At 41.1% G+C, this 66,304-nt stretch overlaps 2 protein-coding genes across 2 annotated transcripts in view; both read left to right on the top strand.

Moving 5' to 3' along the window:
• The first annotated feature begins 8,031 nt into the window (after nt 1–8,031).
• LOC128572951 (zinc finger protein 91-like) lies at nt 8,032–34,141 on the top strand. Its single transcript, XM_053573101.1, has 4 exons — nt 8,032–8,194; nt 28,688–28,814; nt 29,588–29,683; nt 31,039–34,141. The coding sequence occupies exons 1-4, from the start codon at nt 8,192–8,194 to the stop codon at nt 34,005–34,007; spliced, it is 3,195 nt and encodes a 1,064-aa protein (XP_053429076.1). The 5' UTR covers nt 8,032–8,191; the 3' UTR covers nt 34,008–34,141.
• Nucleotides 34,142–58,967: 24,826 nt separating this feature from the next.
• Nucleotides 58,968–66,304, top strand: part of LOC128572900 (zinc finger protein 595-like) — a 25,273-nt gene continuing 17,936 nt past the window's right edge. Inside the window, exon 1 of the mRNA XM_053573041.1 lies at nt 58,968–59,130. Within this exon, the coding sequence (XP_053429016.1) occupies nt 59,128–59,130 (3 nt within the window). The 5' untranslated portion in view covers nt 58,968–59,127. The remainder of the gene's footprint in view (nt 59,131–66,304) is intronic.

Genomic DNA, 66,304 nt, shown 5'->3' with positions numbered 1-66,304 from the left:
AGACTTTAACCAGTATTCACACCTTTCTGAATATCACAGTATTCATTCTCAAGAGAAATCCTACAGATGTCAAGAATGTGAAAAATTCTTTATTTTTACTTTATTTTATTTATTATTATTTTCTCTTCTTTAGAGTGCTATGGCACTCAGCCTCTCAAGTAGCTGAGACTACAGGCACACGCCACAACACCTGGTTATTTTTTGTTGCAGTTTGGCCGGGGTTGGGTTTGAACCTGCCACTCTCCGTATATGGGACACTACTCACTGAGTCACAGACACTGCCCAATGTGAAAAATTTTTTAACCAGTACTCAAGCCTTTCTGTACATCAAAGAATTCATTTTCGGCCAGGGTCAGTGGCTCACGCCTGTAATCCTAGCACTCTGGGAGGCTGAGGCTAGTGGATTGCTTGAGCTCACGAGTTCAAGACCAGCCTGAAAAAAAGTGAGACACTGTCTCTACTAAAAATACAAAAACTGAGGCAAGAGGATTGCCTGAGCCCAAGAGTTGGAGGTTACTGTGAGTTATGATACCATGGCACTCTAACCAAGGCTTGAGAGTCTGTCCCACCCCCCCAAAAAATTCATTCTTGAGAGAAATCCTACAAATATTAATAATGTGGCAAAGCCTTTAACTAGTACTCATAACTACTAGACATCAAAGTATTCATCCTGGAGAGAAACCCTACAAATGTCAACCAAGTGGCATAGCCTTTAATGAGTCGTCAAATGTTTCTGCACATCAAAGAATTCATTCTGGAGAGAAACCCTACAAATGTTAATAATGTGGCAAAGCCTATAACTGGTATTCACACCTTTCTAGACATAAAAGAATTTCTTATGAATAAAAACTCTAGTTGTTGCATGACTGGAGACGCGAAGGAACAGCAACTTTGCTGTGGGTATAAACTCGCTCCTGTAATTATTAAATCAAGAAACTGACTACACGAGATGGAATGGCGTGTAGTGAAAATCTTTATTCAGGGTTTTGATTTTATACTTTTCAAGTCATGTATACACTTAATCTATCATCTGTGAGTTTCATCATTATCTTATTTTACCTATCTGAAATTAACTTGAAAGGAAATATTTTGTTATCATATCAATACAATCACATTTGTAGTAAACTTCTTCTTCTAAACACTGACTAATTTCTGAGCAGGTATCTAAATAAAGATCACAAAGAAGAAAGTAGCCACAGGGGAACAGAGTTAATGGAAGAATATCTTCAAGCATCCACTCAGTTTACTCAGTATGAAGTAATGACTGTGTCTGTCCCCCAGGGCAGAGTATCTATAGACTGCTGACAATATGTTGTTAACATACGTCAACCCTCTGGCCCATATCTCTGAGGAAGGGTGGCATGCCCTTTGACCTCAGGCTTCATGGGGTGCACAGCTTCAGAAAATGGGCCTGTGGAATTTTTAATTCCAGGCAACCCAACAACTTTGTGTGTGTCCCAGGGGGGTCCAGGTCCCTTAAGCCTCTGGAAGAAAAGAAAGTCATTTTAAACTCACACTGAATTCACTTTGTATGCTCGATGTAGGATATTTTTATTTCTAAATATTATCCTACACTAGTCATGTGAAGAATGTAGCAAAGCCTTTAATTAGCATATGAACCTTTCTAGATATAAAAGAATTCATTCTGGAAAGAAACTTATCAATGTAAACAGTGTGGCAAACCCTTTAACATGTTCAAACCTCACTGTACATAAATTAATTCATACTGGACAGAAACACTCCAAATATGGAGAATGTGGCAGTAGTGCCACCAGAGTACCTGGTGTTCATAACTTGCTAAGCATAAAAGAATTCACTGTGGTGAGAAATCCTACAAATGTGTGCAGTGCAGGAATGCCTTTAACAGAGCTCAAAGCTTACCATACATTAGAAAATCCATATTGGAGAGAAATCTTACAAATGTTTTAACTAGTCTTCAGCCCTCAGTAAACATAAGAGAAATTGTAGTAGAGAAAAATGGTGACAACATGAAGTAGTGGAAAATCCTCCTGCCAGTAGTCACCTGTAATCCACACATGGATTTACAATGGATTTTATTGGATTAAATGCGTAATTACCTACAATGTAAAATACTGAAAATCATGAAGGTATATCTCATGCTCTGTAATATGTAAATTGTTTGATGAAGTGGAAAAGAAAGCCAAGTGTTACATGCAGGAGTCCCCCCCCAAAGACCACTCCACCAGATAAGTTGAATTAAAGAGAAGTCCTTTTTTTTTTTCTTTTTTAAAGAGCAGTCCTTTTATTGAAGAGCCAGCTGACAACTGCCCCAGTGTCACAAAATGGGGTTTCTGGGTGCAACCCCGAGTTGTCTAAGGCTCTGACTTTTATAAGACAAAATATTTCCAGGGGTCAGATAAACATAGTCATAGAAGTGAAAAACAGCAGTGAGGGGAAATCATGAGAGCAATTAGTAATTTTCCATTGCACAGCAGGTACAGTCAGATAGGGAGGAGGATTCCCAGGTGAGGGTAATAAACAACATGATCATAAAAAGCTATAATCATAAGGGCTACGTGGTCAGTAACTTACATTACTAACAATTTTACCTACAGGCATTTACGGTTATACTGGGAGGGAAAATAAGAGGGACCAGTTTTTAGAAGTGATGAAATGTGACCAAAAGGGAGTAAACAGTAAAATGGAGTCCAACTTTCTCTTTTAACATTTTCATATAATATACAAATAGCATGAAGACCACCTTACATATTCTCACTGGTTTTTCTTTAGGAGTTACACCTGCAAGTCCTCAGTGAGAAGAGGATTGTCATAAAAGTAATTAGTGACTTTCTATACAATATTAATAATTTTAACAGTTCTAACTAAATATACATAAAATACAATGCAATGGTGGGGCGGCGGGTGGAACCAGTTTTTTCTAAAGCAATTAAATGTAGCAAAACAGCCCTCTTTAGCTTCCCACTGATTCTCTGCAAAAGGAATTATATTAAAATGGAGTTAGGCTTGCTTCTTTTTTATCCCAACACAAGTACTACTATTTTTCCTACATAAAAATGAAGTATACTTTTTTTTTGAGACAGAGTCTCCGTTGGTCACCCTTGGTAGAGTGTCATGGCATCTTAGATCACAGCAACCTCAAATTCTTGGGTTCAATCAATTCTCTTGCCTCAGCCTCTTGAGTAGCTGGGACAACAGACACCAGTCACAACGCTTGAAGTACACTTACAAATATTGCATGACCCCCAGGCAAAATGCCAATAAAAATATACCACAAATGTAGTCAGGCACAGTCTCTGACCTGTAATTCTAGCACTCTGAGAGGGGAAGGCAGGAGAATTGCTTGAGCTCAGGAGTTTCAGACCAGTCAGAGGAACAAAAATACGAAAAATAGAAAAACCACTCAAGGATGGTGGTATACCCTGGTAGTCTCAGATACTCAGCAGGCTGAGGAAAGAGTATTGCTTTAGCTCAACTATTTGAGGTTGCTGTGAGGTATGACGATGCCATGGCACTCTAGCCAGAGTGGCACCATCACAAAAGTATATACAACACATGTTACACAAATGGCAATACCTATATTAGATTTAATATCCTACAATAACATGAGATCAAAATAAATGTAAGAAAGCTTAAAATTAGACAAATAATATTAACCAGGTAGAAAATATTGTTTTTCTTTTTGTTAGTGACCAATATTAAAAATATAGAGGGAATACATATTATCAATAAGCATTTAATATTTCTTGTCTGAGATTTTCTATAAAGAAACTATAAAGTATGGGCAGCGCCTGTGGCTCAGTGAGTAGGGTGCCAGGCCCATGTACTGAGGGTGACAGGTTTGATCCCGGCCCAGGCCAAACTGCAACAACAACAACAACAACATAGAGGGGCATTGTGGCAGGAGCCTGTAATCCCAGCAACTCGGGAGACTGAGGCAAGAGAATTGCCTAAGCCCAAGAGCTTGAGGTTGCTGTGAGCTGTGATGCCATATCACTCTACTGATGGTGACAAAGTGAGACTCTGCCTCAAAAAAAAAAAAAAAAAAAGAAAGAAATTGTAAAGTAGATGACAATACAAACATAATTTCACCAAAGTTTCTTTTTCTTTCTTTCTTTCTTTTTTTGGAGACAGAGCCTCAAGCTGTCACCCTGGGTAGAGTGAAATGTCATCATAGCTCACAGCAACCTCCAACTCCTGGGCTCAAGCAAATCTCTTGCCCTGGCTTCTCAAGTAGCTGGGACTACAGGTGCCTGCCACAATGCCTGGCTACCTTTTGTTTTTTTTTTTTTTTTTTGTAGAGACAGAGTCTCGCTTTACCGCCCTCCGTAGAGTGCCATGACGTCACATGGCTCACAGCAACCTCCAGCTTTTGGGCTTACCCCATTCTCGTCTCAGCCTCCGGAGCAGCTGGGACTACAGGTGCCCGCCACAACACCAGCTATTTTTTGTTTGCAGTTTGGCCCAGGCCGGGTCCTAACCCGCCACCCTCGGTATATGGAGCCGGCGCCACCCGGGGCTATGTTTTGGTTGCAGCCATCATTGTTGTTTGGTTGGCCTGGGCTGGATTTGAACCACCAGCTCAGGTGTATGTGGCTGGTGCCTTAACCGCTTGAGCCAAAGGCGCCAAGCCAACTGAGGTTTCTACAGACAGAAAAAATCTCAACATTTCTTCTTAGAAAGGGCTGTCAAAGGTTCAGCGCCTGTAGCACAGTGGTTACCGCACCAGCCACATACACTGTAGCTGGCAGGTTGAAACGTGGCCTGGGCCAGGTAAACAACAATGAGAACTGCAACAACAACAAGAAAAATAGCCAGTCTTTGTGGCAGGAACCTGTAGTCCCAGCTACTTGGGAAGCTGAGGCAAGAGAATCACTTAAGCCTAAGAGTTTCAGGTTGCTGTGACACCACAGTACTTTACGGAGAACTGCAGCTTGAGACTCTGTCTCAAAAAAGAAAGAAAGAAAGAAAGGGTTGTCAAAAGTCATTGGATAACTGTCCTCCCTGCAGTCAGAGAAGAAGAGTGAAGATCTCCATCATTTTCTCAGTAAGAGAACGAGGATAACAACATGAATTCACTTTGCTGCTGCTTGTAATATACAGAAGCAAATGAATAATGAAGCCCTCATATATTTTTAATTATAAACAAAGGCATGATTGTCATAAAATATCCAAAAGACACAAACTGTGTCACATCGATATAAAATTTGTCAGTCAACCTATCCCTCAAGAAAACTCTGTTCAACTTTCTGATAATTTTGTTCAAATTCTTAAACTATGACCTTTACTAGTGCTCTCATTTTTTTTTTTTTTTTTTTTGAGTGTGTGTTCAAAATTGTGAAGCTGGCCATCTGGAATAATGTGAGAAATATCAGGTCTTTGTCCTTCTATCCAGAGCTGCATGCTCTGCTGAAGAGGGTCAGGTCCCAGCTCGTTGCATCTGATTCACTGACAGGCTGTGACCCCCTGTCCAGGGATGGGATATGTCCTTCCTCGGAGGAGCTGTGTGTTTCTCCACCCAGGCTGGGTCCCTAGGATCAGGCAGTGTAGGAGAACAGCCCTCATCAGAGAAGACAAAGGCCACATGGGTGCCCACGACATAGGTCTGCACTGCTGTGCTCATAGGCACCTGCACCAGGTGAGCTCAGAAAGCTGTTTCCAGGATAGAAGAAAGGCCTGTTGTGGTTTTCATGCCTGTAATCCTAGCACTCTGGGAGGCTGAGGTGGGTGGATTGCCTGAGCTGATGTGTTGGAGACCAGCATGAGCAAGAAGAAGACCCTGTCTCTACAAAATAGCCAGGTGTTGTGGTGGCAGCCATAGTCCCAGCTACATAAGAGGATGAGAGAAGAGGATTGCTTAAACCCAAGAGTTTGAGGTTGCTGTGAGCTGTTATGCATTGGCACTCTACTGATAGTGACTCAGTGAGACTCTGTCTCAAAAACAAACAAACAAACAAACAAAAAAACAGATTAGGAGAAAATGTATCTGCCGTGACTTCCCCCCAGGCTATGTCTTAATAAATGACCTCAGGGTGGCGCCTGTGGCTCAGTGAGTAGGGCGCCGGTCCCATATGCTGGAGGTGGCGGGTTCAAACCCAGCCCCGGCCAAAAACCAAAAAAAAAAAAAATAAAAAATAAATGACCTCAGACACAGCATTGACAGAGGTCACTGGTCTTTTAAAACAGCACAGCAGGTGATCTTTTGGGAACTGCAATCTGGACCACTTGCTGTGCCCAGTGTGGGCCCTTAGTGCATTGCTACCACAGGGAACAGGCATGGTCAATGTCACTGCTCTGTACAATGTCAGAGACCTTTGGTTTGTTTTCAAAGTCAAGCTGTGCTCATCTTGTAGACACTACTCTGTGCAGGAATCATGTGAGTGAGAGACTCACCAGAACCATTTCCAAGGTTGCTCAGTTGCTTATACTGGAACCTTCTCATGCACCTTCAGGTGAATCTCACGTGTCCCTCCTCCTCCTCCCTGACCTGGTCATTCACTGCAAGACCTATCATCCCCCCACCCTCACAATATTCTCTGAGTGCAGGATGCTAAAATCCTCTCACCACTGAGAAACCCACTTTCTACCAAACCCCTTTGAAAGTTATTTTTTTTGGTCTGTTTAGGGGGCAGAGAAGAATTCTACCTGCTGCTTTATCTTGGAAGCTGCCCATGGAAATTATTTTCTTTTTTCTGGAATTCATCCATCTGAGCTCAAATCAGATTTTGTGGATAAAATGAATGAGTAAGCACCTTGAAGGGAACACCTTAGAAGCCCTAGTCTGTCCTGGATAATCAGGAGCTGTGGTTGTCACCTAAAAGCTGATTCTCTTTTTTCCAGAGTCCAGAATCTAAGAGGTCCTGGCTGTCAGAGAGCTCTCAGTTCTCCTGCCAGGGAATACTGTGTTAATCCCTGTCACCTCTAACCTGGAAGTGAGAGAGGATACTGAGAAGGGTGAGGTCTAGAAGTACAGATCTTCTCAAGGAGACCACAAGGATATACCTGCAGGGTCCTCTCCATGGTGACTCAGATCTTGGGATTTTTTTTTTTTCTTTGAGACAAGAGTCTCAAGCTGTCACCCTGGGTAGAGTGCCATGGCATCACAGCTCACAGCAACCTCCAAATCTTGGGCTTAAGAAATTCTTTTGCCTCAGCCTCCCAAGTAGTTGGAACCACAGGCGTCCACCACACACTTGGCTATTTTTTGGTTGCAGTTGTCATTTTTGTTCAGCAGACCCGGGCTATGTTCAAACTCACCACCCTAGGTGTAATCCTCTAGACCTAAGATCCCTAGATAATAGAGCCCATGTGGAGACTTCTGGAGAGTTCTTCAGTTCTTTCGCCCTTCCAGAAGCTCTGGTGCTTTTCTGTATTCCTTTCTAACTTCTAATAAAATCCTATCTTACCACTGATCTGTGGTCTGTGGGTTCATTCCTCAAATCCTGAGACCAAGGACCTACTGAAAAGTGAAATTCCAGTATTCCTACTGAAAAGTGAAATCCTCCTGCATTGCCAACTCCCTCACTGGAGCCCTGACCCTTCTCTGAACTGCCATAGCATTTGCTTTTGTGACTCCCAGCGTGTTAATCTATTAGGTTACTAAGTTCCTTATGTGCATGTTTTTAGCTAGACATCATAATGTATATTGAAAAAAAATACAAATAAAATAAAATAAAAATCTTTAAAAGAAAACGCCTTCAAAGCAAACTCTAACTTCTACTGAAATAATAAGTGCGCAAGCCTAGCACAGAGTAAACACTCCGTAGTTTTTCATTCCTTTAGTCGAAATTTGTTAAAGAGCTACTCTGTGGCAAGTATGGTGTTCCTGGAATGTCCAGATGAATAAAGTCATTGTCCTTGTCCTTAATTTAAAAAAAGGGGGGGGGGCTGTGGTGAAGAAACTGTTAGCCTTCTTGCCTCTTTCAGTCTCTTGTTGGACGGCATTCTTGTCACTCAAGGTTAGGGAGGTGGGGCCTGAGGACCTGACCAGTCAGGGATGCTCCAGAATGAACTGTCCAATCAGATGCACAGCTAGAAGGAAGAAGGCGGCTCCGGGAATCCAGAGCAGCCTTTCACTGATCTGGGCTACCCTCTTCAGTTTTTTCGTGTCCTGGACAATCCAGGTGTCTCTACGGCCGCCTCTGTCACCCTGTGAACTGCAGGTACCGGGAGATTTGTAGGGACGACACCGGGACATCCAGGAAGCTGGGAAATGGTGAGTACCGGAGACTGGGTGTCCTGAGAGGGGGAGGAGCGTGGTTGGGGCCAGAAGTGAGTGTGGCGGAACCTGGCAATTTCACTTCAGTTTTACAGTCTTCAGACTGAAATTTGCCACTGGCACCTTTGGCTCTCAGACCCTGTGAGCAAAAGGTGGAGTGGGGCAGGCAGCGGGGACTACTGCTGCGGCCCCTTCCCGAGTTGGTTAATTGGACCAAGGCCCAGAGCTCTCTTGGAGCAACAGTGTGCCTGGAGCGCCGGGTGTTCCTGCCACGTGGTGACAGTGGAAGAGTCCTCAGGAAGAATCCTAACTGGGTGTGTGGGGCTTGTTTCTGGGAGAGGCTGTAGTCCGTGGAGCCCCCAATCCCCCCATTCTGTTAAAAATAAACTTAGGGCCGGGAAGGGTGGGTCAGGCTGTTGCCAAATCAAAAGTGGCTCGGTTGCCTGTAATCCTAGTTAAACACAGAGACAGGAAGTTGATTCGTGAAAAGGCTTCATTATCGGAAAGGCCGGCAATTCTGGGGAGCAGCGGGAGTAATTTTTTAAAATATTTTGTCTGTGTAACACATTTTAAGAATTTGTATAGGGGATAATTTCCAAAGTATATTAAAAATATACTTATGTGATTAACAGCATTTGGGTAGTTAAAAATATGTAACAGTCAAAAACTTATCGAAGAAAATCATCAAAAAAATCATTAAACATGCTATGAACTTGTTCTATAGTGCCTCATTACTTCCTTGGGTTTCTTTTCTCTTTTTTTAATCTTTATTCCCTATTTCTGATTTGGCCTGTTTGACTGACTTACTGCTCCTATGTTTTCAAGTGCATTCTCAATTCACAAATAGCTAAGAAGGTGTGGGGGTGTCTGTGTCTACCATAGTCTCTACTATTATTTATTTTATTTTCATGTCTATGAAATTGATTTCAAATGGAAATAATTTCTTGAGACCCAGTGCAAGGAGGAGGAGATAGCCTGAGTGGAAGTGGTGGAAAATTAGAAACAAAGACACCCAAGAAATATATAAAACACACATGAGGGTAGAGATAGGATGGGGTCGGAAGGTCTGTCTGCAGCCAGCACGGAACTGTGGAAGCAGCTTTTATAAAGTATCTTTAATAAGGTAAATATTAACATCTGGGGTAAGGATTAACTTTAAAGAGGAAAAGCTGTAATAAGGAAAGTATGTAGGGGCTTATGTGACTTCTGGCAGTTGAAAAGAATGTTAATCTAGGAGAAGTGGCTGAGGGGTGGGGTGGGGGAGTCGTTCCCTAGAGGCTTCCGCTGGCTGTGATGGGCCCTGGCCACCTCACAGCCCCTTCCCCACAATAATTGTTATGATTAGTTAAGCTCACATGGGTGCTGTGCTTTTAATTTTGTTTTTTGAAATTTGTGAAACAGCGGGTACATATGAATGGTATGCAATGTATTTTGTAACATAGTAAAAAGCTTGCAACTTAGAGCATAAAGGTTTGGATTTAGGTATCGTTGGGTCATTATGAGAATCCTTTAGCTAGGAAGTGTTGGATATTCTGAAAAATGTTATTTGTTGTATTTTTTGGACTATGTCTTTTATACATTTTAAGTTATTTTTCTTTTTTGAGACAGAGCCTCAAGATGTTGCTGTGGGTAGAGTGCTGTTGCATCAAAGCTCACAGCAACCTCCAGCTCTTGGGTTTAAGAAATTCTCTTACCTCAGTCTCTAAAGTAGCTGGGACTACAGGTGCCTGCCACAATGCCTGGCTTTTTTCTTTTTCTGTTTTTTTGGTTGTAGTTGTCGTTGTTTGGCAGGCCTGGGATTTGAATCTGCCCTCTCTGGTGTATGTGGCTGGCGCCTTAGCCGCTTGAGCTACAGGCGTCGAGCCTTTCTTTTTTTTTTAAATTAATTAATTTTTGTTGTTGTTGTTGTTGTTTTTGGCCTGGGTGGGTTTGAACCCACCACCTTCGGTATATGGGGCCGGCGCCCCACTCCTTTGAGCCACAGGTGCCGCCCCCAGCCTTTTTTTTATTTTTGAGACAGAGTCACACTATGTCACCCGTGGTAGAGTGCTGTAGTGTCACAGCTCACAACAACCTCAAACTCTTGGGCTTAAGTGATTCTTTTACCTCAGCCTCCCAAAGAGCCGGGACTACAGGTGACCATCTCAACACCCCACTTACTTTTGTTGCAGTTGACATTGTTGTGTAGCTGGCTGGCACTGGGTTCGAAGCCACCACCCTTGTTTATGTGGCTGGCGCTGTAACCTCTGTGTTATGGGCACCGAGCCCATTTCAACTTATTTTCAATGAATTGCTAACTGTTAGATAAATCGAAGCAGTATTTATTTTTACATCTATGATTGTGTTTTAATAATCAATAATGGCTACTTGATTTTTTTAGTGTAACTTCTTGTACTTATTTTAATTCAATGTTCAGCATTTATGGCTTGAGAAATTGTATTAAGGACCTTAATGATGTCATAGGCAAATGGATTAGTCTTCAGGTTGAGTTCAATAGCTAGTGTTGGTAAAGTGGTGTATTTAGCAGTATGACAAAGATGTAGTTGGCTATGATAGTTTTCAGGGAGGTTAGTATCTTAAGTTTAGACTGGTTGGACTTAAAAGTTTTGTACCCAGGGTAGAAAAGGAGTTAATCTTAGTGAACAAGGTTTTCCTATGTTGTAGCAGAGATATATGAAAAAGCCTGGGTGCCATGTAATAAGAACTATCTTCAGGTTAAGATGGCGTGTGTCTTGGCACAAGGTACAAAGGCAGTTAAGTTACAGTTAAATAAGGAATTATTAAGATATGGGAAAGGGCACCTTTTAAAGTTAATATATTTATGATCAGTAGTTACAGTTTTCACTAGTATAGCATTTATTTCATCAAAATGGGTCAAGGTTCTGGGGTAAGCACACAGCTGTGTATGACAAGTCTTAAGATGACTGGGGATTGTATGTCTTCAGCCTTTTCTTTTAAAGAGACAGTCTCATTTGTCACCCTCAGTAGGGTGCGGTGACATCACAGCTCACAGCAAACTCCAGCTCATGGGCTTAGAGGATTCTTTTGCCTCAGGCTCCTTAGTAGCTGGACTACAGGTGCCCGCCACAATGCCCAGCTATTTTTTTGTTGGTGTTTGAACACTCCACCCTTGATATATGGGGCTGGCGCTCTACTGAGGACGCAGGTGCCTCCCAATATTTCTTTAGTCTTAATGTGGTGTTTCCTCCAAGAGAGGCAGTCTAGTTTTTGTGGGCCTCAGCTGCTTCTCAAGTGAGTCCTGGACGTTTCACTGCTATGATGTCATCTACAGAACTTTTCCTGGACTAGCCTACTTTTGTTTCAGCTGTTTTTCTCAGGCTGGTCTTTCCAGGCTTTGAGTTGGACTTGGTTACCAAGATAAAAGAGATGTAGGTGTTATCTGGGGTCTGGGAAGAGAGAATTTGGGCACTTGCTGCATTTGTTGTACATACTTTTGTACTTTAAGATTATATTCGGCTTGCCGTGACATTTAAATTGAGACTGCCTGGAAGGGTTTATAATAAACAACTTGGTAAGGATTTAATTTGACCCTGCTTTTAGGGACTACCTTAATTCACAGTAGTTGGAGGGATAATACCTGGTTTTAATGTAAATGGATCTCCTGGAATTGTTTGGCAACGTTTTCTATTAGTATATGATTTATTTTCTTTTTACTTTTGCTAATGATTTAGGTCTATAGGCTTTGGATGTGGGTATTTGAGTGAAATCTATCACCTAGTTTTCTTTTTTTTTTTTTTTGTAGAGACAGAGTCTCACTTTATGGCCCTCGGTAGAGTGCCATGGCATCACACAGCTCACAGCAACCTCCAACTCCTGGGCCTAAGTGATTCTCTTGCCTCAGCCTGCCGAGTAGCTGGGACTACAGGCGCCTGCCACAACGCCCGGCTATTTGATTGCAGTTTGGCCAGGGCCGGGTTTGAACCCACCACCCTCGGTATATGGGGTCAGTGCCTTACCGACTAAGCGACAGGCGCTGTCCTATCACCTATCACCTAGTTTTCAAACAGCATTATCTTATGGTAGGGTCAGTGTGTTTTTTTATATATGTTCTCTGTTTAGGGGTTGTTTCTTATACAAAGCAAACACTGAGTATTTGTTTTTGATTGTCTGGGTGAGTTGCCTGTTTACAACTTACTGGGGAAGGAACTCAGTTAAGGCTGTTATCTTTTTTATTTCTTTTCTTATAGGTGGGATTGAAATCAGATAGGTTTAGAGGTGGCATTAAGTGGGCCGTTATTGTCAGTCTTTCAGCTTGCTTTGGTGCAGTGTCACCCTCTGGTTTTCTGTTGGCACAGGATTAAGTCTTTTCTGGTGTCCTGTGCAATGCGTGACTGTCACTGTGCGGGAAACAAGGCAGTTTCTAATAGTTGTAAAACTGAACTGTTTTTTTTTTTTTTTTGTAGAGACAGAGTCTCACTTTATGGCCCTCAGAAGAGTGCTGTGGCATCACACAGCTCACAGCAACCTCCAGCTCCTGGGCTTAAGCGATTCTCTTGCCTCAGCCTCCCGTGTAGCTGGGACTACAGGCGCCCGCCACAACGCCCAGCTATTTTTTTTGTTGTTGCAGTTTGGCCGGGGCTGGGTTTGAACCCGCCACCCTCGGCATATGGGGCCGGCGCCCTACTCACTGAGCCACAGGCGCCGCCCAAAACTGAACTGTTTTTAACAAGTATTTTTCCCTGCCCTAGTAATCTCCCTTTTTTTCTATATGGCATATTGAGTATGAAGAATTAGATAAGAAAATTTGAAGTCCATGTAATGTTTAGTGTTTTTCTTTTTGACGTTCTAATGTCCTGGTTAGGGCCCTTAGTTCAGCTTTTGGGCTGATGTCCCTGGTGCAGGGGCTTTCATTTCTAGCAACCTTTCTGCAATCACTACTGTATCACTTGCCCTTCGTGTTCCTTTTTCAATATAACTGCTTCCGTATATACATGGAGTCCAGTCTACCTCTTTGGAAGGGTTGTCTGACAGAATCTCCTTGGCTAGAAAAGACTTGTTCAGTTACCACTAGACATTCATGTTCTTTTGGTTCTTGATTAAGGTTAGTAGGTAGAGGGGCTGGGTTCAGTCCACCTATCACTTGCAGTTGTATTTCAGGGTTAGTAAGTAACATAGTGTAGGGAGCACAGCAAAACTTGCCCTTTTCCCTTAGTTGTTTCACCGGCGCCTGTGTCTCAGTGAGTGGGGCGTTGGCCCCATATGCCGAGGGTGGTGGGTTCGGGGGGACCCAGCCCCGGCCAAACTGCAACAGAAAAATAGCCGGGCGTTGTGGCGCGCGCTTGTAGTCCCAGCTCCTCGGGAGGCTGAGGCAAGAGAATCGCGTAAGCCCAAGAGTTAGAGGTTGCTGTGAACCGTGTGACGCCAAGGCACTCTACCCGAGGGCGGTACAGTGAGACTCTGTCTCTACAAAACAAACAAACAAACAAACAAAAAAAAAAAAAAAATGAAAGATCAGTTCACAATTATGGCAGATTATTAAGAGTAAGGTTTCGGGCGGCGCCTGTGGCTCAAGGAGTAGGGCGCCGGTCCCATATGCCAGAGGTGGCGGGTTCAAACCTAGCCCTGGCCAAAAACCAAAAAAAAAAAAAAAAAAAAAAAAAGAGTAAGGTTTCTTTCCACATACTATGCAGAAGAGGGGAACTGCAAGAATGATTATCCAGTGGCTGAATGATAGTCAGAGACTTTTATAGATGCCTTTTAGAAGGGATGGTGGAGAATATGCAAAGTATAGGTGCACCGAGTGGTTGCTAGGGAGTGGATGTGTAGATGGAGGGAAACAAATTCACATGTAAATTAACGTGAGAGACAGGTTTTATAGTTTAAATGATTTGGGGCCAGGTCTCTAGCATTGAGAAAAGGAAGTCTGCAGCCCCTTTTGTTTCCCAATCAGGTTAATCAGTTTTTAGAGATAGAGGAAAATTTCTAATGTTTTTCTGAACATGTTGCAGTTTGGCTGGGGCCGGGTTTGAACCCGCCACCCTTGGTATATGGGGCTGGCACCTTACCAACTGAGCCACAGCTGCCACCCTGTTCTCTGAACATGAATGGCCTTTAATTCAAAGCCCAGAAGCTGGAGTTTGCTGAGAGCTATGTGACACTCTGGCACTCTACTGGGGGCGACAATAAAGTGAGACTCTGTCTCTACAAAAAAAAGTTTAATTGTTTAGACAAATATGCTGCTGGTCTGGGAATAGTGCCAAGTTCTTCCATCAGTACTCCAAGACTAAATCACTGTCTTCTGTCTTTAATGCACATATAGAAATAGCTTACACAGGCCAAAAGCAGAGGCCTTAGATTAAGTTTCTACAGTTAAGTTTTAACTCTTTAGTCTGATACAGAGGAGAATTTTCCTTCTCTTTTTTCTTTTTTTGAGACAGCGCCTGAAGCTATCACTCTGGGTAGAGTGCCCTGTGTCACAGCTCATAGCAACCTAAACTCCTGGCTTAAGTGATTCTCTTGCCTCAGCCTCCTGAATCGCTGGGACTACAGGTTGCACCGGCTACAATGCCCAGCAATTTTTTGGTTGTAATTGTCATTGTTTGGCAGGCCCAGGCTGGATTCTAACCCGCTAGCTCTGGTATATGTGGCTGGTGCCTTAGCCACTTCAACTACAGGCGCCACTCATTTTCCTGTGCTTTCAAGGACTCATATTGATACAGGAAGATGAGGCCCAGTGGAGAGAAAGAGCACCCAAACACCATGTTTATAAGAGGAAGGGTTTTATTCACTGGCTGGGAGCTTATGGCATAGAAGAATTCCAAATGGCCGAGCTCCCTGACTGGCTTGGTCTTTTCCTTTTTATTGACAATCAAAAAGTTCCAGCCCACAGTTACCTTCCTCATTGTCCAGTTTGAATGAAGTGGTAGATGCTATTCCAGCCCCCACAGAACTACAGGAATTCACAGAAGTGGAAATTTCCAAGTTCCAGGAAGTTAAGTTTACAAATTCCCAAGAGCTGAGTCACCATAGATACACCCTGCAGATGTATCCTTATGGTCTCCTTGAGAAGACCTGTTTTAGACCACAGCTTTCTCGGGTAACCTGTCTCAATATAAGGGTTTAGGGATTAAGCCATAGTTAGGAATCCACACTTGGTAGAAAATTATCTTATCTAGAAATCCCTAAAGCTGTTGTAGTGATTGGAAAATATAATTATTTTATTTTATTTTTTAATAGGCTACCTTGTCCAGAACCAAGAAACTCACTTTCTACATTGACGGTTGAGCTTTTTACTTTTATACCCAACAGCACCCTTCAGCAAAATGGTTCAGTGTTAATGTTGTGTTATTTAGGCATTCCTGATCATCCGGGCCAGTGATTAATAATTTACAAGTTTTTTTTTTTTTTTTTTTTTTGGTAGAGACAGAGTCTCACTTTATGGCCCTCGGTAGAGTGCCGTGGCCTCACACAGCTCACAGCAACCTCCGACTCCTGGGCTTAAGCGATTCTCTTGCCTCAGCCTCCCGAGTAGCTGGGACTACAGGCACCCGCCACAACGCCCGGCTAAATTTACAAGTTTTAACGTGCATTGTAAGTTAAGCTACAAAAAGATTGTGGGGGTGTTCATTTCTACTAAAATGCCTGTAATCCTAGCACTCTCTGAGGCCAATGTGGGTGGATTGCTTGGGTTTTGGAGTTGGAGACCAGCCCGAGCAAGAACAAGACCCACAGCTTGGTGCCCATAGCACAGTGGTTACGGTGTCAGCCACATACACCAAGGGTGGCGAGTTCAAACCCGGCCCAGGCCAGCTAAACAACTGCAAGAAAAAAGTAGCCAGACATTGTGGTGGGAGCCTGTAGTCCCAGCTACTTGGGAGGCTGAGGCAAGAGAATTGCTTAAGCCCAAGAGTTTGAGGTTGCTGTGAGCTGTGACGCCACAGTACTCTACCCAGGGTGAGAAACTGAGACTCTGTCTCAAAAAATAAAAGAAAGAACAAGATCCATCTCTAGTTTAAAATAGAAAAATGAGTGAGAGGTCATGTACGACAACTGTAATCCCAGCTACTGGGTGAGAGGTTATTCCAAGTTGTGAACAAAAGAAAATTGAGTCCAGATTCTGTGTGGGCAACATGGCCTTTATTCACTTGCATGCACGTAGGCTAGGTTCAAAAAAGAAGTCAGCACATTGGTTAAGGCAGGGTGGGAATATAAGTGTTTGGGAAGATGGGGATTGGTACATTTATTCCTTCCTGGGCAGGACTTGTGTGCCCTTGTTTTTGTGGTCCTGTTCTCGGTTTTTGCCCTATCATTCAGATCATTTTAGTCTATTATAAGGAGGTGCAGGGCAGTGCCTGTGGCCCATATGCCTGTGGTATATAGGGTGCCAGCCCCATATACCAAGGGTGGTGGGTTCAAACCTGGCCTCAACCAAACTGCAACAAAAAAATTGCTGGGTGTTGTGGCAGGTGCCTGAAATCCCAGCTACTCTGGAGGCTGAGGCAATATAATCGCCTAAGCTCAGGAGCTGGAGATTGCTGTGAGCCGTGAAGCTATGGGACTCTACTAAGGGTGACAGAGTGAAACTCTGTCTCTACAAAAAAAGGTCTTAAATGACTCAGCTTCTGGGCTTGACCTCTGCTTTTGCATAAAGATTTGGTCCTAAGATTTTTAGTTTCTTTTATAGGCCAATAGCTCAACCAATACTTGAACAAACTCTACACTGCCCTCTCTCATGGGTCCTTGATAGCGCCTGTCTTCTGATTATTTTCATTCCATAAACCCTCTTTCATGCTGTCTCTGTGGTGACTGTCAGTGTCTCCTGAAATTATGTCCATGAGTTCAAGGAAGCATCCCTAGACCTGTTGTAAGAACAGATGGAAATTAGAAATACCAGACGAATACCCCAATTTGAACATAAAGATTTTGCCTTCTTCCTCTTCCTTAAAGGTTTTAATTTAGAAAATTTTGTATGTAAGTGTTTTTTTCTGCCTCTTTGAAATGTAAGTACATAATTTTACCAGATAAATAATCTTCTTACCTCCTTTTCAAATTCAGGTCTGTCTTTCTCCAGGGCTCAGGACTCATTGCTTTGAAATATAAATAGTCCAGGAGATAGCAACCTTTGTCAGAGTTCCTGTTGTGGTGCAGGACCTCCCGTTAGTATTCCTCTGGCTCCTTGTTTGCAAACTATCTTCCATAATGTAGACAAGTGAAGATTTTTCTGTCCTTTGAATATAGTCCAGTACAAACATAAAAGGCCTTTCCAAGTATAAGGTGAATTCAGGGTGAAATATATATTACCAATGGTGCTGTCAAGTCTTGTAAGTGAGGACTAATTATGGTGACTTCGTTGATCTTCACAATCTCTGAGATGAACATCACACTTTGTTTTAATTGTGTAATGTGGCAGTTCTTTTTCTGTCTACCATTTTGAAGGGTATTTTGGAATTGGAAATAATTCTCTTTGTAATTATAAAGTATTTTTACATACCATCCAGACTTACCACATATGATATAAACACAGAAGAGTCTCATGGAGTGTTACTCTAGGGGGCGCTTTTCCTTCTTTCTTTCTTTTTTTTATTGTTGGGGATTCATTGAGGGAACAATAAGCCAGGTTACACTGATTGCAATTGTTAGGCAAAATCCCTCTTTCAATCATGTCTTGCTCCAATAAAGTGTGACACACACCAAGGCCCCACCCCCCTCCCTCCATCCCTCTTTCTGCTTTTCCTCCCCCCCATGACCTTAATTGTCATTAATTGTCCTCATATTAAAATTGAGTACATAGGATTCATGCTTCTCCATTCTTGTGATGCTTTACTAAGAATAATGTCTTCCACTTCCATCCAGGTTAATATGAAGGATGTAAAGTCTCCATTTTTTTAAATAGCTGAATAGTATTCCATGGTATACATATACCACAGCTTGTTAATCCATTCCTGGGTTGGTGGGCATTTAGGCTGTTTCCACATTTTGGCGATTGTAAATTGAGCTGCAAGAAACAGTCTAGTACAAGTGTCCTTATGATAAAAGGATTTCTTTCCTTCTGGGTAGATGACCAGTAATGGGATTGCAGGATCAAATGGGAGGTCTAGCTTGAGTGCTTTGAGGTTTCTCCATACTTCCTTCCAGAAACGTTGTACTAGTTTGCCGTCCCACCAGCAGTGTAAAAGTGTTCCCTTCTTTAACATCCATGCCAGCATCTGCAGTTTTGAGATTTTGTGATGTGGGCCATTCTCACGGGGGTTAGATGGTATCTAAGGGTGGTTTTGATTTGCATTTCTCTAATATATAGAGATGATGAACAATTTTTCATATATTTGTTAGCCATTCGTCTGTCGTCTTTAGAGAAGGTTCTATTCATGTCTCTTGCCCATTGATATATGGGATTGTTGGCGTTTTTCATGTGGATTAATTTGAGTTCTCTATAGATCCTAGTTATCAAGCTTTTGTCTGATTGAAAATATGCAAACATCCTTCCCCATTGTGTAGGTTGTCTCTTTGCTTTGGTTATTGTCTCCTTGGCTGTACAGAAACTTTTCAGTTTAATGAAGTCCCATTTGTTTATTTTTGTTGTAACAATTGCCATGGCAGTCTTCTTCATGAAGTCTTTTCCTAGGCCAATATCTTCCAGTGTTTTTCCTATGCTTTCTTTGAGGATTTTTATTGTTTCATGCCTTAAATTTAAGTCCTTTATCCATCTTGAATCAATTTTTGTGAGTGGGGAAAGGTGTGGGTCCAGTTTCAGTCTTTTACATGTAGACATCCAGTTCTCCCAATATCATTTATTGAATAGGGAGTCTTTCCCCCAAGGTATGTTATTGTTTGGTTTATCGAAGATTAGGTGATTGTAAGACGTTAGTTTCATTTCTTGGTTTTCAATTTGATTCCAAGTGTCTATGTCTGTATTTTTGTGCTAGTACCATGCTGTCTTCACCACTATGGCTTTGTAGTACAGACTAAAATCTGGTATGCTGATGTCCCCAGCTTTATTTTTATTACTAAGAACTGCCTTAGCTATACGGGTTTTTTTCTGGTTCCATACAAAACGCAGAATCATTTTTTCCAATTCTTGAAAGTATGATGTTGGTATTTTGATAGGAATGGCATTGAATAGGTAGATTGCTTTGGGAAGTATAGACATTTTAACAATGTTGATTCTTCCCATCCATGAGCATGGTATGTTCTTCCATTTGTTAATATCCTCTGCTATTTCCTTTCTGAGAATTTCATAATTATCTTTATAGAGGTCCTTCACCTCCTTCGTTAGGTATATTCCTAGGTATTTCATTTTCTTTGAAACTATGGTGAAGGGAGTTGTGTTCTTAATTAGCTTCTCATCTTGACTGTATACAAAGGCTACTGACTGGTGGACATTGATTTTCTATCCTGAAACATTACTGTATTTTTTGATGACTTCTAGGAGTCTTGTGGTTGAGTCTTTGGAGTTCTCTAAGTATAAGATCATGTCGTCAGCAAAGAGGGAGAGTTTGACCTCCTCTGCTTCCATTTGGATTCCCTTCATTTCCTTGTCTTGCCTAATTGTATTGGCTAGAACTTCCAGCACTATGTTGAATAGTAAAGGTGACAGAGGACAACCTTGTCTGGTTCCAGTTCTAAGATGAAAAGATTTCAGTTTTACTCCATTCAGTAAAATATCGGCTGTGGGTTTGTCCTAGATAGCTTCAATCAATTTTAGAAATGTGCCACCTATGCCTATGCTCTTCAGTGTTCTAATTAGAAAAGGATGCTGGATTTTATCAAATGCTTTTTCTGCATCTATTGAGAGGATCATATGATCTTTATTTTTGCCTCTGTTAATATGGTGGATAACGTTTATGGACTTCCGTATGTTAAACCAGGCTCATATCCATGGGATGAAACCTACTTGATCATGATGAATGACTTTTTTGATGATAAGCTGTAATCTATTGGCTAGGATTTTGTTGAGAATTTTTGCATCTATATTCATGAGTGAGATTGGTCTGAAATTCTCCTTTTTGGTTGGGTCTTTTCCTGGTTTAGGTATCAGGGTGATGTTTGCTTCATAGAATGTGTTGGGGAAGATCTTTCTTCCTCAATTTTTTGGAATAATTTCTGCAGTACAGGAATAAGCTCTTCCTTGAAGGTTTGATAGAATTCTGGTGTGAAGCTATCTGGACCAGGGCATTTTTTGGTTGGAAGATTTTTTATTGTTTCTTTAATCTCAGTGCTTGAAATTGGTCTGTTCAGGAGCTCTATTTCTTCCTGGCTAAGTATAAAGAGAGGGTATGATTCTAAATATTGATCCATTTCCTTCACATTGTCAAATTTCTGGGCATAGAGTTTCTGGTAGTATTCAGAGATGATCTCTTGTATCTCTGTGGGATCATTTGTTATTTCCCCTTTATCATTTCTGATTGAGGTTACTAGAGATTTTACTTTTCTATTTCTCGTTACTCTGGCCAAAGTTTATCTATTTTATTAATTTTTTCAAAAAACCAACTCCTTGTTTCATTAATTTTCTGAATGATTCTTTTGTTTTCAATTTCATTGATCTCTGATTTGATTTTGGATATTTCTTTTCTTCTACTGAGTTTAGGCTTAGATTGTTCTTCTTTTTCCAATTCCATAAGATGGCTTGTGAGATTGTTGATGTGCTCTCTTTCTGTTTTTCGAATGTAGGCACCTAAAGTGATTAATTTTCCTCTCAAAACTGCTTTTGCAGTATCCCACAGGTTTTGGTAGCTTGTGTCTTCATTGTTGTTATGCTCAAGGAAGTTAATGATTTCCTGTTTTATTTTTCCTGCACCCATCTGTTATTCAACAGAAGATTGTTTAATTTCCATGCCTTTGTGTGGGGTCAAGTGTTTTTGTTAGAGTTGAGTTCCACCTTTAGTGCCTTATGGTTTGAGAAGATACAAGGTAAAATTTCAAATCTTTTGATTCTGTTTGATTTATTTTGTGTCCCAGGATATGATCAGTTTTGGAGAATGTTCCATGGTGTGATGAGAAGAATGTATATTCTTTATCTTTGGGACGGAGTGTTCTATATGCGTCTATCAAGCACAGTTGTTCTAGGGTCTCATTTTTTTTTTTTTTTTTTTTGGCCGGGGCTGGGTTTGAACCCGCCACCTCCGGCATATGGGACTGGCGCCCTACCCCTTGAGCCACAGGCGCCGCCCTCTAGGGTCTCATTTAAATCTCTTATATCTTTGTTTAATTTCTGTTTAGAGGATCTGTCCAGATCTGTAAGAGGACTGTTAAAGTTTCCTGTTATTATGGTATTATCAGATATCATATTGCTCAGACTGAGTAAGGTCTGTTTCAAGAATTAGGGAGCATTTAAATTTTGTGCATAAATATTTAGAATTGAAGCGTCTTCTTGTTGTATTTTTCCCTTGACCAATATAAAGTGACCATCTTTGTCTTTTTTGACTTTAGTTGCTTTAAATCCACATGTATCTGAAAATAAGACTGCAACTCCTCTTTTTCTTCTGAATTCCATTTGTCTGAAAATGTCTTCCAACCCTTGACTCGTGTTTTTCATTTGTCTTTTGAAGCCAGGTGTGTTTCTTGTAGACAGCAAATTGATGGCTTGTGTTTTTTAATCCAGTCAGCCAATCTATGTCTCTTCAGTGGGGAATTCAAGCCATGAACAATTATTGAGATAATTGATAAGTGTGGTAGTATTCCTATTCATCTTATTTTGTGAGAGTCCATTGTTTAGTTTTATCTTTTGCATCAGTGTGGAGGTTAGGTTCTGTCCTTAATTTCTGAATTCTCACTTTGCTGCTGATCCATTGTGATGGTCAGTGTGTAGAACTGGTTGAAGTGTTTCCTGTAGAGCTGGTCTTGTTGTGGCGAATTTCCTCAATGTTTGTATATCCATAATGATTTGATTTCTCCCTCAGTTTTAAAGCTTAGCTTAGCAGGGTACAGAATTCTGGGCTGGAAATTGTTCTGATAAGTAGATTAAAGGTAGATGACCATTGTCTTCTTGCTTGGAAAGTTTTATTAGAGAATTCTGTGGTCAGACTGATGGATTTGTCCTTGTAGGTCAACTGGCGCTTACTCCTGGCAGCTTGTAGAATCTTTTCTTTTGTCTTGACTTTGGACAGGTTCATCACAATGTGTCTTGGAGAAGCTCGGTTAGAGTTGAGGCGACCTGGGGTCCGATATCCCTCTGAAAGGAGTGTGTCAGAATCTTTGGTGATATTTGGGAAATTTTCTTTTATAATATTCTCTAGTATGGCTTCCATTCCTCTGGGGCATTCTTCTTCCCCTTCTGGGATTCCTATAACTCATATGTTGGAACGCTTCATAAAGTCCCATAATTCTGACACTGAATGTTCTGCTTTCTCTCTCTTCTTTTCTGCCTCTTTTACTATCTGTGTTATATCAAGAACTTTGTCTTCTACCTCTGAAATTCTTTCTTCTGCATGGTCTAACCTGTTGCTGATACTTTCCATTGCATTTTTAAGTTCCCTAATTGACTGTTTCAGTTCCTTCAGCTCTGCTATATCCTTTCTATATTCTTCATATCGTTCCTCTCTTATTTGATTTTGTTTTTGAATTTCCTTTTGGTTATTTTCCACTTTATTAGCAGTTTCCTTCATTGTTTCCATCATTTCTTTCATTGTTTTCAGCATGTGTATTCTAAATTCCCTTTCTGTCATTCCTAACATTTCTGTATAGGTGGAATCGTCTGCAGTAGCTACCTCATGGTCCCTTGGCGGGGTTGTTCTGGACTGCTTCTTCATGTTGCCTGGAGTTTTCTGCTGATCTTCCTCATGAGTGATTTCTTTTATCTGTTTCCTTGCCCTAATTTTCCTTTCACTTCCTCTTGCTCTTTAAGTTCTCATGCCTGTGGACTAAGGGTTCAATGAGTCCTTTTGGTACAGGATCAGAAAAATGAGAAGGTTGAAGAACAAGAAAGGGATGAAAGAAACGAGGAACGAGCGAAAAGAAAAAAAATAGAGAAAGGAGAGGGGGTGGGTAAAAGGAATATTGACAAAAAGAAGAGAGGCACAGAAAGAGGGAGGCAGAGCGATATAGATGTACAGTAGGGTACTTTGACACAACCGTAAAAAAAACACACCTTCTGGGGGTACCCAATTGGGTGTTTCCCTTGAGGTCAGCAGCTCTTTGCTAACCTGATCAGACACAGTACCCCATCTCCACCAAGTAGAGAGGAAAGACAAAAATGCTATAAATCAAACCAAAACAAGGAAACAGAAAACTTTACGGGATAAAATTTGGTGAAAAACCAAGTAATAATGGTAGAAACACTGGCAAAAATGAAGTTCTAGTTATTGAAAAAGGCAGCAATGGGAAATTATAATTAAACTAGAAAAATTGAGAAAGAAAAAAATCTGTATGGAAAAGGTTGAAATTGAAAAACAAAACAACACGAACAACATCAAAATAAACAAAAAAACAACACAACCAAAAACAAAGCAATATGTGTATGTTGTTGAATATTGTCTGGGCAACATGTGATCTTCTGGCGTATGAGATGTTAATCACAGTACTGATACGACTGGAGGCTGCTGATTTCTCAAACCCCAGCAGGTAGACACCCTAAATCTCTCTTTAGCCCACTTAAAAATCACTTTGAACTTGTAAACTTGCTGAGCAGAAGCTTTCCCAGGAAAGTGCTTGTCACTGGAATCAGTGCTGAAGTGGCTATCCACTTACCCAGTGTACCAAAACTGGTCTTACTCTGCCCCTGAGGGTTAGGGCTGTAAGGCAGCTCATACCCCGGACTTAGGCTACTCAGTTGATAGGTTACCAGCTCCCGCCAGATTCTTGTTCTGCGACCCTGAGGACGAAGCTTTCCAGGGCAGATCACTCACAATGGCTCCCTGTGGCCCACAGCCAAGCATTATTAGCTCCGTCTGGCTCAGCAGCTCAGACTGGGGTCCTAGACAATGGCCATAGTTATCCGCACTCCCGCTCAGGCTCTCCCCAAAGTAGTTCAACTGAGTGCCAAGTCCAAAGATACCAAAACAGTTCACAGGTAAGGCCTTTCCGGTTTGCAGTCTCCAGCTACTGTACTTAGAGTTGCCTGCGGGTTTAGACCAATTGAACAGACGCGAGCACTTGCAGGTTTTCCACTGTTTTAGTCCTCCTCTTGGGGTCTGGAAGTCTCTCACTGACTCCCTGTATCCTCACAGGGATGATGATAGGCAGATCCCATCAGCCAGAGATGCCTGGAGTCCTATCTCCGCAGACTCACGGTGCCCAGATGCAAGGAAGCTGTTACATGGCCTCCATCTTGCTCTCTCCGCTAGGGGGCGATTTTCATCGCAGCCTACCTGTCACAGCTCACAATTGTACAGCAAAGTGCATGGTGTCCCAAATAATGAAGCCACAATGGTCTGTCTGCCTATTTTCAATATCTATTCTTGAGCAGTTGTAGTACACAGTGTTACCAAAAATGCTCCTACAGTCACAATACATAGGGAAAATAGAAAATTACAGCTCTATGTTATATCTCTATTTATAAAATAGTTGTTAAGAAATGTCACAAAACAGGCTGGGAGTGGTGCCTCACGCCTGTAATCTTAGCACTTGGGGAAGCAGAGGTGGGTGGATTGCTTGAGCTCATGAGTTTGAGAACAGCCTGATCAAAAAATGAGATCCATCTCTACTAAAAATAGAAAAACTGAGGCAAGAGGATCGCTTGAGCCCCACTTGCAGGTTGCTGTGAGCTATGATGCCGCCACACTCTATCCAGGGCAACAGCTTGAGTCTCTGTCTCAAAAATGTCACAGAACATTTACAAAGTATTCTGTATGGCTTAGCCACCTCTTTGTAAAATTGATATTATTAGACTTGCAACTGATCCTGGGAGTATGAGGCTACAAACTTAAGCTGGATCACATATGTGCATCGAGTACACTTGAAGAATTTCCACTTCCCTATTTCTTCTTTTTCCTACTTCCCATGTATGTACCCAGGGCCCTAGCTGCATCCACATGTGACCAAGACTCAAATTTGCAGTTTGCAATTTTCAATTCAGGTTTTTATTCAGATACTACTTCCTTCTGTCAGCTCTAGAAATTTTAAAGGTTCAGCACAGAATGCTATGTTTCAAGATTGTGATGGCTGGTCTTCCCTGGAAAAAGAGGATTTATGTTATTACGAAAGTGTGGCAAAAATAAATAAATAAATAAATAAATAAATAAATAAATGGTGTTGGCCACTGAGGTGCCTTGCACCTATAAGGTCATACTGTGGGAGGCTGAAGGTGGTGGATTGCTTGAGGTCAGGAATTTGAGACCAAACTCAGCAAGATCCAGACCCTGTCTCTGGCCTCTGTAGTCCCAACTATTCAGGAGGCTGAGACAAGATCCTTTGAGAGCAGGAGCTGGAGGTTGCTATGGTGGCCAAGACGCTCTACGGAGAGTGACAAAGTGAGACTCTGTCTCAAAAAAATTAAATAAATAAAAGTGTTGAGCAGAAGGGAATCTATGGTGTCTTTACTTTCTCCAGCTGAGTGTTACTATAGTCTAGGAGAAGTAACACTAGCAATATGTGAAATTGTCAAAGAAGCCACTTCATGCACCCACTTAAAAGCAGCAAAATCTGAGGCAAACCCAACGTTTACAAATCATTTCTGAAACCAAACTCAACATACAGGGGTTGTTGGAAGAAAATGCAGGTTATTCAAGAGCAACATGGAGAGATGGCTGAAAAATGTTGGAAAGACCACCTCATGTTCCTCAGCTGACCAAAAGGTGGTGAAAGGGGAAAGAAGCTTGGGAAACTGTGCAGGAGCTTTCTATGTGTAGGTGCCCCTGGCTTGTTGCAAAGGTTACTTGCCATCTGGCAGTATGCTGGACCAGGACTGAAGTGGAGGTTTCCTTCAGGCGGAATTCTGTAATCTTGATTCTTTGGTTAATTGCTTAAACACCCATTCCTAAAATTCTTAAACAAGTACATACATAGCCATTGTAAAAAAAGTGACTATTTGTTTCAAGATAGAGTAATTGCTGCTATTGCAGGATCTCATACTTAGAGAGGCCCAGGATACGGAATACCTTGTGTGGGTAATAAAGCCTGGGAGGTGATAGTTACCTGAGTGGTTCTCAGCCCAGGCTTCCAGGTAGGATTCCATGGCCAGTTTGAAGAAATGCCATCATCTGTGATTCCACCTTCCCACAAATTCTATTAGTCTGGATTGTGTCATCCACATGGCTTTAATTATTATCCCCATGTGATGTTAAGTTTAGGCCAGTGTCAAGCATGAGAGTTTTAAAATGTGTTGAGCCTTTTCTCCCAAGGGAGGTCACAGGGCCTGCCCTGCTTGTGCTTCACGGGGACAGGACAGCACCACCAACGTTCCATTGCCATAGCTGAAATTGCTCGCAGGGGAGGGGACCTGAGGGCAAAAAATATGAAAGTCACACTTTGGTCTTTATGTGGAAGCTCCTTGTTCCCGATTGTCTCCTGTAATAAAGAACAGGAAAGGGTAGATATATATATATATCTATATTTCTTTTGCTTCAAGGTTTCTCTGCCTGTGGATGTGGTGGGAGCAGGTGAAGGGCTTGTGCTCATGCCTTTAAAGCCATATTATCAAGATGAAGGTGGAATATATATCTGGATAATCTCACCTGAGAAGGAAATCAAGGGCAGGCAGGGAAAGAGAAAGAACTGGTTGCTTCTCAGCTAAATGTGTCCTAACACAGGGCTGTGACTATCTTTTCTCCTGCAATATCTCACGTTTAGAAGTTGGAAATCTTCTCTACTTGTGATGTTCCTGCTTAATGAGCTTGTTTCAAATACTCTTTTGCCCTTTTCTTGTAACAGTGAAAAGCCTCTGAGAAATCCTTCTCCCCTCCGTATACAGCAGTGTCTGCTCTCCATTCTCTCCATCCAAATTCCCATATGCCCTGGAGAATTTTCATCACAAATTTATGTTTATAAAAAATTATGTTCTGTAGTTCTGCAAATTTTCCCTTGTGCCTGTTTTAAATGGAAATAAGTGGATCCCCATATTACCCGGTGTGGATGATGTTGGGTCATTGGATATTAGCAAAGCAGGGGACTACGTACTGCTCAGTTTCAGTCCAGAAGCCCCCTCGGTGCTGTGTAAAATAAGGTGACACATGCAGTTTACAGAAGATGGCATGAACAGCCTAAAGTAACTCAAGGTTCTCAAAATCAGAATTATTAGAAAAGCCTTGCTTTCTCGGATGCTAAAGAAGAGTTTTTAAAGACAGCATTAGAGATTAGAAGATCCGGCAGATATCTGTACCTTCAGTGTTTTTTTTTTTGTTGTTGTTGTTTGTTTTTGTTTTTTTTTTGAGACAGAGTCTCAAGCTTTCACCCTGGGCAGAGTGCCTTGGTGTTACAGCTAAGAGCAACCTCTAACTATTGGGCTTAAGCGATTCTCTTGCCTCAGCCTCCCAGGTAGCTGGGACTGCAGGCACCTGCAACAATGCCTGGCTAATTTTTGGTTGTAGTTGTCATTGTTTTGCAGGCCTGGGCTTGGATTTGAACCCACCATCCCCGGTGTGTGTGGCTGGCACTCTCACCGCTGAGCAACAGGCACCAAGCCTGTACTTTCAACTTTGAAAAAAGATTTTTAAGTGGTTTTTATCAGAATATGATTAAGTACTTTGGGGAGAGTATCAACTCATATGCACATTCTGAGATTCTCTTTTTATACCTTGTTTGGAAAATAAAGGCTTTAATGGTTGTTTACTGGATCAACATTCAACTGGGATAAATCAGTCTGACATGTGATAAAGTATTATCATGGAACAGAAATACTGGCATCCCTGTTGAGCTTGTTGGAAATTCAAAAATAAAGCTTCACCTAAATTCTTCTGAATAAAAACTGCATTTGAGGCTTGGCGCCCATAGCACAGTAGTTACTCCCCAGCCACATGCACCAAGGCTGGGTGGTTCCTGCCCGGCCCATGCCAGCTAAACAACAGTAACAACTGCAAGAAGAAAATAGCCAGGCTTTGTGGTGGGTGCGTGGAGTCCCACCTACTTGGGAAGCTGAGGCAAGAGAATTGCTGAAGCCCAAGAGGTGTGAGCTGTGACACCATTGCACTTTACCGAGGGCAATATAGTGAGACTATTTCTCAAAAAAAAAAAAAAAGAAAGAAAGAAAAGAAAACTGCATTTGACAAGATCTCCAGTTCATGCTTGCACACGTTAAAATCTTAGGGCTTCCATTTACTTCACCATGATATTTTCACGTAAGAAATACGCACAGCTTAAAGTGTATGATGTAAGTAGGCGCAAGAATCCACATGCCTGTATTGTTGGCCTTATTTTTGCATTGTAAAGCCAAAAAGCACAGTATCTATACTGGGGTTGTGGATATTATCCCACCATCTATTCTCAGTGTTAGAGAGCACATGAGGGACTATCTCTCTGCTATACTTATCACATAATACCATTCAGTCATGTAAGTCAAAAGAAGTTCTCACCCACTCATTTATGTAAAAATGAAATTAAGTCTTCTCATGGCATCATGATGAATATTGTTGTTTTTTAGATTTCTAGTTTTTTTTTTTCCAGGAACTATTGACCTTCAGAGATGTGTCTATAGAATTCTCTATGGATGAGTGGGACTGCCTGGACCCTGCTCAGCACAATTTGTATCGGGATGTCATGTTAGAGACCTACAGACACCTGGTCTTCCTTGGTGAGGATAACTTACATACACATTTCTTAACTGTACACTAAGCATTTCAGATTGTTTCTCTGTAGGTGGGTTTGGGGAGACTCTTCTTTGACTTCATTAGTTTCAGATTGTTGTTTCTAAGGAAAACATAAGTTCTTGGTATAGAAAAGAGAATATTTCAGATGTTATCTTGGCATTAATCTTAGTCTTTTCTTTTTTTTTTTTGTAGAGACAGAGTTTCACTTTATGGCCCTAGGTAGAGTGCCATGGCATCACATAGCTCACAGCAACCTCCAACTCTTGGGCTTAAGCTATTCTCTTGCCTCAGCCTCCCAAGTAGCTGGGACTACAGGTGCCCGCCACAACACCCGGCTATTTTTTTTGTTTGTTTGTTTTTGCAGTTCGTCCGGGGCGGGCCTGAACCGGCCACCCTCGGTATATGGGGCCGGCACCCTACCGACTGAGCCACAGGTGCCGCCCAAACTTAGTCTTTCTTGAGCTGATAAATATCCTTCGCTACATTGATGGTAATTTCAAAAATGTAGAGGCTTATAATTGTTGCCCATACCTTTAAGTCTAGTTTGTAGCCCCAAATTTTATTTCCATAGTACGAAGTAGTTTAGCATTTTAAATTCTTTTAAAATATTGTAATGTTTCTGTCAGAAACCTCTATTTTTAGATTATTCTTTTAGGATGTCTAAAATGATGTGTTCTCTATTCTACAAAGGTTCTAGATTGTTTACTGATGAAGTCCAGTAAGCGTCATGTTATCGTTTTTTTTTCTAATGAAACAGGGCTTGCTGTGTCTAAGCCAGATCTCATCACCTGTCTGGAGCAAAGGAAAGAACCGTGGATAGTGAAGACTCACCAGACAGTGGTCAAGCACCCAGGTAGGTTGGAGTGAATGAAGCAGATAACTCTGGTCAGAGGTCCAAAGTTCAAGGAGGAAACCACGCAATGCAATGTGATTAGGGAAACTCCGCTTAATTGGAAATGAGTTCTGGGAAACCTGGGTTTCTTCCTCTTGTTACATAAAGGCACCTCTGTTCTTGTTTTCATTTCTTATGTTTATTTTCTCATTGAGACAAAGGCTCACTGTATTGCCATCAGACCAGCGTGCCATGGCATCAGCCTAGCACAGGGCAGTCTTAACTATCTTGGTTCAAGTGAAGGTTCGAGGCATTTAAGTATACATTCTGAAATTGTTTTGCCTGTGGAGTTTTGTGGCTATTTTCTAGCCGAAGCATTTTCCCCACATATCCAGATAAGAGCTTGTCTTGTAATCACTTGGTAGACCTCAATCTGTTGTTGTCTTGGAGTCTCTCTGGTGCTGTAACAATATTTTACCTTTGCTTTCAGTTTTATGAAAACTGCACCATTCTTGGGCGGCGTCTATGGCTTAAAAAAGTAGGGCGCTTGCTACATATGCCGGAAGTGGTGGGTTCAAACAGAGCCCCAGACAAAAACTGCAAAAAAAAAAAAAAAAAAAAGAAAAGAAGAAAGAAACAAAAAACTGCACCATTCCCTTCAGCACTCTCCCTCATGGGAGACAAAACCTATTTTTAGAAAAGCCCTGAAAAGCCATTAGAGTTAATTTAGGTCTCTATTTTTCTTTTGAGGAAAAAGTTTACTTTCATATGGACAATGCTGTTTTCAGATGCGGGAACGACTGTGGTCTATAAGTAGAACAAACTTGTCTTCCCATATTTTGCACCTTTTGTCATTATCATTGTTTTTCTTATTTTATTTTATATAGTTATATATTTTTGAGACAGTGTATCTTTCACCACGGATAGAGTGCTGTGGTATTATAGTTAACAGGAACCTCAACCTCCTGGCCTCAAGAGATACTCTCGCCTTAAGCTTGTTAAGTTGCTGGGGCAACAGGTGTCTGCCACTCGCCCCACTAATTTTTTCTAATTTTGGTATAAACAGGGCTCAGACTGCTCTCAAATGCCTGTGTTGAAGCAATCCACCCACTCACTGTCCCACAGTGCTAGGTTTACAGACACTATCCACTGCATCTGGCCTGTACATGCCTCTTCACATTGTGCTCACCTGCTGGGCTGAAAATTCTCACTTCATTCTTATAATCCCTAAAATGCAGTATATATTTCTTACATGCTGTCCTATACCATCTTGCTACTATGCTGGGCATAATTTTACAGACAAAATTTGTAATGTATATTTATTCAATTGTGATGAAATGCAATGACATAATTTTGTATTTTTAAATTTCTTTCAGTTATATGTGATCATTCTACCCAGAGCAATTCAAAAGTGCTTGGCGTGAATATTTTATTACCAGTGATAATCCTGAGAAGATACGAAAAGGATAGCCCTGAGAATTTAAACTCAGTAAAAGACTGGGATAGGGCGTGTGAGTATAAGCAGCAGAAAGTATGTTACAATGGAGTGGACGGAAGTTTATCAGCTATGCATGGTAAAACCTGCGAATGCAGTAAATGTTTCAAAGTTGTCAGAAAATTATCAAATACAAATAGATGTAAGATGATATGTACCAGGGAAACAACATTGGAATGTAAAAAATATGGGAAAACCTTAAAACTATGCTCAAACTTTGGTAAACATAAGATAAACCATTTTGTGGAAAAGCAGTACAAATGTAAAGATTGTTGCAAAGTCTTTAAATCTTGCTCAAGACTGTCTAAGCACAGGGTAGTTCATACTGCAGAGAAAATTTCCCATTGTGAGAAGGATGACAAGCGTCTTAGCCACAGCTCAAAATATTCTAACTATAAGACAAATTATAATGTGGAGAAGCCCTGCAAATGTAAAGAATGTGACAAATCCTGTAACGATGACTCATCCCTTTCTGTACATAAAAGAATTCATTCTGGAGAGAAACCCCACATATGTGAAGAATGTGGCAAAGCCTTTAACAATTCCTCAACTCTTTCTGTACATAAAAGAATTCATTCTGGAGAGAAACCCTACAAATGTGAAGAATGTGGAAAAGCCTTTAACTGGTACTCAAACTTTTCTGTACATAAAAGAATTCATTCTGGGGAGAAACCCTATAAATGTGAAGAATGTGGAAGAGCCTTTAACTGGTACTCAAACTTTTCTCTACATAAAAGAATTCATTCTGGGGAGAAACCCTATAAATGTGAAGAATGTGGAAAAGCCTTTAACTGGTACTCAAACTTTTCTGTACATAAAAGAATTCATTCTGTGGAGAAACCCTATAAATGTGAAGAATGTGGAAGAGCCTTTAACTGGTACTCAAACTTTTCTCTACATAAAAGAATTCATTCTGGGGAGAAACCCTATAAATGTGAAGAATGTGGAAGAGCCTTTAACCGGTACTCAAACTTTTCTGTACATAAAAGAATTCATTCTGGGGAGAAACCATACAAATGTGAAGAATGTGGAAAAGCCTTTAAACAGTACTCATCCCTGTCTGTACATAAAAGAATTCATTCTGGGGAGAAACCCTATAAATGTGAAGAATGTGGAAGAGCCTTTAACCGGTACTCATATCTTTGTAGACATAAGAAAATTCATTCTGGAGAGAAACCATACAAATGTGAAGAATGTGGAAAAGCCTTTAACAATTCCTCAACCCTTTCTGTACATAAAAGAATTCATTCTGGAGAGAAACCCTACAAATGTGAAGAATGTGGAAAAGCCTTTTACCGGCACTCACACCTTTCTGTACATAAAAAAACTCATTCCGAAGAGAAACCCTACAAATGTGAAGAATGTGGAAAAGCCTTTAAACAGTACTCATCCCTTTCTGTACATAAAAGAATTCATTCTGGAGAGAAACCCTACAAATGTGAAGAATGTGGAAAAGCATTTTACCGGCACTCACACCTTTCTGTACATAAAAAAACTCATTCCGGAGAGAAACCCTACAAATGTGAAGAATGTGGCAAAGCCTTTAAACACTACTCAAACTTTTCTGTACATAAAAGAATTCATTCTGGAGAGAAACACTTCAAATGTGAAGAATGTGGCAAAGCCTTTAAACAGTGCTCATCCCTTTCTGTACATAAAAGAATTCATTCTGGAGAGAAACCCTACAAATGTGAAGAATGTGGAAAAGCCTTTAACCAGTCCTCAACCCTTTCTGTACATAAAAGAATTCATTCTGGAGAGAAACCCTACAAATGTGAAGAATGTGGAAAAGCTTTTAATGAGGCCTCAACCCTTTCTATACATCAAAGAATTCATTCTGGGGAGAAACCCTACAAATGTGAAGAATGTGGCAAAGCCTTCAACTGGTACTCACACCTTTCTATACATAAAAGAATTCATTCTGGAGAGAAACCCTACAAATGTGAAGAATGTGGCAAAGCCTTTAAGGATTCCTCAAACCTTTCTGTACATAAAAGAATTCATTCTGGAGAGAAACCCTACAAATGTGAAGAATGTGAAAAAGCCTTTAAACAGTGCTCATCCCTTTCTGTACATAAAAAAACTCATTCCGGAGAGAAACCCTACAAATGTGAAGAATGTGGAAAAGCCTTTAACCATTACTCAACCCTTTCTGTACATAAAAAAATTCATTCTGGAGAGAAACCCTACAAATGTGAAGAATGTGGAAAAGCCTTTAACCAGTCCTCAAAACTTTCTGTACATAAAAGAATTCATTCTGGAGAGAAACCCTACAAATGTGAAGAATGTGGAAAAGCTTTTAATGAGGCCTCAACCCTTTCTATACATCAAAGAATTCATTCTGGGGAGAAACCCTACAAATGTGAAGAATGTGGCAAAGCCTTCAACCGGTACTCACACCTTTCTATACATAAAAGAATTCATTCTGGAGAGAAACCCTACAAATGTGAAGAATGTGGCAAAGCCTTTAAGGATTCCTCAACCCTTTCTGTACATAAAAGAATTCATTCTGGAGAGAAACCCTACAAATGTGAAGAATGTGGAAAAGCCTTTTACCGGCACTCAAACCTTTCTGTACATAAAAAAACTCATTCCGGAGTTAAACCCTACAAATGTGAAGAATGTGGAAAAGCCTTTAACCATTACTCAACCCTTTCTGTACATAAAAGAATTCATTCTGGAGAGAAACCCTACAAATGTGAAGAATGTGGAAAAGCCTTTTACCAGCACTCACACCTTTCTGTACATAAAAAAACTCATTCCGGAGAGAAACCCTACAAATGTGAAGAATGTGGAAAAGCCTTTGCACAGTGCTCACACTTGTCTGTACATAAAAGAATTCATTCTTGATAGAAACCCTATGAATGGCAACAATGTGGCAAATTCTTTAATCACTACTCACACCTTTCTGTACATAAAAAAAATTCATTCTGGAGAAAAAGGTTACAAATATGAATACTGTGGCAAACCCTTTTACTCAGAGTGAAACCAGCCTGTACATTAAAAGAAAATGAGATAACATGGAAACCCTAGAAATGTGAAGAATGTGGCAGTACCTTACTTGGTGTTTGTAACTTAATGAAGGTTATAGGAATTTACACTGGAGAGAAATTCCACAACTGTGAACGGTTTGGTGATGCAGTTAACCAGAGCTCAAAGTTTACTACACATAAAAATTCATATTGGAGATTAATCTTACAAATGAGAACAATATGGCAAACGTTTTAACTGATCCTTGGCCCTTAGTAAACATAAGAGAAATCATGTCAGAAAAATCAGAATATGAAGGTGTGTGGAAGCTTTATGCCAGAAATCACAGTTTTCTGTACACAGTAGAATTCATGTTGAACAGAAAGGCTATAAATGTGAAGAAGGTGACAAGTGTTTAACTTCTGCTCAAACCTTTCTCTATGAAATTTATGACAGAACAAAACCCCTTCAACTCTGAAGACAGTGTCGAATCCAGGATTCACACATTTCAGTACAGAACAGGATTCATAGAGATATTCTACAATTGTGAAGAATATGACAATGTCCTTAAATGTTTCTCATACTTTTGTAATCATAATTCATATGGAAGAAATTCTCTACAAATGTCAATGATGTCTTAAAGTTGTGTTTATCATGTTTTGTAGGGCTAGGGAGAGACAGGGGCAGGTGATTCTAGGGCATCCTTGCTCATAATGAGAAGGAACAAAATTGCCAGAGTGGGCTGCCAAGAGAGGAAAGTATTTCAGGAAGGCTTTCAAAAACTGAACTTATGTTTGCTCTACAAAAATGACTCTCAGAGGTAGAGACGCCCCAGGGTGGAGATAGGGCCAAGGCCACTAAAAGGGGTCTTTGTAGCATGCATACAAGTAAGGTGACAGTAGCCTCAAGGGACCCATTTTCATAAACACAGTAAAATATTCACCAGTTTTTTTTTTTTATTATTTGAGACAGAGTTTCACTTATTAACCCTCGGTAGAGTGCTATAGTGTCTCTGTTCACAGCAACCTCCAAATCCTTTGGCCCAGGTGATTCTGTTGCCTTAGCCTCCCTAGCAGGTGGGACTACAATCACTTATCACAGTTTACAAATACTATGACAACTTCTAGAAATGGCTTTACAGGGATAGAAATGGGAGGACTCTCCATTCGGGAATTTTTCTCCCTTTCCAGTAAAAATAGTAAATATATTATTCCCCTCCCCCACCACTTAACATAGATTTGGAAAATTGTCATGAACGGGAAAAATCTCACTAACCCAGGGTGTTCTCCACTTGATAAGGTAGATGTCTCCCTTCTCTAGAGTGTACTGTGCTTTAATAAACTTTGACCTTTTGCTCACTTGTACCTACTTGTTCTGCTCATTTGTTCCACTGTCTTGGTACCAGTAACTATGCTGTGTCACCTGGAACCAAAAACCAGGGATCACACACTTGACATCTGTTCCCCATATGTGACATTTTAGTGCCAAAATCTGGGAGGAAAGTGTACATTTTCAGCAAGATAAGGTAATGGAACATTAGACATTCTGAATTCACGCTGCCTGATGCACAGTACTTATCACACTTACAGCTTTCACTCTCTTTGCTTTCTAGGTAATGTAGCTCCTTACCTACCCCTGCTCCATTTCCTTCTTTTTTTTTTTCCCATCTCCACAATGCACATCATCCTCCAGTTCATCCTGATATTGAAAAGCATACAAAGGGGCGTCTGGCTCCACAAGCAGAACATTAAACCAGATTTTTAAGGTCTTGATATGGAGAATTGGGATGAAGAGACAGCAAGAGAAAGCCAGGCCAGCATCAGTGCCCAAGAAACAGAAGGAAGCTTTGAAATGATTGCTACCACTAGGGAAGAAGGTTGTCAGGAACAGAGTTACTCTAGGGTCAGGCAAGAAGCCAGCAGGCCAGAGCCCTTCCCGCATCATGACTATGGGTTCCTGGAGTCAGGAATGGCTCAGGAAGTAGCCTCTGTTGGGACCATCCCCTCACTACTAGAGAGATGCCCTGGAAGTGACATTTCTCTCTCCTGAAGATGGAGGATCAAACTTGCCTTCTAGACCCTGTGAAATCCCTGAACCAGCTCTGACTCTGGAACTCTTTTAGTTTGGTGGACACACTCCAGCTTCAGACAAGGTCCACCTGAGATGCTGGGAAGGCTGGTTGTTAGGTTTCTGTCTCTCTGTGTCACAGTAAAGAAAGTGATGTTCATAACATGAGAGCCACCCCTCTATTCTCCCCAAACATTCAGGGCCTCTCTTTCCCTCTCATATCTTTCGTAAAAATGGAAGGTAAAATATAAACCTACAGTGTACTCTAAAGTCCCTCTGCTCCCTGGTTGATGATGCCTTGTTTATTTTTTCTTTCAGTGCTTTCCAGCTGACCTACCCCATTGTTTGATAAAGTCTGAACTTTAAGAGACGTAAATCCTGTAAAACTACCTTCCCAGGCCTTTACATAGAAAAGACTTAACTGGGATCACATTTCCATTAAAAATAGGGAAAAAACTTAATGCAAGACGGAACCAGTATGTAAGACAGAGATGTGAAGAAACTCATGAATACGAAGAAACATGGGTGGAAAGGAACACTAAAAGGAAAGAGAATGATTTCGTGTCGGACAAAACTTAGTAACAATATTTCTTCTAAAATAAGTGATGATTTAAGAAGAAAATATGCTTTTTTTTTTTTCTTTTGAGACATAGTCTGAAGCTGTTACCCTGGGTAGAGTGCTATAATATCACTGCTCACAGCAATTTCAAACTCTCGGCCATAAGCGATCCTCTTTCCTCAGCTTCCTAAGTAGCTGCACTAAGGCCCTCACCACCAATATCAGACCAGATATTTTTTGGGTTATAGTTGTCATTGTTTGGTGGGCCCAGGTTTGATATGAACCCACCAGATCTGGTGTATGTGGCTGGCACCTTAGCTGCTTGAGCTACATGTGCCGATCCAAGAAGAAAATTTTCTGACAAACATTGGCTTCAGCACGTCAAAAATGGTCTGTGTAAGGGCTAACGTTTGCAAAGGCAAATTTATGAAAAATTTTGTATGTGAACAGGTTGGCCTAACTGAAAAGGGAATCTCCAGGTAAGTGCTACTTTTGTTTTGAGATTTTGTTTAAAACCTCATCAGATTGCTCTGTATTTGCTGAAAGTGACAAACATCAATTATTAGGCATCATTCTGCCACAATAGTATTAAATCTGCTGCTCTGTATTTTCTTCTGCCAGCCTGAAGCTGTATTTCCTTAGTTATGGGTTTCGAGATCACTACCCAAGGTTATGAGTTACTCTTTTGAAAATGAAGCAAAGAAAAACAGGAGCGAACTTTATCCTTTAAAACACTAGCCTCTTTTTCTTACTGCCTGACATTTTCACTCCTTCCTCTGTGTCTTTAATTCACTCCTCACACGTCTTGGCTTTTTGTTGCTAAGATAAGAAGACAATGTATGTGTATCTGCTGCCACCCTTAAACAACACATTTTTTCTTTAACAAGAAATGGCCAAACTGGACCATTTCTGGTTGTGGTATAAACTGGAGACTACCTGCTCTCCTTGCTCCCCTTTTTGAGTTGTGACTTTCTCAATCAAGTAAGATGGATTTTTCCCCTGCTGCATGAATGGTGTCTCTTTTATAAACCTGTGGCCTTGATCATATGCCCTTGGCTTAAAGCTCTAGTTTGCCACCCCTCAAGTGGAGACAAATGGTCTATGTTAAACCTCCTCAGACTCCATGAAAAGATCCAGGAAGACACCCCAGACTCCTCTCAGGCTGAATCAATGGGCAGCTCTTTCACTGTGGTCAGTAGCAAAACTTCAGGCAGACAGGGAGGTCGTGTGACCAAGAGGACTTGGTGAGGCAAAGGCTAAAAAGAGGTACCCAGGCAGAGGTAAGTCTGAAACTCAGGAATTGAGGGTTGAAAGTGGGTGCATGCTTGTTAAGGAATGCCACCTGCCACTGGAATCTGACCTTGGGACTCTGAGTGAGAAAATGCAGAACTCGGGCAGCGCCTGTGGCTCAGTGAGTAGGGCGCCGGTCGCATATGCCGAGGGTGGCGGGTTCAAACCCGGCCCCTGCCAAACTGCAACAAAAAAAAAAAGCTGGGCATTGTGGCGGGCGCCTGTAGTCCCAGCTGCTCGGGAGGCTGAGGCAAGAGAATCGCGGAACCCCACGAGTTGGAGGTTGCTGTGAGCTGTGTGATGCCACGGCACTCTATCCGAGGGCAGTACAGTGAGACTCTGCCTCTACAAAAAAAAAAAAAAAGAAAGAAAATGCAGAACTCAGCCCACTCTGGCAACCTGAGATGGGCACAACATTTTCCACAGGCCCAGTTAATACTTGGTCCATGACAATGATGTCTTCATGGGCAGCCAACTGTTTGTTACAATGGCTCTAGGGATGCCCAGCGCAAAGGGTAGTCTACCCTCTCTTTACCTATGGAAAGCTGTGGGCCAAGGCTTTCTAATAAATACTGGGGCTACGTATTCATTGCTTAATACTTCACTCTCCCCTCTGACTAAGCAAGCTGGTTCTGTAGCAGCAGTGACAGGACAGCTGGAACACAAATTCTTTCTTCAACCTCTTACGTGCTAGATTGCAGAAAAAGTTGACTCATCAGTTCCTTTAGATGCCTGATTTCCTTGTCTATTGTTGGGGAGAGAATTATTGTCTAAATTAAATACTCACGATTACTGATTCTCTAGGAAACAATAGCCTTCCCATGAAGGTACTCTCTGAACATACCTGGTAGGTGTTTACTCTATTGTCTGGAGGATGAGGAGAGATGCCCAGAAATCAACATCCAGGTAAATTTCTCTATCTGGGAAGAGCTTCCCCCTGGGAAACCTCAGGACTACCTCAGTAGAGATTCACTTAATACTAAAAATGTTCACACCCTCAGAAACAGGAAGTATTAGTAGACCTCGCGCCTTTGATTGACAAATTTATGAGACATGGCTTTCACAAGTTTGTGCTGTGGAATAACATGCTACAAATACAGATGAGAGTCAATCTGTTACCCAAATAGCAAATGGTAACAATGCTTTTTAATCTTTTTTTTTTTTTTTTGCTTAAAGTTAATGTCTTTAATTTATAATGTGCTTTATATACATTGTTTGAAATTATTTTGTGAATTCTTTTATTATAGCTAAGTCAGTCATACAGTACCTCAAAGACAGACACAAAGTCTTAAGTACTATGTATTTCCAAACTGAAAAAGCTTCTATTTGCACAGCCTGTAGGGCCAAAAGGTATTTTTTGTCCCCAATGCTTTCTTGGAAAATAAAAAAATAAAAAGACATAATTCCCAAATATCAATTAACAAGTTCAGAAAATATCATTTTATTTTCTTCTCATACAGTAAAACACAGAAACTTTCTTTAACTGTTGCCAGAATAGACATTAACAGTAAAGGATTACTGTTTAGTGGTGAAACCACTGGTTGTATAACATTCGTAGGGCAAGCAGAGATTATTATATTTACATGAGCAAATTTCTCATATCTAATTCTGATTTCTAATATCTGGTTAGAATAAATGGGTAGTCATTAAAAAAAACTGAAGGTGATACTAATTAAAAGATTTTTATAATAATTTTGTGTATAATACATATGATTTAGATATTATGATATACCTAAGTATACATATATAAATCACCTTTCTAAACATAAGTAATAAACTAAATCTAAAATTTAATTATAGGGTTATAGGTTAATTTATAATTTAATTATATAGTTATAGGTTAACTGATGACTCCATGCTGAACCTCAGAGTCGAAGCATACTCTTATTGGACACACTTTTTTTTCTTTTTTTTTGTAGACACAGAGTCTTACTTTACGGCCCTCGGGAGAGTGCTGTGGCATCACACAGTTCACAGCAACCTCCAACTATTGGGCTTAGGCGATTCTCCTGCCTCAGCCTCCCGAGTAGCTGGGACCACAGGCGCCCGCCACAATGCCCGGCTTGGACATACTCTTAGTTGACAATGTGAATGTTGCTTTCTTGGCATTGTTGTTATTATTGCTTGATATTTTGATGCAGCAATCGTCTGATTTTTTTCTGAATGTATTTATTTTTATTAATTCTTTGCGAGTTTTGTTTCTAGTCTTTGTCTTTAATATTGTTATTGTTGTTGAATTTTAAGCCTTTTTCATTTTGTGACAAGGCTGGAAACCTAATAAACACATGTATATGTAAAAGGAAAAATAAAAAAGTAAGTCAGAGAAGACTAACTCATTCATTCAGCAAATATTTTCTAGAGTTTAACCTGAACAAGATTATCTGCTTTGGGCAGCGCCTGTGGCTCAAGGACTAGGGCGCAGGTCCCATATGCTGGAGGTGTCGGATTCAAACCTAGCCCCAGCCAAAAACCAAAAAAAAAAAAAAAAAAAGAAAAGAAATAAGTTGATAAGTGGAATTTTGGGTGGCGCCTGTGGCTCAAGGAGTAGGGTGCCAGTCCCATATGCCGGAGGTGGCGGGTTCAAACCCAGCCCTGGCCAAAACCCACAAAAAATTGTCTCAAGGAATAGAGCGCCAGCCCCATATGCCGGAGGTGGCGGGTTCAAACCCAGCCCGGGCCAAAAACTGCAAAAAAAAAAAAAAAAAAAAGATTATCTGCTGAGCATTTTGGGATAACAGTAAAAAATCAGTTTTGAACCCACTACTCTAAAATTGTGTGATCTGATATAAACATATGTTCAAAATAAGCTTTTTAAAGTGATGTCATCTTTACTGGGCCAATATTTACATTAAAGCAATGATGTAAAATACAAAAAGAATAAAAATTAATTATATATCTGTGTTAATTTGAAGATTTCTCAATTTTTTTATTTTTATTAGTTCCCTAATTAACCTTTATGACAGTATTCCAACCCAATGTTCTTTCCTGAGGCTACAGTCTTCTATTTGTAAAATTCACCAAATCCATTTTCCAAGTATTAAAGTATTGAATCAAGGATTAAGTTTCAAGATATTTGTTTCCTTCAGTTCACAAGGAGAACTCTGGATTATACACTTCATGACTTAGGTGTACAGTAACAGTAAACATGCAATAAAATATTTATAGTAATAAAGACTTTAATCTCATATGGTATAGCACACAGGTTAAATTACAGGAATTTTAATTTATGATATAACTTATGACTAAAAGACTCTGGCATATTCACCTGCTTCTCACTACCATGTTTAATCATAGTTCCATTCTACAAACAATTGATGAGGTCATGGCCAGACCATCATTTTGCTTCACATCACTGCTGGTCTCCCCGCAGCCATCAGTGAGGTGTGTGGATGCAGCTTCCTGGTTCAGGACCAGAAGCTGAGCAAATAAGCATTGTCACTGCAAAGGTATGACTCAAAGCTTTGCATCAGAATTATCCTTATCTTTGAACAAACCAGGCTCTTCTGGACCAAGACAAAATAAAGCTCTGAATTCAGGTGTGAAATGAAGTGTCCAAAGAAGGGAATGGAGATGACAGGATCTACCCTGATTTCTGATTCTGCTTAAATTGGTGAATTCTCTAGGAGGAGGTGACTCCAAAACGTTAGTCTTTAATTTTTTCCCTTGTCCATACTGATTATTTGTCACACTGGAATAATCCTCTCCAAATAGATCCTCAAACATTGTACAACTAAATACTACTTGGCTAAGGCACAGCCCCAGCCCCAGCCAGAACACGCAGTGGATGAACCGGCCCCAACTGGGCGCCGGCTTGTTGGCGAGGATGTGTGTTCGAAATGTGATTATCTTAATTTTTATTTCTTTTTGTAATTATAAAGAAATTTATTTGAGATTTGAGAATTATGTTTGTGAACTTGCCACTGTGCGCTTATAGTGACAACCCTGTACAAATCACTCAGCAAGGTTCCATAATCTTGGTCTATCACTGTCTCACAGTTGTGTTCTCATTGACTTGTGTTGGTGTGTTGATGCATTTTGTTTATTTTTGTTATTGTGTGTTATTGTATGTTCTTGGGAGAATGTTAGAGTTTGACTCAGCAATGAACAAACCTTTGGAAATTTCTTCCTTTTTTTTTGTGAGATACTATCTTAATATATCACCCTCTGTAGGGTGCCGTGGCCTCACAGCTCACAGCAACCTCAATCAATTGGGGTACTCTAGTGATTCTCTTGCCTCAGCCTCCCAAGTTGCTGGGACTACTGGCCCTCACATCAATGCCTGGCTATTTTTCAAGACAGGGTCTTGCTGTTGCTCAGGCTGGTCTCAAACCTGGGAACTCAGGCAATTCACCTGCCTCAGCCTCACAGAGACCTGTACAACTAATTTTTTTTTTTTTTTTGAGACAAAGGCTCATGCTGTCACCCAGGGTACAGTGCCTGGTATCACAGCTCATAGCAACCTCAAACTCTTGGACTCAAGTGATTCTGTTGCCTCAGCTTCCCAAGTAGCTGGGACTATAGGTGCCAGATACATTGCCCTGCTGTTTTCTGTTATTGTTGTTGTTGCAGTTATCGTTGTTTTAGCTGGCCTGGTCTGGGTTTGAACTTGCCAACCTTGGTGTCTGTGACCAGTGCCCTATACACTTAGCTGGTGGCACCATCGGTGCAGGAAATATTTTTTTTTTAAAATATTTTACTGACATTCTGAATGTGAAGGGTAATACAACAGCAGCCATGATGGACATTCAGAGAAAACTAAAGACTTACAAAATTGCATTGAAGGTTAGATTAGGCACTGGCTTCAGTACGTACCTTTCCAAGTGGAGTACTTTTTTTTTTTTTTTGTAGAGACAGAGTCTCACTTTGTTGCCCTCGGTAGAGTGCCGTGGCATCACACAGCTCACAGCAACCTCCACCTCCTGGGCTTAAGCGATTCTCTTGCCTCAGCCTCCCAAGTAGCTGGGACTACAGGTGCCCGCCACAACGCCCGGCTACCAAGTGGAGTACTTTAAATGTGACCATAGTCATATTCAGGAATGAGGTATGTAGCAGAGTCCTGATACAATAAAAATGTCAAGTTATATCGATGTACTTGAGGAGAAAATCTTTACTTTCCTCCAATGATTCATAGAAGAAACTTAACAGTGTTTATTCTTCTGAATACTTCCTATAAGTTTATAAATACACACTTTATAAGGAATAAATTATATCATTCTCCATTGTTCTTTCATTTACTGTTTTCCTAGCTATGGTTAACTGACCAGTATTGATCAGTCTGAGATCAGTTCTGAGGCCAATTTCATAAATTCTCAGGATTAGTGTCTATTGTTGGTCAACCATCTTCTCCTTACTCCCATGCTGCAGAATCAGCACAGACCAGCAACAGCCCAAGCCATGTCCACACCTCTTGAGAAAATGCCCATGAATTTGGATTCCATAGAAAACAGGCTTCCAGTCCTCTGGGTGAGAGTGGAGGGGAATGCTGGGAGTTCAGAATTGCAGGTATAGAATATATAGTTTTATGCCTGGCAGGAGAGTGCCATGGCACATTCGTAAGACCTCTCTAGGGAAGGAGTTCTGGTTTTTAGAGGGTCTCTGCCCTGGGATAAAATAGAAGGGGATCTGAATTCTGCTCACTTGTTTGTATAGAGTATACTGCCAGCCATTCTCATGGGGGAAGGGACTCCCATCCACTTGAAGATGGATTTTGTACCTTTTGTTTGTTTCCTTGGGGTCACAGCTCACCTCAGCAGGGCTGATGTGCGTTCTTAAACCTTCTCTCTTGGCTCAGCTCCAAACCATCAGCATACTTGCCAAACTTCTGTCCTTTAAGTCTCCTTCTGGACAGGAGCCTCTGTGGAAAGCTGGCTCCAGTTGGCCATCTTGCCTCCACCCCCCACCCACCCCATTTTTCTATTTTGTTAGCAGGGACAAGGTCTCACTCTTATTTAGCCTGGTCTAGAATTCCTGAACTCATGTGATCCACACACCTCCATTCCCAGAGTGCTATGATTACAGTCACGAGCTACCGCACCCAGCCCATAACTGCCATTTACAAGGATAACTTGTAAATCCATGAGAAGCACAGATTGTGAATCTTTAGTATACAGTTAGGGCACTAAAATTTTAAAAAGCACATGAAAATCATTGATGAAAAGCTTTGATAAGAAAATATTCAGTATTGGGGCTTAACACTAGAAAAACATCATTTTCATGTGATTGATATATTGGTGTTCTCCTTACACAAAAGAGAAAAGCTGTAATTCAGCTTTTAGAAGCAAAGAAAAGCCTTACATTCTGCAAAGTTTGACCAATAAAGCATAACGTGGATATTGTAATAAATGGCGTGAAATTGGTGTATGAAATGAACAATTAGAAATAAATGATATATTGTGATTAAGTTAAAAGTTGATAACAGAAGATGAAAAAGCTATTTGATGCAATAAACTAAAACATACAAAATTAATTATTATAAATAATATGGGCTGCATACTAATTATCTAATTAAGCTTTTAAAATCATGTACCTTCAAGAATGTTATTTCAGAACTACTGAAATGTCCCTATTAACACAGGCAATATAAAATGATATAATTTGTCACATTTATAACAAAGGCTAGACTTGGTGGCTAATGCCTGTACTCCTAGAACTCTGGGAGGCTGAGGAGGGTAGAATGCTTGAGCTCAGAAGTTCAAGACCAGCCAGAGAAAAGTTGATACCCCCATCTCTGCTACAAAAGGCTGGGCGAGGTGGCTCACACCTGTAATCCTAGCACTCTGGAAGGCCGAAGCCTGTGGATTGTCTGAGCTCAGAGGTTGGAGACAGCCTGAGCCAGACTGAGACCCCATCTCTAAAAACAACTGGACATTGTGGTGGGCGCCTATAGTCCTAGCTACTTGGGAGTCTGAGGCAAGAGAATTGCTTGAGCCAAGAGTTGGGGGTGGCTGTGAGTTATGATGCCACCGCACTCTACCAAAGGTGACAAAAGTGAGACTCTGTCTCAAAAAAATAAGACAAAGGTAGGGCGCCTATAGCTCAGTGGCTAGGGTGCCAGCCACATACATCAGTGCTGGTAGGTTTGAACCCAGCCCAGGCCCGTCAAATTACAATGACAACTACAACCACAAAATAGCCGGGCATTGTGGCAGGCTCCTGAAGTCCCAGTTACTTGGGAGGCTGAGGCAAGACAATCACTTAAGCCCAAGCGTTTGAGGTTCCTGTGAGCTCTGACGCCACAGCACTCTACTGAGAGGAACATGCTGAGACTCTGTGTCAAGAAACAGAACAAAACACAGCAGCGCCTGTGGCTCAAGGAGTAGGGCGCCGGCCCCATATACCGGAGGTGGGGTGTGTACAAACCCGGCCCTGGCCAAAAACTGCAAAAAAAAGAAACCAAACCAAACAAACAAACACAAAAACTAGCCAGGCATTGTGGTGGGTATTTGTACTTCCATCTATTGGAGAGGTTGAAGCAAGAGGATGTCTTGAGTGCAAGACTTTGAGGTTGCTGAGAGCAATGATGATGCCACAGCACTCCACTCAAGGACACAGAGTGAGACTGTGACAAAAAAACAAACAAACAAAACCCCATATACATATCTATATATATATATCTATATATCTATATATACACACACACACACACAAAATTTAATTATACTGAAAAGCTTCTGTACAGCCAAGGAGACAACAATCAAAGCAAATAGACAACCTACTCAATGGGAAAGGATATTTGCATATTTTGAATCAGACAAAAGCTTAATAACCAGGATCTATACAGAACTTCAATTAATCCACAAGAAAGAAACCAACAATCCCATACATCTATGGGCAAGAGAGATGGATACAGTTATCTCTAAAGAAGACGTACAAATGGCTAGGAAACACATGAAAAAGTGCTCATCATCCCTAATTATTAGAGAAATGCAAATTAAAACCACCCTGAGATATCATCTAACCCCAGCAAGAAATGTCTATATCACAAAATCTCAAACTGCAGATGCTGGCACAAATGTGGAGAGAAAGGAACACTTTTACACTGCTGGTGGGACTGCAACTAACACAACTTTTTTGGAAGGAAGTATGGAGAAACCTCAAAGAACTCAACCTAGACCTCCCATTTGATCCTGCAATCCCATTACTGGGCATCTATCCAGAAGGAAAACAAAAACCTTTTATTATAAAGACACTTGTACCAGGCTATTTATCACAGCCCAATTTACAATCACTAAAATGTGGAAACAGCCTAAATGTCCTTCAACCCAGGAATGGATTGGTAAGCTGTGGTATATGTATACCATGGAATATTATTCAGCCATCAAAAAATGGAGATTTTGCAGCATTTGCACTAACCTGGATGGAGGTGGAACACATTATTTTTAGTGAAACATCACAGGAATAAAAAAGTATGAATCCTATGTATTTAACTTTGATATGAGGATAATTAATGACAATTAATGACATGGTGGGGCATGGGGGAAGGGGAAACCAGACAGAGAAGGAGGGAGGAGTGAGGGAAAGGAAAAGAAGAAAAAAAAAAAAGACAAGAAAACAGTGACTAATTCTCAGATAAATTGGATTTAATTTTGACCAAAGTACATTACTTAAACATTAATTTTTAATTCAACTTGTTAATATCTTGTTTAGGATATTGCATCTTCATTTATAAGTGAAATATGTTTGTAATTTCCCCTTTATAATAATATATTTTCTCCAATTTTAATATCAGGTGTATCCAGATTAAATAGAATAATTTTGAAGTATTTCTTCTTTTTCTATTGTCCATAAGATTTGGCATGATCTGTTTTTTGAAATTATCTTTTACTTTTATTTATAAATTAGTTGTCTATTTTTTGAGATTTTGGGAAAAAAATAATAAGTTAACTGATGACTCCATACTGAGCCTCAGAGTCAAAGCATTCTATAATAGATATACTCTTATCTGACAATGTGAATGTTACTTTCTTTGCATTATTATTACCATTATTGCTTAATATTTCAATGCACAAATCGTCTGACATTTTTTCTGAATGTATTTATCTTCGTTTGTTCTTAACGAGGTTTTTGTTTCTAGTCCTTATCTTAAACATTGTTATTGTTATTAAATTTTAAGCCTTTTTAATTCTGTGAAGGCAAAAAGTGGAAAACTAATAAACCCATGCATATATAAAAAATTAAAATATATATATAGAATAACAAACTAAAGAATATAAAGTTATAATTTTTGCATTCAATTGAAGTTAGCTTGATATGAGACTGAATTATATTCTTATGTCTTTAATGAACTTTTTATAATTTCCATTCTTCAAGGTGTTCAGAAAGAAAATATCTATACAATTCATGTAAACTAAGAAGGAAATCAGACTAATTAAAAATCAATAAAACAGAAAAGAATGTAGCAAGAAAAGAAATGAGGATAACATATCTAGAAGAAATAAAGTAAAAGTAACTTTAACTCATTTATATTTAATGTAATTAACACATTAATCTAAAAAGACAATATGGCTGAATAGACTTACAATAAATGAGTTTCTACAATATTAGTTCTAGAAAAGACTCCTTACAGATTCACAACTAAAATAGGTTAAAAGTAAAAGGACAAAAAACCCGTATGCCAAGCAAATAGTAACTGAAAGATGGTGGAGTAGCTATAATCATATGAGACAATATATACTTGTGGCCTAAACAGCCAGGAGAAAAATGTAATAATAAAACCAGACCCTTTACCCAGAATCCTCAATATCTATACATACTCACAAACCTCATTTAGGTATATTATATTATACATCTTGTAAAAGTGAGACATCTCATTTAGGTATATTATATTACATATCTTGAAAAAAGTGATAACAGAAGCTGAAAAAGCTACTATTTGATGCAATAAACTAAAACATATATATAACCTCATTGCTTCCAAATATATGAAATAAATCATGACAGAATTAAAAGAATAAAAAGGACATGGTTTGATGTAATACCCAACTTTTCTTCCCTTTTTAAAATTTCAGATTAATAAGAGGGTACAAACAATTAGGTTACAATGTTTGCGTTTGTTAGGTCAATTTTGCTTGTAGTTGTGTCCGTCACCCAGGAGGTGTCCCCATATAATCTTACCTAAGATACCATTTTCAATAATCAATTGAAAGATTAGAAAAAGATTAATAGGCTCCTGTGGCTCAGTTAGTAGGGCCCGGGCCCCATATACCAAGGGTGGCGTGTTGGAACCCAGCCCCAGCCAAATTGCAACAAAAAAATAGCCCCTTCTGGGCACCTGTAGTCCCAGCTACTGGGGAAGCTGAGGCAAGAGAATCGTCTAATGGCTTGGCGCCTGTAGCTCAACGGCTAAGGTACCAGTCACGTACACCAGAGCTGGTGGGTTCAAATCCAGCCTGGGCCTGCCAAACAACAATGACGACTGCAACCAAAAAATAAATAGCCAGGCGTTGTGGCAGGCACTTGTATTCCCAGCTATTTGGGAGGCTGAGGCAAGAGAATCGCTTAAGCCCAGGAATTGGAGGTTGCTGTGCGCTGTGATGCCAGGGCACTCTACCCAGGGCGACAGCGTGAGCCTCAGTCTGGAAAAAAAAAAAGAGAGAGAGAATCGCCTAAGCCCAAGATCTGGAGGTTGCTGTCAGCTGTGACGCCATAGCACTCTACCGAGGGCGATAAAGTGAGACTTTGTCTCTAAAAAAAAAAAAAGAAAGAAAGAAAAAGAAAAAGATTAATAAGAAAACACACAATTTAAACATTATGTATTACTTCAGCATGATAGAACTCTCTAGTAGCAAAATATAGCTGACCCTGGTGACTCAGGGCTATAATCCTACCACTCTTGGAGGATGAAGCAAGTGGATTACTTGAGCTCAGGAGAGTTTAAGATGAGCCTGAGCAAGATTGAGATCTCCTCTCCAAAAAATAACTGAGCTTTGTGGTGGGTGCCTACAGTCCCAGCTACTTGGGAGGCTGAGGCAAGAGAATCACTTGAGCCCAAGAATCTGAGGTTGCTGTGAGCCAGAGCACACTAAGGAGGTCAACCAGGTGAGACTCTGTCTCAAGAAACGCAAAAATAAATAGACGATCAAATAATTCTTAAACAAATGTAAAATGAAAAACACAACATATGTCAGGATTTCAAAATATATTGCAGAGCCACAAAAATAAAACCAATGTTGGGGCGGCGCCTTAGCTCAAGGAGTAGGGCATCAGCTCCATATACCGGAGGTAGCAGGTTCGAACCTGGCCCCGGCCAAAATACTGCAAAAAATAATAATAATAATACAACCAATGTGGTACTGGCACAAAGACAGGTAAGTACATGATGGAAAATGATAGGATGACCACAAATAAATTCTTCTGTATCTTTGATAAGGTGGTCATGAACACACAATGGAGAAGAGTTTCTTCAAGAAACAATGCGAGGGCAGGTATGGTGGCTCACGCCTGTAATCCCAGCACTTTGGAAGGCTGAGGGGGGAAGACTGCCTCAGCTCACAGGTTCCAGACCAGCTCACAGGTTCCAGACAGCGAGACCTCATTTCTAAAAATAGCCAGGGGTCGTGGCAGGTGCGTGTATTGCCAGCTACTTGGGAGGCTAAGGAAATTGACTCGCCAAAGAGTATGATGTGAGCCAGGTCACTTGACTGGGGGTGATGAAGTGAGACTCTGCCTCAAAAAAAAAAAAAGTGAAGAGAAGAGAAGAGAGGAAAACTGCATATTTACATAACAAAAAAGACATCAACTTATATCTTGCATCACTTACAAAAAAACTTTAAATAGATTAAATATGTATAACAGAAGAAATATAACTAATAAAACTGTTAGAGGGACAAAGAGGAAACTAGATCATGACATTCATCTGGGCCCTATTTTTTTTTTGATATGACAATAAATGCTTATAAGCAACAAAAAACAGAACAGGCTTGGTGCCTGTAGCTCAACGGCTAGGGTGCCACACACATATGGACTGGCACGTTCAAATTAGGCCTGGGTCTAGCAAATAACAATAACAACTACAACAAAAAAATAGCTGGGCATTGCGGCAGACACCTGTACTCCCAACTACTTGGGAGGCTGAGGCAAGAGAATCACTTAAACCCAAGAGTTTTATGTTGCCCCAGCATTCTACTGAGGGTGACAGAGTGAGACTCTTTCTCAGAAAAAAAAAAAAAAAAACAGAACAGTGAGATTTCATCAAATTCTACCATTTCCACATATCAAAGAAAAAATTCACTAAAGTCAAAAGCTCACCTTAGAAATAAGTGAAAATATTTGTAAATCGGATGTATAATAGGAGATAATACTCAGAACACATATGTATATAATATATGTATATAAACAACTCCGAAAACGCAACAGTAAATAATAAATACCTTGATTTAAAAATTGACAAAGGAAGGTCAGGCATAGTGACTAATGCCTGAAATCCCAGCATTGTGCCAGGCCTATGCAGGTGGACTGCCTGAGCTCCCAGGTTCAAGACCAGCCTGAGCAAGAGCGAGACCTGGTCTCTAAAAATAGCTGGACTAGCAGAGCGCTATGGTAGGTGCCTATAGTCCCAGCTACTGGGGAGGCTGTGGTCAGAGAATTGCTTGAGCCCAGAAGTTTGAGGTTGCTGTGAGCTATGATGCCATGGAGCTCTACTGAGGGTGACAAAAGGAGACTGTCTCATAAAAAAAAAAAAAAAAAAAAATTGATGAAGGATTGAACTGACATTTTTCAAAGAACATGTATAAATGGCCAAAAAGCATTTGAAAGGGTGCTCAAAATTACTTAATTATTGATGAAATGCAAAGCAAAATCATAATAAAATATTACATCATACTCAGAATGAACACTAAAAATACATTTGTCCCACTGAGAATTCTGAAGTGATTATGAGGGCATCGCCAACTTCTCCCAGCCATGATCTGGGAGGAGTCCTACCCATCCAGAGACCTGGAGGGAGATGCACACTCATGACCACGGAGACAGGCCTATAGACCCTGGCACTTTTGTGTGTGTATATATGTTTACATATCTTTTTATGTGTATGTGTACGTATATACAGACACTAGAACCTCCATATTGACCACCTCCCTACATTGACCACCTCCTCACGTTGACCTAATGTACACAGACTGGGCATGCGCCACATGTACGTATCAATACACTAGGTCAAGATCCTTATGCTAATCACCTACGTATGTTGACAAGATTTTTACCATCCCTTGAGTGGTCAACTTATAAAAGTTCTTCTGTGTGTGTGTGTGTATGAATAATACAGTCCTGATAAGCATATTCTAAGCAAGAGATAATTATAAAATAAGAGTTACTTATGATAGGCATGGTGGCTCACACCGGTAATCTTAGCACTCTAGGAGGCCAAGGCAGGTGAATCACCTAAGCTCAAGCATTTGACATCAGCCTGAGAAAGAACAAGACCCCTTCTCTAGTGAAAATAGAAAAACTAGCGAGGCACTGTAGGAGGTGCCTGTAGTCCCACCTACTGCGGAGGCTGAGAAGAGAGGATCATTGGTACCCAAGAGTTTCAGGTTGCTGTGATCTACAACGGCACTCAACTCAACTCCAGGGTAATAGAGAGAGAGAGAGAGACACTGTCTCAAAAAAGTGCCTGTAATCCTAGCACTCTGGGAGGCTGAGGCTAGTGGATTGCTTGAGCTCACGAGTTCAAGACCAGTCTGAAAAAAAATGAGACACTGTCTCTACTAAAAATACAAAAACTGAGGCAAGAGGATTGCCTGAGCCCAAGAGTTGGAGGTTACTGTGAGTTATGATGCCATGGCACTCTAACCAAGGCTTGAGAGTCTGTCCCACCCCCCAAAAAAATTCATTCTTGAGAGAAATCCTACAAATATTAATAATGTGGCAAAGCCTTTAACTAGTACTCATAACTACTAGACATCAAAGTATTCATCCTGGAGAGAAACCCTACAAATGTCAACCAAGTGGCATAGCCTTTAATGAGTCGTCAAATGTTTCTGCACATCAAAGAATTCATTCTGGAGAGAAACCCTACAAATGTTAATAATGTGGCAAAGCCTATAACTGGTATTCACACCTTTCTAGACATAAAAGAATTTCTTATGAATAAAAACTCTAGTTGTTGCATGACTGGAGACGCGAAGGAACAGCAACTTTGCTGTGGGTATAAACTCGCTCCTGTAATTATTAAATCAAGAAACTGACTACACGAGATGGGATGGCGTGTAGTGAAAATCTTTATTCAGGGTTTTGATTTTATACTTTTCTAGTCATGTATACACTTAATCTATCATCTGTGAGTTTCATCATTATCTTATTTTACCTATCTGAAATTAACTTGAAAGGAAATATTTTGTTATCATATCAATACAATCACATTTGTAGTAAACTTCTTCTTCTAAACACTGACTAATTTCTGAGCAGGTATCTAAATAAAGATCACAAAGAAGAAAGTAGCCACAGGGGAACAGAGTTAATGGAAGACTATCTTCAAGCATCCACTCAGTTTACTCAGTATGAAGTAATGACTGTGTCTGTCCCCCAGGGCAGAGTATCTATAGACTGCTGACAATATGTTGTTAACATACGTCAACCCTCTGGCCCATATCTCTGAGGAAGGGTGGCATGCCCTTTGACCTCAGGCTTCATGGGGTGCACAGCTTCAGAGAATGGGCCTGTGGAATTTTTAATTCCAGGCAACCCAACAACTTTGTGTGTGTCCCAGGGGGGTCCAGGTCCCTTAAGCCTCTGGAAGAAAAGAAAGTCATTTTAAACTCACACTGAATTCACTTTGTATGCTTGATGTAGGATATTTTTATTTCTAAATATTATCCTACACTAGTCATGTGAAGAATGTAGCAAAGCCTTTAATTAGCATATGAACCTTTCTAGATATAAAAGAATTCATTCTGGAAAGAAACTTATCAATGCAAACAGTGTGGCCAACCCTTTAACATGTTCAAACCTCACTGTACATAAATTAATTCATACTGGACAGAAACACTCCAAATATGGAGAATGCGGCAGTAGTGCCACCAGAGTACCTGGTGTTCATAAGTTGCTAAGCATAAAAGAATTCACTGTGGTGAGAAATCCTACAAATGTGTGCAGTGCAAGAATGCCTTTAACAGAGCTCAAAGCTTACCATACATTAGAAAATCCATATTGGAGAGAAATCTTACAAATGTGAATATTGTGGCAAAGGTTTTAACTAGTCTTCAGCCCTCAGTAAACATAAGAGAAATTGTAGTAGAGAAAAATGGTGACAACATGAAGTAGTGGAAAATCCTCCTGCCAGTAGTCACCTGTAATCCACACATGGATTTACAATGGATTTTATTGGATTAAATGCGTAATTACCTACAATGTAAAATACTGAAAATCATGAAGGTATATCTCATGCTCTGTAATATGTAAATTGTTTGATGAAGTGGAAAAGAAAGCCAAGTGTTACATGCAGGAGTCCCCCCCCAAAGACCACTCCACCAGATAAGTTGAATTAAAGAGAAGTCCTTTTTTTTTTTTCTTTTTTAAAGAGCAGTCCTTTTATTGAAGAGCCGGCTGACAACTGCCCCAGTGTCACAAAATGGGGTTTCTGGGTGCAACCCCGAGTTGTCTAAGGCTCTGACTTTTATAAGACAAAATATTTCCAGGGGTCAGATAAACATAGTCATAGAAGTGAAAAACAGCAGTGAGGGGAAATCATGAGAGCAATTAGTAATTTTCCATTGCACAGCAGGTACAGTCAGATAGGGAGGAGGATTCCCAGGTGAGGGTAATAAACAACATGATCATAAAAAGCTATAATCATAAGGGCTACGTGGTCAGTAACTTACATTACTAACAATTTTACCTACAGGCATTTACGGTTATACTGGGAGGGAAAATAAGAGGGACCAGTTTTTAGAAGTGATGAAATGTGACCAAAAGGGAGTAAACAGTAAAATGGAGTCCAACTTTCTCTTTTAACATTTTCATATAATATACAAATAGCATGAAGACCACCTTACATATTCTCACTGGTTTTTCTTTAGGAGTTACACCTGCAAGTCCTCAGTGAGAAGAGGATTGTCATAAAAGTAATTAGTGACTTTCTATACAATATTAATAATTTTAACAGTTCTAACTAAATATACATAAAATACCATGCAATGGTGGGGCGGCAGGTGGAACCAGTTTTTTCTAAAGCAATAAAATGTAGCAAAACAGCCCTCTTTAGCTTCCCACTGATTCTCTGCAAAAGGAATTATATTAAAATGGAGTTAGGCTTGCTTCTTTTTTATCCCAACACAAGTACTACTATTTTTCCTACATAAAAATGAAGTATACTTTTTTTTGAGACAGAGTCTCCGTTGGTCACCCTTGGTAGAGTGTCATGGCATCTTAGATAACAGCAACCTCAAATTCTTGGGTTCAATCAATTCTCTTGCCTCAGCCTCTTGAGTAGCTGGGACAACAGACACCAGTCACAACGCTTGAAGTACACTTACAAATATTGCATGACCCCCAGGCAAAATGCCAATAAACATATACCACAAATGTAGTCAGGCACAGTCTCTGACCTGTAATTCTAGCACTCTGAGAGGGGAAGGCAGGAGAATTGCTTGAGCTCAGGAGTTTCAGACCAGTCAGAGGAACAAAAATACGAAAAATAGAAAAACCACTCAAGGATGGTGGTATACCCTGGTAGTCTCAGATACTCAGCAGGCTGAGGAAAGAGTATTGCTTTAGCTCAACTATTTGAGGTTGCTGTGAGGTATGACGATGCCATGGCACTCTAGCCAGAGTGGCACCATCACAAAAGTATATACAACACATGTTACACAAATGGCAATACCTATATTAGATTTAATATCCTACAATAACATGAGATCAAAATCAATGTGATGCCATATCACTCTACTGATGGTGACAAAGTGAGACTCTGCCTCAAAAAAAAAAAAAGAAAGAAATTGTAAAGTAGATGACAATACAAACATAATTTCACCAAAGTTTCTTTTTCTTTCTTTCTTTCTTTTTTTGGAGACAGAGCCTCAAGCTGTCACCCTGGGTAGAGTGAAATGTCATCATAGCTCACAGCAACCTCCAACTCCTGGGCTCAAGCAAATCTCTTGCCCTGGCTTCTCAAGTAGCTGGGACTACAGGTGCCTGCCACAATGCCTGGCTACCTTTTGTTTTTTTTTTTTTTTTTTGTAGAGACAGAGTCTCGCTTTACCGCCCTCCGTAGAGTGCCATGACGTCACATGGCTCACAGCAACCTCCAGCTTTTGGGCTTACCCCATTCTCGTCTCAGCCTCCGGAGCAGCTGGGACTACAGGTGCCCGCCACAACACCAGCTATTTTTTGTTTGCAGTTTGGCCCAGGCCGGGTCCTAACCCGCCACCCTCGGTATATGGAGCCGGCGCCACCCGGGGCTATGTTTTGGTTGCAGCCATCATTGTTGTTTGGTTGGCCTGGGCTGGATTTGAACCACCAGCTCAGGTGTATGTGGCTGGTGCCTTAACCGCTTGAGCCAAAGGCGCCAAGCCAACTGAGGTTTCTACAGACAGAAAAAATCTCAACATTTCTTCTTAGAAAGGGCTGTCAAAGGTTCAGCGCCTGTAGCACAGTGGTTACCGCACCAGCCACATACACTGTAGCAGGCAGGTTGAAACGTGGCCTGGGCCAGGTAAACAACAATGAGAACTGCAACAACAACAAGAAAAATAGCCAGTCTTTGTGGCAGGAACCTGTAGTCCCAGCTACTTGGGAAGCTGAGGCAAGGGAATCACTTAAGCCTAAGAGTTTCAGGTTGCTGTGACACCACAGTACTTTACGGAGAACTGCAGCTTGAGACTCTGTCTCAAAAAAGAAAGAAAGAAAGAAAGGGTTGTCAAAAGTCATTGGATAACTGTCCTCCCTGCAGTCAGAGAAGAAGAGTGAAGATCTCCATCATTTTCTCAGTAAGAGAACGAGGATAACAACATGAATTCACTTTGCTGCTGCTTGTAATATACAGAAGCAAATGAATAATGAAGCCCTCATATATTTTTAATTATAAACAAAGGCATGATTGTCATAAAATATCCAAAAGACACAAACTGTGTCACATCGATATAAAATTTGTCAGTCAACCTATCCCTCAAGAAAACTCTGTTCAACTTTCTGATAATTTTGTTCAAATTCTTAAACTATGACCTTTACTAGTGCTCTCATTTTTTTTTTTTTTTTTTTGAGTGTGTGTCCAAAATTGTGAAGCTGGCCATCTGGAATAATGTGAGAAATATCAGGTCTTTGTCCTTCTATCCAGAGCTGCATGCTCTGCTGAAGAGGGTCAGGTCCCAGCTCGTTGCATCTGATTCACTGACAGGCTGTGACCCCCTGTCCAGGGATGGGATATGTCCTTCCTCGGAGGAGCTGTGTGTTTCTCCACCCAGGCTGGGTCCCTAGGATCAGGCAGTGTAGGAGAACAGCCCTCATCAGAGAAGACAAAGGCCACATGGGTGCCCACGACATAGGTCTGCACTGCTGTGCTCATAGGCACCTGCAACAGGTGAGCTCAGAAAGCTGTTTCCAGGATAGAAGAAAGGCCTGTTGTGGTTTTCATGCCTGTAATCCTAGCACTCTGGGAGGCTGAGGTGGGTGGATTGCCTGAGCTGATGTGTTGGAGACCAGCATGAGCAAGAAGAAGACCCTGTCTCTACAAAATAGCCAGGTGTTGTGGTGGCAGCCATAGTCCCAGCTACATAAGAGGCTGAGAGAAGAGGATTGCTTAAACCCAAGAGTTTGAGGTTGCTGTGAGCTGTTATGCATTGGCACTCTACTGATAGTGACTCAGTGAGACTCTGTCTCAAAAACAAACAAACAAACAAACAAAAAAACAGATTAGGAGAAAATGTATCTGCCGTGACTTCCCCCCAGGCTATGTCTTAATAAATGACCTCAGGGTGGCGCCTGTGGCTCAGTGAGTAGGGCACCGGTCCCATATGCTGGAGGTGGCGGGTTCAAACCCAGCCCCGGCCAAAAACCAAAAAAAAAAAAAATAAAAAATAAATGACCTCAGACACAGCATTGACAGAGGTCACTGGTCTTTTAAAACAGCACAGCAGGTGATCTTTTGGGAACTGCAATCTGGACCACTTGCTGTGCCCAGTGTGGGCCCTTAGTGCATTGCTACCACAGGGAACAGGCATGGTCAATGTCACTGCTCTGTACAATGTCAGAGACCTTTGGTTTGTTTTCAAAGTCAAGCTGTGCTCATCTTGTAGACACTACTCTGTGCAGGAATCATGTGAGTGAGAGACTCACCAGAACCATTTCCAAGGTTGCTCAGTTGCTTATACTGGAACCTTCTCATGCACCTTCAGGTGAATCTCACGTGTCCCTCCTCCTCCTCCCTGACCTGGTCATTCACTGCAAGACCTATCATCCCCCCACCCTCACAATATTCTCTGAGTGCAGGATGCTAAAATCCTCTCACCACTGAGAAACCCACTTTCTACCAAACCCCTTTGAAAGTTATTTTTTTTGGTCTGTTTAGGGGGCAGAGAAGAATTCTACCTGCTGCTTTATCTTGGAAGCTGCCCATGGAAATTATTTTCTTTTTTCTGGAATTCATCCATCTGAGCTCAAATGAGATTTTGTGGATAAAATGAATGAGTAAGCACCTTGAAGGGAACACCTTAGAAGCCCTAGTCTGTCCTGGATAATCAGGAGCTGTGGTTGTCACCTAAAAGCTGATTCTCTTTTTTCCAGAGTCCAGAATCTAAGAGGTCCTGGCTGTCAGAGAGCTCTCAGTTCTCCTGCCAGGGAATACTGTGTTAATCCCTGTCACCTCTAACCTGGAAGTGAGAGAGGATACTGAGAAGGGTGAGGTCTAGAAGTACAGATCTTCTCAAGGAGACCACAAGGATATACCTGCAGGGTCCTCTCCATGGTGACTCAGATCTTGGGATTTTTTTTTTTTCTTTGAGACAAGAGTCTCAAGCTGTCACCCTGGGTAGAGTGCCATGGCATCACAGCTCACAGCAACCTCCAAATCTTGGGCTTAAGAAATTCTTTTGCCTCAGCCTCCCAAGTAGTTGGAACCACAGGCGTCCACCACACACTTGGCTATTTTTTGGTTGCAGTTGTCATTTTTGTTCAGCAGACCCGGGCTATGTTCAAACTCACCACCCTAGGTGTAATCCTCTAGACCTAAGATCCCTAGATAATAGAGCCCATGTGGAGACTTCTGGAGAGTTCTTCAGTTCTTTCGCCCTTCCAGAAGCTCTGGTGCTTTTCTGTATTCCTTTCTAACTTCTAATAAAATCCTATCTTACCACTGATCTGTGGTCTGTGGGTTCATTCCTCAAATCCTGAGACCAAGGACCTACTGAAAAGTGAAATTCCCGTATTCCTACTGAAAAGTGAAATCCTCCTGCATTGCCAACTCCCTCACTGGAGCCCTGACCCTTCTCTGAACTGCCATAGCATTTGCTTTTGTGACTCCCAGCGTGTTAATCTATTAGGTTACTAAGTTCCTTATGTGCATGTTTTTAGCTAGACATCATAATGTATATTGAAAAAAAATACAAATAAAATAAAATAAAAATCTTTCAAAGAAAACGCCTTCAAAGCAAACTCTAACTTCTACTGAAATAATAAGTGCGCAAGCCTAGTACAGAGTAAACACTCCGTAGTTTTTCATTCCTTTAGTCGAAATTTGTTAAAGAGCTACTCTGTGGCAAGTATGGTGTTCCTGGAATGTCCAGATGAATAAAGTCATTGTCCTTGTCCTTAATTTAAAAAAAGGGGGGGGGCTGTGGTGAAGAAACTGTTAGCCTTCTTGCCTCTTTCAGTCTCTTGTTGGACGGCATTCTTGTCACTCAACGTTAGGGAGGTGGGGCCTGAGGACCTGTCCAGTCAGGGATGCTCCAGAATGAACTGTCCAATCAGATGCACAGCTAGAAGGAAGAAGGCGGCTCCGGGAATCCAGAGCAGCCTTTCACTGATCTGGGCTACCCTCTTCAGTTTTTTCGTGTCCTGGACAATCCAGGTGTCTCTACGGCCGCCTCTGTCACCCTGTGAACTGCAGGTACCGGGAGATTTGTAGGGACGACACCGGGACATCCAGGAAGCTGGGAAATGGTGAGTACCGGAGACTGGGTGTCCTGAGAGGGGGAGGAGCGTGGTTGGGGCCAGAAGTGAGTGTGGCGGAACCTGGCAATTTCACTTCAGTTTTACAGTCTTCAGACTGAAATTTGCCACTGGCACCTTTGGCTCTCAGACCCTGTGAGCAAAAGGTGGAGTGGGGCAGGCAGCGGGGACTACTGCTGCGGCCCCTTCCCGAGTTGGTTAATTGGACCAAGGCCCAGAGCTCTCTTGGAGCAACAGTGTGCCTGGAGCGCCGGGTGTTCCTGCCACGTGGTGACAGTGGAAGAGTCCTCAGGAAGAATCCTAACTGGGTGTGTGGGGCTTGTTTCTGGGAGAGGCTGTAGTCCGTGGGGCCCCCAATCCCTCCATTCTGTTAAAAATAAACTTAGGGCCGGGAAGGGTGGGTCAGGCTGTTGCCAAATCAAAAGTGGCTCGGTTGCCTGTAATCCTAGTTAAACACAGAGACAGGAAGTTGATTCGTGAAAAGGCTTCATTATCGGAAAGGCCGGCAATTCTGGGGAGCAGCGGGAGTAATTTTTTAAAATATTTTGTCTGTGTAACACATTTTAAGAATTTGTATAGGGGATAATTTCCAAAGTATATTAAAAATATACTTATGTGATTAACAGCATTTGGGTAGTTAAAAATATGTAACAGTCAAAAACTTATCGAAGAAAATCATCAAAAAAATCATTAAACATGCTATGAACTTGTTCTATAGTGCCTCATTACTTCCTTGGGTTTCTTTTCTCTTTTTTTAATCTTTATTCCCTATTTCTGATTTGGCCTGTTTGACTGACTTACTGCTCCTATGTTTTCAAGTGCATTCTCAATTCACAAATAGCTAAGAAGGTGTGGGGGTGTCTGTGTCTACCATAGTCTCTACTATTATTTATTTTATTTTCATGTCTATGAAATTGATTTCAAATGGAAATAATTTCTTGAGACCCAGTGCAAGGAGGAGGAGATAGCCTGAGTGGAAGTGGTGGAAAATTAGAAACAAAGACACCCAAGAAATATATAAAACACACATGAGGGTAGAGATAGGATGGGGTCGGAAGGTCTGTCTGCAGCCAGCACGGAACTGTGGAAGCAGCTTTTATAAAGTATCTTTAATAAGGTAAATATTAACATCTGGGGTAAGGATTAACTTTAAAGAGGAAAAGCTGTAATAAGGAAAGTATGTAGGGGCTATGTGACTTCTGGCAGTTGAAAAGAATGTTAATCTAGGACAAGTGGCTGGGGGGTGGGGTGGGGGAGTCGTTCCCTAGAGGCTTCCGCTGGCTGTGATGGGCCCTGGCCACCTCACAGCCCCTTCCCCACAATAATTGTTATGATTAGTTAAGCTCACATGGGTGCTGTGCTTTTAATTTTGTTTTTTGAAATTTGTGAAACAGCGGGTACATATGAATGGTATGCAATGTATTTTGTAACATAGTAAAAAGCTTGCAACTTACAGCATAAAGGTTTGGATTTAGGTATCGTTGGGTCATTATGAGAATCCTTTAGCTAGGAAGTGTTGGATATTCTGAAAAATGTTATTTGTTGTATTTTTTGGACTATGTCTTTTATACATTTTAAGTTATTTTTCTTTTTTGAGACAGAGCCTCAAGATGTTGCTGTGGGTAGAGTGCTGTTGCATCAAAGCTCACAGCAACCTCCAGCTCTTGGGTTTAAGAAATTCTCTTACCTCAGTCTCTAAAGTAGCTGGGACTACAGGTGCCTGCCACAATGCCTGGCTTTTTTCTTTTTCTGTTTTTTTGGTTGTAGTTGTCGTTGTTTGGCAGGCCTGGGATTTGAATCTGCCCTCTCTGGTGTATGTGGCTGGCGCCTTAGCCGCTTGAGCTACAGGCGTCGAGCCTTTCTTTTTTTTTTAAATTAATTAATTTTTGTTGTTGTTGTTGTTGTTTTTGGCCTGGGTGGGTTTGAACCCACCACCTCGGTATATGGGGCCGGCGCCCCACTCCTTTGAGCCACAGGTGCCGCCCCCAGCCTTTTTTTTGTTTTTGAGACAGAGTCACACTATGTCACCCGTGGTAGAGTGCTGTAGTGTCACAGCTCACAACAACCTCAAACTCTTGGGCTTAAGTGATTCTTTTACCTCAGCCTCCCAAAGAGCCGGGACTACAGGTGACCATCTCAACACCCCACTTACTTTTGTTGCAGTTGACATTGTTGTGTAGCTGGCTGGCACTGGGTTCGAAGCCACCACCCTTGTTTATGTGGCTGGCGCTGTAACCTCTGTGTTATGGGCACCGAGCCCATTTCAACTTATTTTCAATGAATTGCTAACTGTTAGATAAATCGAAGCAGTATTTATTTTTACATCTATGATTGTGTTTTAATAATCAATAATGGCTACTTGATTTTTTTAGTGTAACTTCTTGTACTTATTTTAATTCAATGTTCAGCATTTATGGCTTGAGAAATTGTATTAAGGACCTTAATGATGTCATAGGCAAATGGATTAGTCTTCAGGTTGAGTTCAATAGCTAGTGTTGGTAAAGTGGTGTATTTAGCAGTATTACAAAGATGTAGTTGGCTATGATAGTTTTCAGGGAGGTTAGTATCTTAAGTTTAGACTGGTTGGACTTAAAAGTTTTGTACCCAGGGTAGAAAAGGAGTTAATCTTAGTGAACAAGGTTTTCCTATGTTGTAGCAGAGATATATGAAAAAGCCTGGGTGCCATGTAATAAGAACTATCTTCAGGTTAAGATGGCGTGTGTCTTGGCACAAGGTACAAAGGCAGTTAAGTTACAGTTAAATAAGGAATTATTAAGATATGGGAAAGGGCACCTTTTAAAGTTAATATATTTATGATCAGTAGTTACAGTTTTCACTAGTATAGCATTTATTTCACCAAAATGGGTCAAGGTTCTGGGGTAAGCACACAGCTGTGTATGACAAGTCTTAAGATGACTGGGGATTGTATGTCTTCAGCCTTTTCTTTTAAAGAGACAGTCTCATTTGTCACCCTCAGTAGGGTGCGGTGACATCACAGCTCACAGCAAACTCCAGCTCATGGGCTTAGAGGATTCTTTTGCCTCAGGCTCCCTAGTAGCTGGACTACAGGTGCCCGCCACAATGCCCAGCTATTTTTTTGTTGGTGTTTGAACACTCCACCCTTGATATATGGGGCTGGCGCTCTACTGAGGACGCAGGTGCCTCCCAATATTTCTTTAGTCTTAATGTGGTGTTTCCTCCAAGAGAGGCAGTCTAGTTTTTGTGGGCCTCAGCTGCTTCTCAAGTGAGTCCTGGACGTTTCACTGCTATGATGTCATCTACAGAACTTTTCCTGGACTAGCCTACTTTTGTTTCAGCTGTTTTTCTCAGGCTGGTCTTTCCAGGCTTTGAGTTGGACTTGGTTACCAAGATAAAAGAGATGTAGGTGTTATCTGGGGTCTGGGAAGAGAGAATTTGGGCACTTGCTGCATTTGTTGTACATACTTTTGTACTTTAAGATTATATTCGGCTTGCCGTGACATTTAAATTGAGACTGCCTGGAAGGGTTTATAATAAACAACTTGGTAAGGATTTAATTTGACCCTGCTTTTAGGGACTACCTTAATTCACAGTAGTTGGAGGGATAATACCTGGTTTTAATGTAAATGGATCTCCTGGAATTGTTTGGCAACGTTTTCTATTAGTATATGATTTATTTTCTTTTTACTTTTGCTAATGATTTAGGTCTATAGGCTTTGGATGTGGGTATTTGAGTGAAATCTATCACCTAGTTTTCTTTTTTTTTTTTTTTGTAGAGACAGAGTCTCACTTTATGGCCCTCGGTAGAGTGCCATGGCATCACACAGCTCACAGCAACCTCCAACTCCTGGGCCTAAGTGATTCTCTTGCCTCAGCCTGCCGAGTAGCTGGGACTACAGGCGCCCGCCACAATGCCCGGCTATTTGATTGCAGTTTGGCCAGGGCCGGGTTTGAACCCACCACCCTCGGTATATGGGGTCAGTGCCTTACCGACTAAGCCACAGGCGCTGTCCTATCACCTATCACCTAGTTTTCAAACAGCATTATCTTATGGTAGGGTCAGTGTGTTTTTTTATATATGTTCTCTGTTTAGGGGTTGTTTCTTATACAAAGCAAACACTGAGTATTTGTTTTTGATTGTCTGGGTGAGTTGCCTGTTTACAACTTACTGGGGAAGGAACTCAGTTAAGGCTGTTATCTTTTTTATTTCTTTTCTTATAGGTGGGATTGAAATCAGATAGGTTTAGAGGTGGCATTAAGTGGGCCGTTATTGTCAGTCTTTCAGCTTGCTTTGGTGCAGTGTCACCCTCTGGTTTTCTGTTGGCACAGGATTAAGTCTTTTCTGGTGTCCTGTGCAATGCGTGACTGTCACTGTGCGGGAAACAAGGCAGTTTCTAATAGTTGTAAAACTGAACTGTTTTTTTTTTTTTTTTTTGTAGAGACAGAGTCTCACTTTATGGCCCTCAGAAGAGTGCTGTGGCATCACACAGCTCACAGCAACCTCCAGCTCCTGGGCTTAAGCGATTCTCTTGCCTCAGCCTCCCGTGTACCTGGGACTACAGGCGCCCACCACAACGCCCAGCTATTTTTTTTGTTGTTGCAGTTTGGCCGGGGCTGGGTTTGAACCCGCCACCCTCGGCATATGGGGCCGGCGCCCTACTCACTGAGCCACAGGCGCCGCCCAAAACTGAACTGTTTTTAACAAGTATTTTTCCCTGCCCTAGTAATCTCCCTTTTTTTCTATATGGCATATTGAGTATGAAGAATTAGATAAGAAAATTTGAAGTCCATGTAATGTTTAGTGTTTTTCTTTTTGACGTTCTAATGTTCTGGTTAGGGCCCTTAGTTCAGCTTTTGGGCTGATGTCCCTGGTGCAGGGGCTTTCATTTCTAGCAACCTTTCTGCAATCACTACTGTATCACTTGCCCTTCGTGTTCCTTTTTCAATATAACTGCTTCCGTATATACATGGAGTCCAGTCTACCTCTTTGGAAGGGTTGTCTGACAGAATCTCCTTGGCTAGAAAAGACTTGTTCAGTTACCACTAGACGTTCATGTTCTTTTGGTTCTTGATTAAGGTTAGTAGGTAGAGGGGCTGGGTTCAGTCCACCTATCACTTGCAGTTGTATTTCAGGGTTAGTAAGTAACATAGTGTAGGGAGCACAGCAAAACTTGCCCTTTTCCCTTAGTTGTTTCACCGGCGCCTGTGTCTCAGTGAGTGGGGCGTTGGCCCCATATGCCGAGGGTGGTGGGTTCGGGGGGACCCAGCCCCGGCCAAACTGCAACAGAAAAATAGCCGGGCGTTGTGGCGCGCGCTTGTAGTCCCAGCTCCTCGGGAGGCTGAGGCAAGAGAATCGCGTAAGCCCAAGAGTTAGAGGTTGCTGTGAGCCGTGTGACGCCAAGGCACTCTACCCGAGGGCGGTACAGTGAGACTCTGTCTCTACAAAACAAACAAACAAACAAACAAAAAAAAAACCTGAAAGATCAGTTCACAATTATGGCAGATTATTAAGAGTAAGGTTTCGGGCGGCGCCTGTGGCTCAAGGAGTAGGGCGCCGGTCCCATATGCCAGAGTTGGCGGGTTCAAACCTAGCCCTGGCCAAAAACCAAAAAAAAAAAAAAAAAAAAAAAGAGTAAGGTTTCTTTCCACATACTGTGCAGAAGAGGGGAACTGCAAGAATTATTACCCAGTGGCTGAATGATAGTCAGAGACTTTTATAGATGCCTTTTAGAAGGGATGGTGGAGAATATGCAAAGTATAGGTGCACCGAAGTGGTTGCTAGGGAGTGGATGTGTAGATGGAGGGAAACAAATTCACATGTAAATTAACGTGAGAGACAGGTTTTATAGTTTAAATGATTTGGGGCCAGGTCTCTAGCATTGAGAAAAGGAAGTCTGCAGCCCCTTTTGTTTCCCAATCAGGTTAATCAGTTTTTAGAGATAGAGGAAAATTTCTAATGTTTTTCTGAACATGTTGCAGTTTGGCTGGGGCCGGGTTTGAACCCGCCACCCTTGGTATATGGGGCTGGCACCTTACCAACTGAGCCACAGCTGCCACCCTGTTCTCTGAACATGAATGGCCTTTAATTCAAAGCCCAGAAGCTGGAGTTTGCTGAGAGCTATGTGACACTCTGGCACTCTACTGGGGGCGACAATAAAGTGAGACTGTCTCTACAAAAAAAAGTTTAATTGTTTAGACAAATATGCTGCTGGTCTGGGAATAGTGCCAAGTTCTTCCATCAGTACTCCAAGACTAAATCCCTGTCTTCTGTCTTTAATGCACATATAGAAATAGCTTACACAGACCAAAAGCAGAGGCCTTAGATTAAGTTTCTACAGTTAAGTTTTAACTCTTTAGTTTGATACAGAGGAGAATTTTCCTTCTCTTTTTTCTTTTTTTGAGACAGCGCCTGAAGCTATCACTCTGGGTAGAGTGCCCTGTGTCACAGCTCATAGCAACCTAAACTCCTGGCTTAAGTGATTCTCTTGCCTCAGCCTCCTGAATCGCTGGGACTACAGGTTGCACCGGCTACAATGCCCAGCAATTTTTTGGTTGTAATTGTCATTGTTTGGCAGGCCCAGGCTGGATTCTAACCCGCTAGCTCTGGTATATGTGGCTGGTGCCTTAGCCACTTCAACTACAGGCGCCACTCATTTTCCTGTGCTTTCAAGGACTCATATTGATAGAGGAAGATGAGGCCCAGTGGAGAGAAAGAGCACCCAAACACCATGTTTATAAGAGGAAGGGTTTTATTCACTGGCTGGGAGCTTATGGCATAGAAGAATTCCAAATGGCCGAGCTCCCTGACTGGCTTGATCTTTTCCTTTTTATTGACAATCAAAAAGTTCCAGCCCACAGTTACCTTCCTCATTGTCCAGTTTGAATGAAGTGGTAGATGCTATTCCAGCCCCCACAGAACTACAGGAATTCACAGAAGTGGAAATTTCCAAGTTCCAGGAAGTTAAGTTTACAAATTCCCAAGAGCTGAGTCACCATAGATACACCCTGCAGATGTATCCTTATGGTCTCCTTGAGAAGACCTGTTTTAGACCACAGCTTTCTCGGGTAACCTGTCTCAATATAAGGGTTTAGGGATTAAGCCATAGTTAGGAATCCACACTTGGTAGAAAATTATCTTATCTAGAAATCCCTAAAGCTGTTGTAGTGATTGGAAAATATAATTATT

This window comes from Nycticebus coucang, chromosome 20, assembly GCF_027406575.1.
Source record: "Nycticebus coucang isolate mNycCou1 chromosome 20, mNycCou1.pri, whole genome shotgun sequence".
Taxonomy (NCBI): domain Eukaryota; kingdom Metazoa; phylum Chordata; class Mammalia; order Primates; family Lorisidae; genus Nycticebus; species Nycticebus coucang.
The sequence above is the reverse complement of the archived record's forward strand: the minus strand, read 5'-3'. Positions and strand labels throughout refer to the sequence as shown.

Excerpts from the sequence above, each read along its gene's own strand:
- LOC128572951 (XM_053573101.1), top strand. Across the intron at positions 28,815-29,587 it reads CAGACACCTGGTCTTCCTTG|GGCTTGCTGTGTCTAAGCCA; the intron begins GTGAGGATAACT and ends CTAATGAAACAG. Across the intron at positions 29,684-31,038 it reads GACAGTGGTCAAGCACCCAG|TTATATGTGATCATTCTACC; the intron begins GTAGGTTGGAGT and ends AATTTCTTTCAG.